Source organism: Triticum aestivum, chromosome 6D (assembly GCF_018294505.1).
Source record: "Triticum aestivum cultivar Chinese Spring chromosome 6D, IWGSC CS RefSeq v2.1, whole genome shotgun sequence".
Taxonomy (NCBI): Eukaryota; Viridiplantae; Streptophyta; class Magnoliopsida; order Poales; family Poaceae; genus Triticum; species Triticum aestivum.
Window position 1 is genome coordinate 457310761 of NC_057811.1, and position 72089 is coordinate 457382849.

The 72089-nt window shown below is 45.9% G+C and overlaps 2 protein-coding genes, 1 long non-coding RNA gene and 1 pseudogene across 3 annotated transcripts in view; 2 read left to right on the forward strand and 2 right to left on the reverse strand.

Moving 5' to 3' along the window:
* The window catches only part of LOC123145849 (pectinesterase/pectinesterase inhibitor PPE8B), a 3858-nt gene extending 2539 nt beyond the window's left edge, over positions 1-1319 (forward strand). The window contains exon 2 of the mRNA XM_044565354.1: positions 400-1319. Coding sequence (XP_044421289.1) covers positions 400-1124 — 725 coding nt within the window. The 3' untranslated portion in view covers positions 1125-1319. The remainder of the gene's footprint in view (positions 1-399) is intronic.
* Positions 1320-4092: 2773 nt separating this feature from the next.
* LOC123141980 (probable pectinesterase/pectinesterase inhibitor 32) lies at positions 4093-4988 on the forward strand (annotated as a pseudogene).
* Positions 4989-15707: 10719 nt separating this feature from the next.
* Positions 15708-16685, reverse strand: LOC123141981 (dehydrin DHN3). Its single transcript, XM_044561020.1, has 2 exons — positions 16356-16685; positions 15708-16246 (listed from the first exon to the last, which is right to left on the reverse strand). Exons 1-2 carry the CDS (start codon positions 16569-16571, stop codon positions 15959-15961), a joined length of 504 nt encoding a protein of 167 aa, XP_044416955.1. The 5' UTR covers positions 16572-16685; the 3' UTR covers positions 15708-15958.
* A 25583-nt stretch (positions 16686-42268) lies between these two features.
* Positions 42269-45374, reverse strand: LOC123141982 (uncharacterized). The gene is made up of 4 exons (XR_006470489.1): positions 45015-45374; positions 44016-44273; positions 42465-42717; positions 42269-42376 (listed from the first exon to the last, which is right to left on the reverse strand). It is a non-coding gene; the product is annotated as an uncharacterized lncRNA (long non-coding RNA).
* Positions 45375-72089: the final 26715 nt, after the last annotated feature.

The following is a 72089-nucleotide window of genomic DNA, read 5'->3' on the forward strand; positions in this document are numbered from 1 at the left end:
TCCGGCTGGTGCTGCGCGATCTTTTGCTTCTAGTCCAGGCGTCTGTCTGCGCTAGCAGCATGTCATCTTCAGGGGGGGGCCACTTTGATCGATGAAGCCGTAGAAAGCTCCAATTCCATGCATGGCTTTATCAGCAGCTGATCGATGTGTGCCAAACCCTGGTTGGTCTGACGAGCACGTTATACTATCAAGCTTGCCACTACTACTTGTCTCTTGACTGACTTCGTTAAACGTCATTGTCAGGGATGTTCGGATCCAAATCATGCGAGATAATATATGCTTCTGACCTCCCAAGAATTACTGTTACTGAGTACTCACCGCTCCGCAGTCATTTCATATTCATAGCTGTAACACCTGATGTTTTTTTTCTGGCTCACGTCGTGCATGCATGCATTGCAGCTGTGGTGGGCAAGGGTTTCATCGCGCGGGACATGACGTTCGAGAACACGGCGGGGCCCGTGAAGCACCAGGCGGTGGCGCTGCGGTGCGACTCGGACCTCTCCGTCTTCTACCGCTGCGCCTTCGAGGGCCACCAGGACACGCTGTACGCACACTCCCTTCGCCAGTTCTACCGCGACTGCCGCGTCGCCGGCACCGTCGACTTCGTCTTTGGCAATGCCGCCGCCGTCTTCCAAAACTGCCTCCTCCTCGCCCGTGCGCCGCTGCCCAGCCAAAAGAACTCCGTCACAGCTCAGGGCCGCTTCAACGCCTCCATGAACTCCGGCTTCGCCTTCCAGTTCTGCAACGTCTCCGCGCACGACGACCTCCTCCGCGCGCAGGCCAACCAGACCGACAAGGCCGCGACCACGCAGACCTTCCTGGGCCGGCCGTGGAAGGCGTACTCACGGGTGGTGTTCATGCAGTCGTACATCGGCGCGGTGGTGCGGCCCGAGGGATGGCTCGCGTGGGACAACAACCAGTCCACGCTCGCCACGCTCTACTACGGGGAGTACATGAACACGGGGCCTGGCGCCGGCGTCGGCGGAAGGGTGAGGTGGCCGGGCTACCACGTGACGATGAGCCCCGCCGAGGCCAGCAACTTCACTGTGGCACAGTTCATCGAGGGCAACATGTGGCTGCCGACCACAGGCGTCAGGTTCACGTCTGGGCTGCTTGCGTCTTGAACTCTTGATCATCATCTGAGTCTGCATGCTCTGACTCTTGAGGGTCCAGAAGTACGGGGTGCTGTCGTTCCTCGTCACGTACTAATAGTACTATGGATGGAACAAAATTTAGGGAATTAGTCGATGGGTTGTTATTCTTGAATGAGACATATTAAGGTTTGTGTATGAATGAAGGAAGTGGTGTTTTTCTTTTTCTTTGATCAGTACATACAATCTTTGCCTACACCGGTTCTTCTTGTAGAAGCAGACGTTTCTCTATGTCGACCTTGCGCCTCTGTTCACGTTCATCTCTCACCGCCTTGTCACTTTTCCTTTTTGCTTCCTTCTCTGCCAAGTCTAACTTGGCTTGCATGGCTTGCACCACCAAGCCCTTCGTTGTGATCACCTCACCAATTTGATGCGGCTTCTCCTTCTATTGTGAGCATATCCTTCGTCCTATTCCTTCCATCGAGCCGCCCCTTGCTCGACCCCTCCTAGGCTTCCTCTCACCCTTATCATCATCATCTTCAACCTCCCAAGAAGACGAGGTACTTGACCTCGCTTTCTTCGCTGGAGCAGCGTCACTCCTTCTCTTCCACTTCTCGTTGTACTCAAGCAAGTTTCAACAATGTCGAAACACACACTTCTTGCCCTTTGACTTTGTCAGTTGCTTGTACCTCTTCTGAACAATCCCGTCCTAAAACATACAATTGGAAGCTGAGCAACAGTGTTCAAATACATATAAGGTTTGATCAATATTTCCAATGTTCACAGACATGACAAACACTCACATATTCATCATTGTGGCACCACTAGGAGGCACATTCCCACTTCCTCCAAACAACCTGTTCATCGATTGCAAGCCTAAAAAAATGATGCTCCGATGACTTGTGAGGGACTTGAGTGAGCGTTAGGGTGTTCCCTTCACAAATTTGTTGTAGTCTTCCTCCTCGACATGTTTCAGATACTTTACACCGATTCGATCATTCCGGTGACCGCATCAAATATGATGCTCTCCAATGCTCGGAGCAAGGTATATCTTCATCACTCGTGTAGTTTGCTTGCCCTGACCTCTTCTTGAGGCTTGAGAAGTATCAAATTGGTCCATGTGCATCTCTCTCCTCCTCCTCCTCCTCCTCCTCCTCCTCTCTCTCTCATCATATCCCTTGAAATGTGAAAGAGGCAAGTCAAGCGATATAGCCCAGTCAAGATCCGCCAAGTCCTCAAACCCACCTAAATCTTCCATCATGCTCAAGTAAGTGGTCGCCGACCTATTCTCAAAATTGAAAGCTGCATCACGGTATGAGAAGCACACTTGGATTCACATTCTCAATTGAACTGAACAAATCAAAACAAACGCGGGGTGGGGGGGGGGGATTTCTTACCTTGTCGTCGTTCCATCGAACACCTAGTGGCAGCTCGGGTTGATCACCATAATGGAGGTTGTCGAGTAGACCAGAGAGGCATTGGGAGGACCCGCATCAGCCAGAGGGGAGAATGGAGCTGCCGCGACCAACGTCTCCTTCCTGTTCTTGTTTTTCATATTTTCCAACTGGCAACGAGTGGTGCCACCCTTGAGTATTGGCGCCTTAGAGCATCTCCAGCCGCGCCCCTAACAGACCCTTCCCAGACGTTTTTTCCACGCCGGCGCTGAAAAAACGGCCCAGTCGCGCCCCCAGAAACCTCTTTTTCGCCGCCTCGGGCCGAAACTAGTGCCGGCGGACCCATCCCGAACCCGGCGCCCTGGGAGGCGCCTGGGGGCGTCGGCACAAGCGAAAAGGGCGCGTGGGTCCGCCCTGTCGGCGAGTCGAGCGCCTCTTCCCGCCGTTTCTTCCCGCTTTTCCCCCACTTCCCTCCCATTCTCTCCATTCCTCCCGCCAAGCTCCCTCCCGCTCGCCTCCCAGCCGGCCGCCATGCCACCGAAGAAGTACGTCGTCCCCCGCACCGCGGCAACCGCAACCGCCTCCGTCGCCCAGCCGAAGCAGAGGAAGCCGAGGGCGCCGCCGTCCAAGCCATCGGGCATGTCAAACGCCGAGTGGAGGGCGGAAGTTCAGCGACGGGAGGCTGTCACCGCCGACCGGCGGAACAGGGCAATCGCCAAGAAGGCCCATGACAACGCGGCGCGTGCGGCTGCGGCTTCGGCGGACCAAGCCGAGGCCGAGGCGACTCGCACGGGGATGATGAATCCACCCGGCGGCCACGCCCAGTACGCGCCCTGGGGCCAGCAAGGTGTCGACTCTCCGTCGCTGCAGCCATAGGGATACGCGCCCTCGCCGGGCTACGCCGACAGGGACGCGCACGGTGGGTTCAACCCCAACGTCACCTTCCCCCATGGACACCCGGCCCAGCGCACGCCCTCGCCCACCTTCCCCCATGGGCTGAACGGCTGGAGATGCTCTTAGGGGGAGCCTGGATGACAAAGTAGGCTTCCGCGTCAGCGTTGGCGTTTGGTCAATGTGAGTTGCAGGGCCACCACTCAGCGTTACGCTCGCATCGATGCTACCGAAAAGACAACTAGGTGCTGCCCTAGGCGGTGTGACTACACGGTGGATATGGCTGCAGGTGCAGGACCTCGAATCAAGAATGGAATGGAAACGCCGGTCACGATAGGGTTCATGGCATCGTTGGGCGGACCGCTTTAGTGAATCCGTTAGAAGTGGATTTTTGACCCCTTAACCTTTATGTTGACGTTTCTTTTTTTGTAAAGGAATGACGTTTTAGAGAATATTCTAGAGTTTCTCTAAGACATTTTGACCCCAAAATACATATGGTAAACCAATATGCTAATTATTCAGTGGAAATATTTTTGTAAATACCTCATATACACTAGATTTTTCTCTTTGCTAACACCTAATTATAAACTAGAATTAATTACCAAGATATTTCTGACATGCAGTTTAAGGATATCATGCAAGCGTCAGAAATTAATCAAAAAAGACAAACAGTTTTTCTCCTCCAGTTTAAGAAAAAAAGGTTTAAACATATTTTAAAGGCACGGTGCATTGAAAATAAAAACTAATGTAATCTTTTAATGCATATATTATGTAAAAGAATGTGTACATATTATAATGATTTGGCGAATTGGCTTGTAATAGGTGTAAAAGTTTAGTATAAAATACAATATAGGCTCGGGCTTTGTGATGATGTCGTGCATGCATGCATTGCAGCGGTGGTGCGCAAGGGTTCATCACGCGCGACGTGACATTCGAGAACACAGCAGGGCCGACCAAGCACCAGGCGGTGGCGCTGCGGTGCGACTAGGGCATGTCCGTCTTGTACCGTTGCACCTTCGAGGGCCACCATGACACGCTATACGTGCACTCGCTTCGCCAGTTCTACCGCAGCTGCCGCGCCGCTGCCACCGTCGACTTCGTCTTTGGCATGGCCGCCGCCGTTTTCCAGAACTGCCTCCTCCTCGTAGAAGAACTCCGTCATGGCCCAGGGCCGCTTTAACACCTCGCTGGACTCCGGCTTCGCCGTTCTCGATGCACGACGACCTCCTTCAAGCCAACATGGCCAACCAGACCGACAAGGTCGTCGGCACGCAGACCTTCTTGGGGCGGCTGCGGAAGGCGTATTCGCTGGTGGTGTTCATGCTGTCCTACATCGGCACTATGGTGTGACCCGAGGGGCGGCTCGCGTGGGACAACAACCAGTCCATGGTCGACACACTCTACTACAGGGAGTACATGAACATGGGGCCCGACGCTGGCATCGGCGGCAAGGTGAGGTGGCCGTGCAACCACGTAACAATGAGCCTGGCCGAGGCCAACAACTTCACTGTGGCGCAGTGATAACCCACAAGTATAGGGGATCAATTGTAGCCTCTTTCGATAAGTAAGAGTGTCGAACCCAACGAGGAGCTAAAGGTAGAACAAATATTCCCTCAAGTTCTATCGACCACCGATACAACTCTACGCACGCTTGACGTTCGCTTTACCGAGAACAAGTATGAAACTAAAAGTACTTTGTAGGTGTTTTTTGGATAGGTTTGCTAGAAAGTAAAGAGCGAGTAAATAAAAGCTAGGGGCTGTTTAGATGAAGACACAACTAAATTAGTTTTAGTAAAGAGCTTTTTGTCATGAGAAAGTTATTTGTCCCTAGGCAATCGATAACTAGACCGGTAATCATTATTGCAATTTTATCTGAGGGAGAGGCATAAGCTAACATACTTTCTCTACTTGGATCATGTGCACTTATGATTGGAACTCTAGCAAGCATCCGCAACTACTAAAGATCATTAAGGTAAAACTCAACCATAGCATTAAAGCATCAAGTCCCCTTTATCCCATACGCAAACAACCTACTTACTCGGGTCTGTGCTTCTGTCACTCACGCCACCCACCATAAGCAAATCATGAACATATTGCAAACCCTACAACGGGAATCCCTCACGCTTGCGCGACACGGAGAGCACCATAGGACAGCACCAATAATAAAACATGCAACTCAAACCAATCTTGATCATCAAATAACCCATAGGACAAAACAGATCTACTCAAACATCATAGGATAGCCATACATCATTGGGAAATAATATATAGCGTTGAGCATCATGTTTAAGTAGAGATTACAACGGGTAAGAGAGAGGTTACACCGCTGCATAGAGGGGGGAAGAGTTGATGATGATGGCGGTGAAGTTGTTGGTGAAGATTGGGGTGATGATGATGGCTACGGCGGCGTTCCGGTGCCACCGGAAGAGAAGGGGAGAGGGGGCCCCTTCGTCTTCTTCTTCCTTAACCTCCTCCCTAGATGGGAGAAGGGTTTCCCCTCTGGTCCTTGGCCTCCATGGCGTGGGAGGGGCGAGAGCCCCTCTGAGATTAGATCTATCTCTCTGTTTCTCTCTGTTTCTGCGTTCTCTTCTGCTGCCCTTTCACCGTTTCATATATATATGGAGATCCGTAACTCCGATTGGACTGAAACCTTCGTCGTGATTTTTTTACCAAAAATTAGCTTTCTTGCGGCCGAAGAAGGGCATCAACCGCCTTACGGGTGGCCCACGAGGATCAGGGGCGCGCCCAGGGGGGCAGGGGCGCCCCCCTGCCTCGTGGCCACCTCGGGCACCGTCTCGCGTGGATTTTTCTTCCGGAATTTTCCAAATATTCCAAAAATAAGCTCCATCCGTTTTTATCCCATTTGGATTCCGTTTGATATGGATATTCTGCGAAACATAAAACATGCAACAAACAGGAACTGGCACTGGGCACTGGATTAATATGTTAGTCTCAAAAATAGTATAAAAAGTTGCCAAAAAGTATATGAAAGTTGAATAATTTTCGCATGGAACAATCAAAAATTATAGGTACGACGGAGACGTATCAGCATCCCCAAGCTTAATTCCTGCTCGTCCTGCTATCTAGCATAATCTTGATCATATGTCTAATCATGGCATGAATATTAAGACACGAGTGATTCAAAGCAATAGTCTATCCTTTGACATAAAAACAATAATACTTCAAGCATACCAACCAAGAAATTATGTCTTATTGAAATAACATAGTCAAAGAAAGCTCATCCCTACAAAATCATATAGTCTGGCTATGCTCCATCTTCACCACACAAAATATTCACATCATGCACAACCCCGATGACAAGCCAAGCAATTGTTTCATACTTTTGACGTTTCTCAAACCTTTTCAACTTTCACGCAATACATGAGCGTGAGCCATGGACATAACACTATAGGTGGAATATAATATGATGATGGGGGTTATGTGGAGAAGACAAAAAAGGAGAAAGTCTCACATCGACGCGGCTAATCAACGGGCTATGGAGATGCCCATCAATTGATGTCAATGTGAGGAGTAGGGATTGCCATGCAACGGATGCACTAGAGCTATAAGTGTATGAAAGCTCAAACTGAAACTAAGTGGGTGTGCATCCAACTTGCTTGCTCATGAAGACCTAGGGCATTTGAGGAAGCCCATTGTTGGAATATACAAGCCAAGTTCTATAATGAAAATTCCCACTAGTATATGAAAGTGATAACTCAAGAGACTCTCTATATGAAGAACATGGTGCTACTTTGAAGCACAAGTGTGGTAAAAGGATAGTAACATTGCCCCTTCTATCTTTTTCTCTCATTTTTTGTTTTCTTTTTTTTCCTTCTTTTTTTGGGCCTTCTCTTTTTTGCCCTTTCTCTCTCTTTTTTTTATTTTTTTCGTCCGGAGTCTCACCCGACTTGTGGGGGAATCATAGTCTCCATCATCCTTTCCTCACTAGGGCAATGCTCTAATAATGATGATCATCACACTTTTATTTACTTATAGCTCGATATCTAGAACAAAGATATGACTCTATATGAATGCCTCCGGCGGTGTACCGGGATGTGCAATGATCTAGCGTAGCAATGGCATCAAAAAAACGGACAAGCCATGAAAACATCATGCTAGCTATCTTACGATCATGCAAAGCAATATGACAATAAATGTTCAAGTCATGTATATGATGATGATGGAAGTTGCATGGCAATATATCTCGGAATGGCTATGGAAATGCCATAATAGGTAGGTATGGTGGCTGTTTTGAGGAAGATATAATGAGGTTTATGTGTGATAGAGTGTATCATATCACGGGGTTTGGATGCACCGGCGAAGTTTTCACCCACTCTCGAAGTGAGGAAGGGCAACGCATGGTACCGAAGAGGCTAGCAATGATGGAAGGGTGAAAGTGCGTATAATCCATGGACTCAACATTAGTCATAAAGAACTCACATACTTATTGCAAAAGTCTATTAGCTATCGAAACAAAGTACTACGCGCCTGCTCCTAGGGGGATAGATTGGTAGGAAAAGACCATCGCTCGTCCCCGACCGCCACTCATAAGGAAGACAATCAATAAACACCTCATGCTCCAACTTCGTTACATAACGGTTCACCATACGTGCATGCTACGGGACTTGCAAACCTCAACACAAGTATTTCTCAATTTCACAATTACTCAACTAGCACGACTCTAATATCACCACCTTTATATCGCAAAACTATTGCAAGGAATCAAACATATCATATTCAGTGATCTACAAGTTTTATGTAGGGTTTTATGACTAACCATGTGAATGACCAGTTCCTGTCATCTCTCTAAATAGATATAAGTGAAGCACGAGAGTTTAATTCTTTCTACAAAAGATATGCCCACGCTCTAACAAATATAAGTGAAGCAAAAGAGCATTCTACAAATGGCGGTTGTCTATGTAAAGAGAAACAGGCAATCCAAGCTTCAAATGATATAAGTGAAGCACATGAAGCATTCTATAAAGCCATACTCAAAAGATATAAGTGAAGTGCAATGAGCATTCTATAAATCAACCAAGGACTATCTCATACCAGCATGGTGCATAAAAGAAAAGTGAAAACTAAATGCAAAAGACGCTCCAAGATTTGCACATATCACATGAATGAAACGAATCCGAAAACATACCGATATTTGTTGAAGAAAGAGGGGATGCCTTCCGGGGCATCCCCAAGCTTAGACGCTTGAGTCTCCTTGAATATTTACTTGGGGTGCCTCGGGCATCCCCAAGCTTGAGCTCTTGCCTCTCTTCCTTCTTCTCACATCGAAACCTTCTCGATCATCGAACACTTCATCCACACAAAACTTCAACAGAAAACTCGGTAAGATCCGTTAGTATAATAAAGTAAATCACTACTCTAAGTACTGTTGCAAACCAATTCATATTTTGTTTTTGCATTGTGTCTACTGTAATATAACTTTTTCATGGCTTAATCCACTGATATAAATTGATAGTTTCATCAAAACAAGCAAACTATGCATCAAAAACAGAATCTGTCTAAAACAGAACAGTCTGTAATAATCTGAACATTCACCATACTTCTGATACTTGAAAATTCTGCCAAAATTAGGAAAAATAAACAATTTGTATAGAAAGACAGTGCAAAAAGAATCAGAACCATTTGACGTTCCAGTAAAAAATTAAAAATCGCGCACTACAGCCAAAGTTTCTGTCCTGCACCGTACAAACCAACAAGTATTGTAAACATCCTAAAGGCAAACCTTGGCACATTATTTTTATAATACAATGGAATTGTACAAGGGGATAATTATTTTTGTTGAAAAGTTTCTGTAATCAAGATTCACAAAGTTGCCGTGAGCATGAACAAAGTTCAAGGAGCTCTCCCACTTCAACAATGCTTGTCTTTCTCACTTTCACTTTCCTTTTTGAAAAGTTTTGGGTTCCCCTCTTTATTTTTGTTGTTTTTAAACTATATGAAAGCACTCAACAGAAATAAATGACTCTCTAAAACTTCCGGGTTGTCTCCCTGGCAGCGCTTTCTTTAAAGCCATTAAGCTAGGCATATAGTGCTCAAGTAGTGAATCCACCCGGATCCCAAGGTATATCAAAGCCAATTTTAATTAGCAATGATTTGTAATTTAGTAGTGAGCACAAAGTAACATATATCATGTAATGACGAAGTCTAACTCTCTTCCTATGCATCGGCATGTCATAAAAGAACAATTCATGCACACATAGTAAAGGCCAATGCATAGTATAAACAGTTTCTTGCAATTTTATCGTGTGGGAAACATAGAGAGGTGGAGATATAGTTCCTCTCTCATAATAATTGCAAGTAGGAGCAGCAAGCACATGCATATTATATCTATCAAAATCATCATGTGCAAGGTAAAAGGCAACCCATCAATGTAATCCTTAATAAGTGCAAACTTCTCCGATATAGTGTAGTTTGGAGAATTCAAAAAGATAATAGGACTATCATGTGTGGGTGCAATAGCAACAATTTCATGTTTAACATAAGGAACTATAGCAAGTTCATCTCCATAAGCATAATTCATATTGGCATCTTGGCCACAAGCATAGCAAGCATCATCAAAAAGGGATATTTCAAAAGAGTCAACGGGATCATAGCAATCATCCTTCGGTAAGCACGAAGGGAAATTAAACAATGTATGAGTTGAAGAGTTACTCTCATTAGAAGGTGGGCACGGGTAGCTAATCCGCTCTTCCTCCTTTTGTTCTTCGCTCTCCTCCTCATCTTTTTCATCCAATGAGCTCACAGTTTCATCAATTTCTTCTTCCATAGATTCCTGCAAAATATTAGTCTCTTCTTGGACAGCGGAGACTTTCTCAATGAGTGCATTAATATCGGAATTGTATTCATAATTCTCATAGCAATATTTGAGGATAGCTAAATTTTCAGGTCTATAAGCAGCATCATCAAAATCTTCAAACTCTTTAAACATAGATTCAATTTCATAAGCACCCATAAAAGCAACAAATTCTTCTATTTGCTCCACATCATAGTAATCATATATACCATTAGCATAAGAAGCTAAGGTTTTATTATCATTAAATTTGCATGAAAAGGGAAGGTGTGGAGCCTTCATCCTAGAGCAACAAGTATAATCATAACTCAAGCATAGTTGCCTAGCATACCACTTCAATATATGAATTTGATCCCATAATAGTTTCCCTTTTTGTGTCAAGCGGTAATCCCTAAAGTATTCACGTTGATCCAACGTTACTCCCATTACATAATTGAATGGGGTTTTCTCAGGATTATTAAAGTAGTACGTAATATCTTTCACATAACCAGCATCGAGGGTTTTAGGAGGTTCCCCATCTCCATGAGCAGAAAGTACACCTAATTTTTTTGGTATTTCGTGTTCCATATCCATAACTAAAGATAAAGAACAACTAAGAACAGCAAATAAAAATTACTTAGTGATAAAGCAAACAAGCACACACAAGAATATTCACCCCACGCTATTGCTCCCCGGCAACGGCGCCAGAAAAAGGTCTTGATAACCCACAAGTATAGGGGATCAATTGTAGCCTCTTTCGATAAGTAAGAGTGTCGAACCCAACGAGGAGCTAAAGGTAGAACAAATATTCCCTCAAGTTCTATCGACCACTGATACAACTCTACGCACGCTTGACGTTCGTTTTACCTAGAACAAGTATGAAACTAGAAGTACTTTGTAGGTGTTTTTTGGATAGGTTTGCTAGAAAGTAAAGAGCGAGTAAATAAAAGCTAGGGGCTGTTTAGATGAAGACACAACTAAATTAGTTTTAGTAAAGAGCTTTTTGTCACGAGAAAGTTATTTGTCCCTAGGCAATCGATAACTAGACCGGTAATCATTATTGCAATTTTATCTGAGGGAGGCATAAGCTAACATACTTTCTCTACTTGGATCATATGCACTTATGATTGGAACTCTAGCAAGCATCCGCAACTACTAAAGATCATTAAGGTAAAACCCAACCATAGCATTAAAGCATCAAGTCCCCTTTATCCCATACGCAAACAACCTACTTACTCGGGTCTGTGCTTCTGTCACTCACGCCACCCACCATAAGCAAATCATGAACATATTGCAAACCCTACAGCGGGAATCCCTCACGCTTGCGCGACACAGAGAGCACCATAGGACAGCACCAGTAATAAAACATGCAACTCAAACCAATCTTGATCATCTAATAACCCATAGGACAAAACGGATCTACTCAAACATCATAGGATAGCCATACATCATTGGGAAATAATATATAGCGTTGAGCACCATGTTTAAGTAGAGATTACAGCGGGTAAGAGAGAGGTTACACCGCTGCATAGAGGGGGGAAGAGTTGGTGATGATGGCGGTGAAGTTGTTGGTGAAGATTGCGGTGATGATGATGGCCACGGCGGCGTTCCGGCGCCACCGGAAGAGAAGGGGAGAGGGGGCCCCTTCGTCTTCTTCTTCCTTAACCTCCTCCCTAGATGGGAGAAGGGTTTCCCCTCTGGTCCTTGCCCTCCATGGCGTGGGAGGGGCGAGAGCCCCTCCTAGATTGGATCTGTCTCTCTGTTTCTCTCTGTTTCTGCGTTCTCTTCTGCTGCCCTTTCACCGTTTCGTATATATATGGAGATCCGTAACTCCGATTGGACTGAAACCTTCGCCTTGATTTTTATCAAAAATTAGCTTTCTTGCGGCCGAAGAAGGGCATCAACCGCCTTACGGGTGGCCCACGAGGGTCAGGGGCGCCCCCCTGCCTCGTGGCCACCTCGGGCACCGTCTCGCGTGGATTTTTCTTCCGGAATTTTCCAAATATTCCAAAAATAAGCTCCGTCCTTTTTATCCCATTTGGATTCCGTTTGATATGGATATTCTGCGAAACATAAAACATGCAACAAACATGAACTGGCACTGGGCACTGGATCAATATGTTAGTCCCAAAATTAGTATAAAAAGTTGCCAAAAAATATATGAAAGTTGAATAATATTGGCATGGAACAATCAAAAATTATAGATACGACGGAGACGTATCACGCAGTTCATCGAGGGCAACATTGTTGGGAAACATAGTAGAAACCAAAAAAAATTGCCTCAACTCACTGAACTACTCCATAGTTTCTTCCTTCCTGCCAAAGTAGATAAAAAACAGGGCAATAAGCTCAATGACTTTGATCAGTTATACAAAACATTAAGCAATTACCAGATAAACCAATAAACAAACATGACATCTATCATTGGCAAATTGAGCACCAAATGACATGATTGACCAAGATTTCAGCAAGCTATTGAATATTTACATTTTCGTTATTCGCTACTGACCATTGCACTTATATTGGAACTAAGTAAAAAGAATAAATCACCGAAAAGAACCACTACTAGACTTGAAATTTGTTTAACGCCAAATGCACATTACTGTTGTTTAATAAAATGTAAGCATACTAGCTTATTATACTAGAGATGATACCCGCGCGTTGCAGCAGGAATTGGATGGAGTAATTTCTATGAGAATTGACGGCATGAAACTTTAGTATTTTTATTAGCGATATGGGAATTGAAACTCAAGCACATATATAATGTAATATATTTGATTATTATATAGTTATAGCAAATTTATCTAATATAAGTATAACATGCATGCAAAATTGCATTGGAGCACACGGCGACTACACCCATCGGAATCTTCTCCATTTATTTGCCTCGGGATTCACACTGCTATATAGATAGTATGTATTAGGAGATTATGATTCATGTATCTCTCATATAATATAGCAAAATCCATCTCTGCACCCGAGCTCATCTGCACCCGCGCTGACGAAACAAATCATAACAAATACTAGAAATATTCAAAAAAATCAATTTTTTTTGTGTGGTAGACAATTTGACGCGTGAGACTCACTCCAAATTTCAAGTCATTTGGACATCTGAGCAGCTCTTAGCAAAAAAGACAAATTGGGGGTTTGTAAAACTGTTTACGGTTCATGTACTGTTTTGACCCGATTTGTCTTTTTTGCTGAGAGCTGCTCAAATGTCCAAATGACTTAAAATTTGGAGCGAGTCTCACGCATCAAAGTTTCTACCACACACAAAAAAATTGAAATTTTTTGAATTTATTTTGAATTTTTTACAAATTTTTTTCTAACCGAGTGCAGATAAGCCTGGGCACCGAAACGCCCTACTCTGTATTCGGTGTCCTTTTTGGCCTGACTTTGTTAGTGAGGTGCAGTCCACACCACAAGCGAGGACCTCAACCACCAGCTCCCAACAATCTAATTAATGCACTCACGTTCACACGAAGGCATCTTATCAGGGACGCCCTTCTCCACCATAACTGGCACCGCTCATGTTCTTCTTCCTCGCTCTACTTTTTTGTTTCTTCTTTGCGCTCATCATCTTCTCCTTTGGCAACATGGACATGGGGAAAAACCAGGAGGAACAAGGAAGGTAACATGGACATGAGGAAAAACCAGGAGGAACAAGGAAGGCTATGTGGCCGACGGGGAACAATGTTGTGGCCGATGGGGAAAACGTTGAGGATGAACAAGGTAGCCGTCCGAGCTTGCCGCGTCCCGTGCAAACACGGCCACAACGACATGGTGTCCGCCCTAGCTGCTGAAACCAAGTCCCGCTTTCCCGCGGTCAGTGAGAAATGTCTAGGAAGAAAGCCAGGCGGACGACTACGCCATTGACGACGAGCAAATTAATGCAACCATCATCCAAGCTCGTTGTGTCCTGCGGCGCCCCACGGCTGCGGCCATCGACACCGCGCCTGCCCTGGATTTATTGTCATACGCAGTATACTTCTTGTATTGGATCAAAGCAAACTTAAACATCATTAACTGCATTCCATCCCCAGACAATACTGGACATGTAGATTACAGGGAGTGGAGCCTCCATGTGCTCCTCGTCCGCTTCCGCTTTAAGGTGGGCCTTTTCTCATGCATAATGGCATAATGAGTTGGCATAGTTGCATGTTGAGAGAATTAAATTTAGTGGGCATGCATGATGACATGATGAGGTGGCATAGTCACATGTGAAGGTAATTGAGTCAGCGTGGATCAACTATTTACGTATATAAGATTCGGTATGAACTAAAAAATAACAACTAACATTCATCACAAAACAATGACCAGTGTACTATATCCAGTATGAACTCACTAAACAACTGACCAATCAACTAATTAACCACATGGAAACATTCAGCACAAAGCACTAATTAAGCACATGTTTGCAAATCTAATTTTCCAACTAAACATTGAGCATGGTACATATCCCAACTAATTAATCACTACATGACTGCAAATCTAATTACCACATGATTGCAAACATGCCACCTATGCACAGTGCATATCCCAACTCACTAAACAATGAACAAACCTAGCAAATTTCATAATTTGAGCTTGAATTAGTAGATGTCTGAAGCGTACCTTCTGAGCACATGCGAGGAACCTCCTGCCAGTGAAAATGCCTTTAAATGAAACACACCTCTCCGCTGGCTTGTCGTGGTCACACATACACTCAAATCCATGCCAATGCCGTTGAAATCCAGATCGTACATGGTAGCAGGGATCTGTACGAGCAAAGGACAACCAAAGATTTGGAAGAAACAATTCAGATCGAGCTCCTTGTATTAATCCCCAACTCACAAACCCTAGCCCTAGCAAACTCACCTTGATGATGTTGTCAGAGGAGGAGACGTACTTGATGGAATCCACATTGGTTTCGCCGTCATTCTAGGACACCATAGCGTGGCGGGGCAGTGACCGGCGGTCGGCATGACAACAACGACGAAGAACAGAGACAAGAGTGCGAGAGGGAGAGAGTGCGAGCGAGAAGAGAGAGTGAGGAGGGGTTTGACCATTACCGGCATGCAAAACGGTTTGGCCGTCTCCTCTAATGAGTCTTGTGTGAACAATTACGTCACGTTAGCATTTCCAGGACCCACATGCTATAATCGTTATCAAATGGGCAAAGCTATCAACCAATATTTCTTTCTTGAGCAGTTTTAAGTTAACATGCTCCTTTTTATTTTATTTTTCACATAAGAGGTAAAAGTATATAATAGATCTAACTGTTGATCCTATTAATTAGTGGTCTGATTAATTTCTTTTTACCTTACTTGTAAAAAGAGAAGGTAAGAAGAAACATGTTAAAATTTGCTTTCTTGTAAAAGATTAGGCCAAGAAATAGGTGTTTGTCCCAAACCTGTAAACCCACGTAGCGCACAAACCTAGCCCACAATGTGGTGAATTTTTGTAATTAACTCTCTTTAAACATTGTCAATAAACATTTTCAAATTATGCAATGTACAATTGCCACATGGACAAAACTTACAATCATGAAGTGGCACAGAAAGCTCAAGTAAAAGGGAAAATATATTGTGTATACCATGATTTATTACTTATATTTGTCCAACCAAAAGAAAATTTACACAGCAAAGTACAGATCACAAAACGTCCGGCGTACATACTAGAAGCCCATATTCAAGTCCACAAAACTCAGAACTCGGATATTGTGGGAAGTTTTATTGTATCTCCATCTTATTATTCTGCAAGAGGTGGCCAGACCGGCACCTCAAACTTTGACAAGTAGCGGCCGCGGGCCGGGCTCAGTGCTGTCCGGGCAGCTTCTCCTTGATCTTGTCCATGATGCCCTTCTTCTCGCCGGTGCCGTCAGTGCCATGCGTCCCAGTACCGGTCATTCCGGTTTGTCCCGGCTGCCCGTAGGTACCGCCTGTGGCCGTGGTGCCATGCGCCCCGGTGCCGGCCATGCCAGTACCCTGCTGTCCATAGGTGCCATCGGCGTGCTGCTGGTCACCGTGGCCACCAGGGAGCTTCTCCTTGATCTTATCCTTGATGCCCTTCTTCCTCCTCCCGCCCATGCCATCATCCTCAGACTATCACGACGAACGAGAAAATTCAGTGATTGGTTCGTTTCATTCAAATCTAAACGGGAAAAATGCAACTATGCAAGTGTTGAAGCAAGAAGTATATATATATACGCACCGAGCTGGAGCTTGAGCTGCCGGAGCGCTGCAGGATCCCGCCGGCCTTGTGCTCCTCTCTCGTGGGCTCGAAATGCCCACCAGCGGCCGCGCCGGTGCCGGTGCCAACGCCGCCGTGCGCGCCCATGCCGGTGCCGGCGCCATGTCCGGCAACCGGGTTACCGTACTCGTCGACGCGGTTGGTCGCCTGGCCGTGCTGCTGTCCCTGGTACTCCATCTTGCACAGGTGCTGATCTTAGTTCTCTCAGAAATCTTCCTGACTTGGCTGCAACTCGTGGCTGTGTTGTGTAAGCAGGTGCAGCACGAGGCACAGTTTATAGCCGACGGGATAAGATCGTCGGAGGCGCTACGTGTGCTCGCGTGAGTGGGTTGCCTGTGACTGATGACTAGCCCATAAAGAGAGGCCGGACGTGTGCAGCTACTGGGCGCGTTCGGGTTGCCACGTCTCTGCTTGTTCTGGAAGAGGTGATGAGATGACACACAACGGACACTTCCAAAAGTCGTCTTGTTTGCTTCGGAAACTGACAGCTCGAGGTGTCGGCATGGAACGAAAATTGAACTATATATACCAAAGGCATCCTATTACTAAAGGTAGGCGCGTTCGGGTTATATGGTCGAGCAATATCAAATTCATTTTTATGCCCGCATCGATTGAAAATCATAACCCGGCTCGCTAAAGTGAAAAATGGGTCGGCAGGTGATGGTATGCTAGCAACACAAGAAGTCGGTTAGGTGACGCATGTTGAGTGCAAGCGCTCGAGTCTCAGGGTGAAAACTTATGGTTCACACGACATTCTTTAGTCGAAGACATTGCATGGAGTTTACTCAAACTCCTCTTCAAGTGAAAATTCATGATCATGCTCAGTGGTTGGCTACAGCGATGACGACGCTCATGTGTCGTTCCCTTTCTGAAAGCATCGTTGTTGAAGCACCTATACTTTTCTAAGGCTACCAGGTGACTTTAAGTTACTCAGGACCCGCTCCCGCCCCCGAAACCCTCGCCGCCGCCACCTTCCCCTGCCCGTCTCCGGCGGGATCCGGCCGCCCTCGCCGCGCGCGGCCCGGATCCGCCCCCCTTCCCCCACCCTTCCTTCCCCGCCCCTCCTTCCGCCCTCGCGTCGCCTCCCCGGGAGGCGGCCGGGGCGCCCCCCGCGCCTCTGCTCTCGGCTTCGCCCCCTCATCCTCTCGCCTGCCCTCGCCAGCGGGCGCCCCCGGCTCCGGCCCGGGGGGTGCCGGCGGCAGCAGGATCTCCTCTCCCCGCGCGCGCGTCCTCCTGGCCCGGGGCAGGGGGCGGCGGCAGTGTCGCTCGGCTTGGCGGCGGTCCGGTGACCCGGTGGGTTGGCCGGCGGCGGACGTGGTGGCGGGGCTGCTCCTTGGCGGCGGGGCGGTGTGGCCGACATCGCACCCCCGGCCCAGATCTGGGCCCGGCAGGCCCCATCTGGGTCCTAGCAGGCCTGCCCCCCGGCGTGGCCTTGTTGTCTGCAGTGCGGTGAGGAGGAGCGGCTCGGATATGGGGTGTCGGTGCCGATGGCGTGCCGGAAGCAGCGCGAAGGCGGGAGCTTATGGGCCCACGAGGGCTCGGTCGGGCCTATGGGCCCACGGGCCTGGTGTGCTCCTGCTATTGCGTCCGAACGGCTACCGTCGCTGACGGTGGAGGTGGGGCCCTCCCGCGTGCCGACGGTGCTGATTCCCTAGTCCCGGCTCTGATTCTTCGCCGCGCTGTCCTCACTTCGCGGTGCCGTGGTGGGACGGCGTGGGGGCCTCATGACCGCGTTGGCGCAGGGTGGTGGTTGGTTTGGTGGCTGGATCCGGAGCGCCCGAGGTGCAGGTTGGGATCGGGGAAACCCCTATCGACGTGGCCGACACCGGCGCGGTGGCGCCTGGGGGTGCCACCTGACCTTCCGGGAGGGCGTCGGGGGCTACCCTTCCTCTCGCCTCGTGTACCGGGGGAAACCCTTGGCAGCAGCGTCGTCATTGTCACGATCCTTCTTGGAGGTGTTGATAGGTACCGGCGCTTCGGAGTCTTGGAGCCTAGTGGAAGATCTCGGTGGGCGCAGCGAGCGCGAGGCTTCTTCATTTTTGTTGATCCGCCGTTGTCGACATTTGTTTCTTTTGCTCTTTCTCGGTCGTTTCTTTTGGGCGTGGCTATGCTGCTTCTGCCCCAGCACCTATCTCTGTATGGTTCGGTTGGTTGCTTTGTATACAAAGCAGGGGTAACCCTTTTTTGGTATACCTTTCTAAGGGCATTTCTAAGCGACCCCCTAAAACTTAAGAGAGTAAAAGTCTTAGTGGAGTATAAATACTTCACTAAGTTTTGGCAGGACCTAGCCGATCCCCTAAACTTAGCGGAGTAATTTTTTTTCATTTGCATTTCAATTTCGGCCACAGAAACACATTTCTTTGCTTCTTTATTTTATTCAACGACATTGGGTTACATAATAATTCACCAATTCTTTGCTAGAAGAGCAAGACCAAAGAAAATAAGAACCACAATTAGGCATTTTAGAAGATATCCAACTTCCATAACTGCTTCCACTAGTTGGATTGATATCTTCTCGATGCCTTCATTGTTGATCTGCGGATTCTCGATCTTGCATACTTCATATTTCTTTTTTGATTCTAAAGAAGTCTACGTTGCTTCCCCTCTATTTTTTCCTCTAATCTCACATCTAGTCTCATGTTTAGCCTCAATTCTAGCAACGTGTGCACGAACATCTACTAATTTTCATGCTACAATAGATCGATGTATTCTTCTTCCCAATACCAAAACATGCATCCATCATCCTACACACATAGATGAGCATCAATGAGCTACCGAAATAGAGCCGAATCCGGTGGAAAACCGAATCAAAACAAGCACATACCCCATGGTTTGTGCATTTGAAGAACACCCATCCAGGATGTTTCGGCGTGGTAGAAACTCGACGCACCACTTGTCGTGTGCAGTCATCGCATTGTATGACCGGCAGCTGCAAGCCGGTGAGCTGATGCGCGAGCGCCGGGCCCGGGCGACGGTCGGCCGTGTAGTTGCCGGAGAACCGACGGCGGGAGCGATTAGAGTGGCTAGAGGAAGAGCCGATACCTGCATGTGGCGCGGAGGGTTTGCCGGAGCTGTGTGGGCCGCTTCTCGGCCAATCCATGGCATGGCGCAGCTCCCGGTGGCCGGAAATGTCAAATCCGCTGCAGATCCCCTCGATTTTTGGCCGGCGGCAGGACGAGGAGGTGGTAGAGGACAACGACGAAGGCCTACAAGGCTTCCCTGGCGGCCTGCCGGTACCGACGGGGAGGGGGGAGGGGTAGGAGGGGCGGTGGGGGTGAAGATGCGGCGCGGGAGGGGAGGGAGAGGCAGCAGAGGAGAGCCGCGTTGTTTTACTCCGTGGAGCAAAGATGGTGTAAATATAGGGAAATTTTAGGGAGATAAGTCAAATTTTACTCCTTTAGACAGGATTCAGGATTGGCCAGGTGCCGGTTAGTGGAGTAAAAAAGCTAAATATACTCCACTAACCTGTTATAGGGGATCGGTTAGAAATGCCCTAAAAGCATCATTGTTGAAGCGCCTATATTGTTACCCATGGTTGCTATCATTGATACTTGTTGTTGTTTGCTGCGGGTGTTGTTCACCTTTTTTTGGTCTTCCTTTCGTAATAGTGTTGTTCTCGTGCATTCTCGATATCTTGAGTAGCTCATGAGTCGTGCTGGTGCAAAGACAGGGTGTAACAAATATCTTTCCAATATTTGATATCCCATATTGGAAAAAATATCTGTAGGGTGATCATCTTCATTTGTAATCGAGAAGAACTATCATTAGCACTCTTTGGCCAATTTCTACTTGGCATTTGTGATCGATTTTTTTGATCTTCCCGGCAGAAAGTTAGCTTGAAGGCCAGCCACAAGCAAGACTCCTGTTCATTTAGTTTTGATTAGGAGAACAACTAATCGACGAGAGGAGGTCGGTTATCTGAGCTAGGAGCCTAGAACAGTACTGCCATTATGCTGAAGTTTCCGGACGAGATGTGAGCTGACATGTCACTTGTCGGGATGGCATTTGTCAAGAGTCAAGATGAATGAGAGAGACAACAGCCTGGTATGAACTTCCAAGAAATGCAAGTATGAAACGCCATGCACAATAAGTACATTCATCCCGAATTCCACACGTACGTGAGTACGTCCACTCACACTCCACGCGCGGTGTGGTGTGTTGCGCGTACGGCCGGTCGCCCTCTCATGCATTTCATTGCACGGCAGTGATCTGCATTAAGGATCGATTTGAGAAGAAACTGAGCTGCTGAAAGAGCAAGCTCATATCATACGGAGGCCGATTAATTTTTATTAATTCGGTCCTCACGAGTATGCCTATATTTCTCTTATCTTTTTTTTAGGTTCTAGTTGGAGTTAGGAAATGGCTGGACTTCTATCGATCCCGATTCTTCTGGCAGAGTGATGAACTAAAGCGAAAATACAGACTAGCCAAATGGGATATTATTTGTAGACCTAAAGACCAAGGGGTCTTGGCATTGAGAATCTTGAAGTGAAGAACAGATGCCTTCTCAGTAAGTGGCTGTATAAGTTATCTGTTAAAACGGAGGCCACATGGGCGCAGATTCTCCGTAGCAAGTACCTTCACTCCACTTTGTCCCAGGTAACAGTGAGGCCGATGGATTCGCCTTTCTGGAAAGGACTGATGAGAGTTAAATCGTTTTTTTAATAGGACAAAGTTTATAGTCGGAAATGGTACCACCACGAGATTTTAGGAGGATACTTGGCTAGGGGAAACACCCCTAGCGCTTCAATATCCATCCCTGTATCGCATTGTTCAACGACGGGACGATTCCGTTGCATCAGTGCTTCAGTCTATCCCTCTCAATATTCACTTCAGGAGGACGCTTGCCGGAAACCGTTGGGAAACCTGGATCCATCTTGTGAGTAGACTGATGGAGGTTCAGCTTTCTTAACAGCCCAACCAGTTGCACTGGAAGCTTACTAGGAATGGAGAATTTTCGGTTAAATCCACGTATATGGATTTTATCAATTCTAACTCTATTCCTAGTTCCAAACATGTTTGGAAAGTCAACGTTCCTTTGAAAATTAAAGTGTTTATGTGGTTTGTGTATAAACAAGTCATTTTAACTATGGACAATCTGGCAAAACGCAATTGGACAGGACCTACAAGATGTAATTTTGGAAAATGGATGAATCCATCAAACACCTCTTTCTTGACTGCCCGTTAGCAAAAAAATTATGGCGGTCGGTTCACATAGCGTTTAACATTACTCCTCCGAACTCTGTTGGCACGTTATTTGGGACGTGGCTTAACGGGATAGATCCCGTAACAGCGAGACACATTCGCGTAGGAGTATGCACTTTATTGTGGGCAGTTTGAAACTGCAGAAATGATTTGGTTTTTAACAGAACAACAAATATTCATGTTTTGCAGGTTATCTTCCGAGCCACTACGTTGATTCGTATGTGGTCACTACCCACTCCGACGGAGGCCGGGGAGCGTTTGGTTACTGGATCTATCCGGTGGGAGATGGTAGCTCGGGCTATTTTCAATCGTTGGATGACGGTCATGTAATAGGATAGGCAATTAGTCTTCCTATCTTTCTTTTGCAAGCCGGTTGTGGCCTCATGTCTGATAACTCTGTTCTGCTCTCTGTGAGTTTTTTTTTCCTTTCGTTCAGACTGTAGGACCTTTGTTAAACCTATTTACTTATTTATGTTAGTTGGCCATATGCATCTTTTTTATGCAGAGGCCGGGGAGTCCTCTTTTTGAAAAGAAAAAGAAATCCTAAGTGGTCAGTGTGATATTATGGCGGTACCAATGAAAAGAAAGCCTATAGTTGGACGTTGCTAACAAATTTTGGTTTCGCGTCTTATTTTGCTTGGCTCTTGATAGATCGATATGCACGTGCCTCGGATTACTTTAACATAAATAAACACGGTTGTCTGAGGTAGAAGCGTAGAATAGGACTGTTCTTATGCGGAAGTTTCCACGCATGGTGTGAGCTGACTTGTTACTGGGATGGTCCTTGTAAAGATGAATGAGAAAGAGCAACAGCTCACCGAAACGTGTATGAACTTCCATGAAACGGGGGTATGAAATGGCATGCATAGTACTCCCTCCGTCTTTTGAAAGATTTCAAATGAACTATCACATACGAATGTATATAGAAATATTTTAGAGTGTAGATTCACTCATTTTGCTTCATATATAGTCATTTGTTGAAATCTCTAAAAAACAATATTTAGGAACGGAGGGAGTACATTCTTCTCGAATTCCACACGTCCACTCACACTCCACACGGCGGTGCATGTGTTGAGTTGTGTGTACGGCCGGTCGCCCTCATGCATACCATTGCACGGCGGAGATCAAACGGGTTCACAGAACTAACACTACCATTGATTCATTTAGCCTAGGCCCCACCTGTCACTGCCAAAGGTATGTTGGTACTCCTATCTCGATCCCGCTGTCTCCACGGGGAAGAGCTGTGCTTCATCAAAGGTATGCATTCGGTTTGAAAAGCTTAGCGGAGTCAGCTTGAACCCCCTGCCCTTCTCCGCCTTGTATCTGGAGGCGGCGATATATAGCCACGGCAGAAGCAGAGCAGCAAAAGAACACAACCAAGGCGCGCGTACTTTGGGGAGGAGAAATTCAGGTATTTCCCCATCTCATTCAAACATTTGCCTTCTGCAAGCAAGCTTGTGTTTCAAACATGTCTTGGCATGCTTCAAAATTGCCCAGCTCTTCCATATCATGTTCTTCTTTCTACCATTTTAGGCTGAAATTAAACGATGCAATACACCATACAGAGTTGTCTGCAGGTTGTGCGCCCACTAATGTTCTTGCTTGTTTCTTACATATGCTCTTGCTTGCTTGTGATTTTTTTTATTATGGTGCAAAAACACTCTACTTGACGAGTTTACCAGACTTCAAACTGAATTATATATGAAACCATTGTACTCCCTCTGTTCCAAAATAACAGAAATTATATGATTTTCCTAAGTGAAACTTTCACTGACCTCTGTTCATCCTCGCGTCTGTGGCCCCAGCGTCGCAGCCCAACCCCTTGGCATCCCAGCAGCGCCGCTAGAACCTCAGTGTCACCCCCCTCCTCCATGTGCTTCCGTTTACCGACATGGTGGCCGCCCATCACCATTGCCGCCTCCCCGCGTTGTTCCTCCCCGTGCATAGCTAGTGCCTCCATTTGATCAAGTCTGTATAAAAATATATCAACATCTACAGAACCAGAATTATTTCATTAGATTCATTATGAAATGTATATTTGATATAGTAGATCTTTGCGGGTTATTCTATGTCGAACCTAAAAAAGTTTGACTTGTGAAAATCCTAGAACTTTAATTATTTGGGAACGGAAGGAGGACTAACTATTACTACTCCTACAAACCACGAGTCTTTTATTAGACATAGTATATTGCACAATTACAGTTACAGTACTGTCTTGTAATACTAGGTTGCAATTTTATGGCAAAATCTCATGACTCTGGCTGCTATGTTTGTTTCAAGTCAATCATATAAGCATGCATTCAAGGCTAAATTTGTTCAACGTTGTTGATTGCCAGGGAACTGCTCCAAAATGTTACCTGTTATAAAATTTGCTCTCTTGCCATCTGTGCTCATACTGGCATCAGCTTCAAGTTTCTGGGCACTGGCATCCAGCAATAAGACTGATCTGGATGCCTTGATAGCATTAAAGGCGGGTCTAAGCCGTCACTCGTATGCACTAGATTCATGGAACACAACTGCTGACTTCTGCCAATGGCATGGTGTCATCTGCAGCCTCAATCATAAGCAAAGGGTCTCAGCACTTAATCTCTCCTCGGCGGGCCTTCGTGGATATGTAGCTCCTTCCCTGGGGAACCTCACTTACCTGAGAAGTCTAGATCTCAGCTACAATCTATTTCATGGTGAAGTCCCATGGACAATTTCCCAGCTGTCACAAATGTCATATCTTGACCTCTCAAACAATTTGCTCCAGGGAGAAATTCCTTGGACAATTGGCCAGCTCAGACAGTTATCACACCTCTATCTCTCAAATAATTCAATTGAAGGTGGGATCATGTATGGCCTGAGGAACTGCACCCGTCTTGTCAGCATCAAACTTGGCCTGAACAAGCTCCACCAAGAAATCCCTGATTGGCTTGGAGGCTTGTCAAGGATTGAGGTCATGTCACTAGGGAAGAACAAGTTCACAGGGATCATCCCACCATCACTTGGCAACTTATCATCGCTGCGGATATTGAACATCAATGACAACCAGCTGAGTGGTCCGATTCCTGAGAGTCTTGGCAGGATCAGTAAGCTTGAGAAGCTAGGACTGCAAGTAAACCACCTCTCAGGCACCATCCCAAGAACGGTCTTTAACATGTCCTCACTCGCCCACATCGGTCTGCAGATGAACGAGCTAAGCGGCACACTTCCCTCCGGATTGGGCAATGGGCTACCAAAAATCGACCACCTTATCCTTGCTCTGAACCATTTCACTGGAAGAGTTCCATCTTCACTTGCAAATGCAACCACGATTCAGTCACTTGACCTCTCTGTTAACAAACTCACTGGATCCGTGCCTCCAGAGATTGGAGCACTCTGCCCGAACTTCCTGATTCTTAAAGGAAACCAGCTGAAGTCAAGCACTGCCCAGGACTGGGGGTTCATCACTTCATTAACAAATTGTACTAGTGTTAAAGGTGTCATATTGCGACACAACAGGTTTAGTGGTGTGCTTCCAAATTCTATCGCAAACCTGTCCAGGCAACTCGAATTTTTTGATATTAGTTTCAATGAGATTTATGGCAAGATACCAGTTGGCATTGGCAACTTCCCTTACCTAATCAAGCTCGGACTCTCTAGAAATCGATTTACAGGTGCCATACCAGACAGCATAGGGAACTTGAAAATGCTCCAGTGGTTGACACTAGATAATAACCGTATTTCTGGCACGATGCCGTCCTCGCTCGGGAACTTAACACAGTTGGAGCACCTTTCAGTAGCTAACAGTGTCTTGCAAGGATATCTTCCAGCAAACCTTGGAAATCTCCAACGGATCGTTGATGCAAACTTTTCAAACAATGCGCTTTCAGGTCCCTTACCTACAGAGATTTTTAGCCTGTCATCCTTGTCATACATTCTGGATTTGTCTAGGAATCATTTCAGTAGTTATCTTCCATCCCAAGTAGGTGGCCTCACAAAGCTGACATACTTGTACATCCATGAGAACAACCTATCTGGGATGCTGCCAGATACACCCAGCAACTGTGAGAGCTTGATGGAGCTCCGTTTGGATGGTAATTACTTCAATGGTATCATTCCTCTGTCCATAAGCAGAATGAGAGGCTTGGTACTACTGAATTTGACCAAAAATGCACTCACAGGTGCAATCCCTCGAGAGATAGGGCTCATGAATGGTCTGAAAGAACTGTACCTTGCACACAATAATTTGTCTGCACAGATTCCCGAGACCTTGGAAAGCATGACATCACTTTACCAGCTTGACATATCCTTCAACCTTCTTGATGGGCAAGTCCCAGCACGTGGTGTGTTCGCCAATTTAACCGGATTCTTATTTGATGGGAATGATAAGCTTTGTGGTGGTATTTCCGAGTTGCATCTGCCTTCATGCCCAACCAAACCAGTTGTGCATCGTCAAAGAATAACTCACGTCGTTCAAAATGCAGTGATTTCTAGTGCAAGTATCATCTTACTTCTGTGCTTGATCCTGGCACTAGTTGTCTTCTCATTAAAAGGGAAATTAAGAATACCATCAGTTAGAACAGCACCACTAGCTCCGTCATTCATGAATGACATGTATCCTCGAGTTTCTTACTCAGACTTGGCCCAAGCAACAGATGGCTTCACAGCCAACAATACAGTTGGCACAGGACGGTATGGATGTGTTTATAAGGGTAGGATGTTACTGAAAGAGTCTGTAATTACTGTCGCTGTGAAGGTTTTTGACCCTGAGCAATCTGGCTCTTCAAGAAGTTTTGTGGCTGAGTGTAAGGTACTTAGCAAAATTCGCCACCGCAATTTGATTGGCATCAGAACTTGCTGCTCTGACTTGAACCAAAATGACTTCAAAGCCATTGTATTTGATTTCATGCCTCACGGTGATCTTGACAAGTGGTTACATCACGACACTTATGCACCCAATTCAGTCAAAGTTCTAACACTAATGCAGAGACTGAGCATTGCTGTTGATATTGCGGCGGCACTAGACTATTTGCACAACAACTGCCAGCCAGCAATGGTTCACTGTGACTTGAAGCCCAGTAACATTCTTCTTGGGGAGGGCATGGTTGCTCATGTTGGGGACTTTGGCCTAACGAAGATTGTCACCGATCCAGAAGGCGAGCAATTGATCAATTCGAAGAGTTCGGTGGTGGGAACAATTGGATATGTTGCTCCAGGTAACTGATTTTCTTATCCTGTTTTTAGGTCCAGCAAGTGTTGTGGTGGTTTGGCATATTACTCATGTCGTTAGTGCAGTGCAGAATACGGTGAAGGTGGTCAGATATCTCCATCTGGGGATGTCTATAGCTTTGGTATCGTGCTCCTTGAGATGTTTACAGCAAAGACGCCTACAGAGGCAATGTTCACCGGTGGATTTACCTTACTAGAGTATGCAAAGATGGCATATCCAGCACAACTGATGGAGATTATTGACCCTCTTCTGCTATCAGTTGAGAATACACAGGGAGATATCAATAGCATCATGTACTTTGTCACAAGACTTGCCCTAGAATGCAGTAGGAAAAGACCAACTGAAAGGTTGTCCATCAGAGATGTTGTAGCTGAGATGAACAAGATAATGGCTTGCCATGCTGCAGGAGTAACTAGGCAAAGCGGTTCCGGGTGATTGAACAGCAGTGCTTTAATTTCACAAGATATCCTAGCTGCGAGAAGAAAAATCAGTTGAGGGTTAGTATAAGAGCATGTCAGACAGTAGTACTCCTTATATATTAATTGTGTGCACATTTACTCATTAGTTCTCTACTTCATTAAACAATCATTATTTCGCATATTTCTACGGGAAAAACTGTCAGATAGAAGCACTTATGAGCTGCAAACAGAGAAAGCAAGATATCATAACCGTATTGTTTTGGTATTATATTTTACCTGGTTCACATGTCAAATATCGCTTCTGGCTTTCTTCGCCACAATGGACTTTGGTTCTCTGTCTGGTAAACTTATCCGCAACCCATTAGCATTTATTCAGAGTTTTGAGTTGCAGCGGCAGTCATGTACATCTCAAGGGAAAATAAAATGTCAAGAAAATCAGTTTCTTACTTGGGAATAGCAAAATATAAAGTACTCCCTCCGTTCCGAATTACTTGTCGCAAGTATGGATGTATCTAGATGTATTTTAGTTCTAGATACATCCATTTGTGCGACGAGTAATTTGGAACGGAGGGAGTACTTAGTTAGGAACGATAAAATACAGTGATCTATGGAGAAAGCGTAACTCTACTTCCTTTGGAATAAAGGGGAGGGGGGGGGGGGGGGGGGGGGGACAACCCGAGTAACAAACACGGAAAGTGAGATGCATATTGTATAGCAACTGGTAAATATCATAACCAAGCAGTTTGTACCTAAAAATAGCCTGTACCTTGATGTTCCAGATTAGAAGGCTTATCTTCAGTTTCTTGCTAGAGCTGCATACAGGGAGTCAAACAGGACAGTTCAATCAGTTTCACTATAACATATTGCCTTTTTTTGCACAGAACATATTGCTTTTTTCTTGACTACGTATGGGCACATGACTACATTTATTTACACCTAAGACCACCAATATATGCATGTGTAATTTCACAGAGCACTAGCCATTTCATGCAACTCCACGAAAGAATACTCAAGGGATCAGCAGGTCATATCCGCCGAGTACTAACTGGAAGCAGACACATTCAGTTTAATGCCTGACAATTTGAAATTATAGAAGGAATTTTTCCTATTTCTTTATTAAATGGTACAGTATATGATTTCTCAAAAAGAATTAGAAAAGTCTGTAGGTTTGACACAACCAAGTAAAAGCCGGCATGAAATTTTACTGAAACTATGTTTCTTTACCATGATAAACTGCAGTCCATGTCATTAAACATTCTGAAGCTTAAAATGTTAGTCACACCGCAGAGAACTAGGCATCCCTGAATCCCTAATATGTAAAATTTCTCAAACTTCGTCAGATAAGTCTATATGTTTGGCACAACCAAGTAAAAGCAGGCATGATTTTTTACTGAAACTATGTTTATTTACCATGATGAACTACAATCCATGTCAACAAAGATTCTGAAGTTTAAAATGTTAGCCACACCCCATAGAAATTGACATCCCTGAATCCCGGCAAAATATGTGTGTCGAGGTAGATCACTAGAGAAGTTAAAGCTGGAGAACCCAGAATCATTCATCGAGCCCGTTCCCTTCTTCAATGCAGTTCCAATATAAACATTCACTTAGATCTAGGAGTAGTACTAAATCCAAAATTGCAAACCTTTACGGATCAATGCCGCCAACAAGGAATCCATACCTGAATTTTCCGTACAAATCTCCAGTCAGCTGCCGCATACTGCCTGAACAGGAGGAGGAGGCGAGCAGGAGGCAGTACTTTGGTGTCGAGCAGCATCTTCAGGTACCGGGCGAGGCGACGGCTCCCAAGACAGAGTCCAGCGCGATGCAGAGGGCGCTGCCCGATTCTTGGACGGTGGTGCAGACAAGAAGCTCTAGCGGGAGGTGGCGGGCGCGGGCGGCGAGGAAAGACGGATCGTCGGCGAGGCGGCGGTAGCGCCGGCAAACTACACGGCAGCGGAGGACAGCGTGGGCGGGGAGGCGGAAGAGGATTTCCGCGACGACGTCGTCGAAGAGTTCGCCGGGCTGCTCCATCGTCCCCGACTCGTCTTCGAAATGGCGAATCTCGCCGCCGTCGCCGACACGTTGAGAGGCATCCGGAAAAATATTCTGCGCGGCAGGCCTCATAGGCTGTGTTTGTTTGGGCTTCAGTTTCAACAGATTCAGCTGTGGACTTGCTGTGCTGGCAAAACTGCTGTGCCGCGGAAACAGCTGTAATAAAGGTTAGCTGTTTGTCAACGTAGCCGTGGAAACGACTCTGAGATGATGAAAAGCCTAAAATGCCCTTAAAGTACTGTGATCGGTATAACTTGTTGATTTAGTGTTAATAGATTGTTTAAATGGTATCTTGACTGACAGGGAATGATTTGTTTTATGGTAATGCATAAAATCTTTCATAAAAATATTTTTCTCACTTTCTTGCTCATATATACATAGAATAATAGTGAGCAAAAGAATTATGTTGTCACATCGCTACTTCATGCAAGTCACAATTGCCCGTACAATACAAAAGATAGTCCATATGACTAATAATCCATACAAAAGAGAGCTAAAGGATTAGACTGTCCATATAATTCATAATCCGTACATATAATTAGATGTCGTACAAATACTAATCTATGTAGCTTGTCGCGCAATAAACAAAGAGTTCGCAATCCTATCACGCGTGTCGTTCATGTTGCCTTCATCAGAGGAAGTGGGAACGGCGTCGCCAAGCAAAGGTGTTGACCGTGAGACTGCAGGCATGTAATTTTCATTCTCATCACATTTATCAAACTCTTTATCGTGTAGCTTGCTGTCCCTAATGAAATTGTGAAGCGTCATGCAAGCACTGATAATCATCGTCTGACTTCCCACCTTGAAGTGTGGCACATCCCTTAGGATGCGCCATTTCTGCTTGAGCACACCAAATGAGCGTTCAATCACATTCCGAAGAGAAGAATGATCATGATTGAACACCTCAAATTTACCACTCGGTGGGCGGCGTCCAGCACGAAATTCCGCAAGGTGATAGGTTGTCCCTTTGTAAGGAGCTAGATATCCCACCCGGTTTGGATAACCGGAATCAACAAGGTAGTACATATCTACATCCATAGAGAATAAATTAGAGAACATGTACAAAATAATAGAAACATTCTATACAAAATTCTAACACTTGATTTGTGTACCTTTAGGAGGCGCGGGATAAGTAGTAGCATACTTCTCGATACTGTGATGGAAAATCCGTGTGTCATGTACCGACCCCGCCCAACCGGCAACGACAAAGGTAAATCTCATGTCAAAGTCACAAACTGCCAACACATTTTGACTTGTGTAACTATGTCGTCCCATATAGTTACAGGTCTCTTTTGCTGGAACTATAACGGGAATGTGAGTTCCATCAATTGCTCCAATACAACCTTTGAAGTGAGGCCAGAAACGCTTGTCCCTAATTTTTGGATGCACATCTGTGAACGTAGGATCTATAGGTTTGATGATGTTCCTAAGGAATTTACACAGTGCAACACATGATTGAACTTCCTATGGATTGTTTCAGTTGACCGAACAAACCGATCTTCGGCTTGGCGAAATGATTGAGGGCCTCCAAGCATCCACAAGAACATGCCCAGACATTCCAATGAGTTCATCTCGCTAGTTGACTCCAAATGGTAGTCATTCACTAAAACACCATGCAAACTCAAGAAAACATCTGGATACATTCTAAACATTTTGTAGCAAGATTTAGGACGTGCCAACTTTTCCATCACCCATTCATAACCAGTTTGTACTGCAATCCTCCTAGGTTGCCTATGTTGCTTATTCAAACGAGATTTGCTGTAGTGCATAGCCATTTGACCTAAGGTTGCGAGATCAGTACTTAACTTGAGCAAGTTTTGAAGTTGTACTGTCTTTATGTTAGCATCATCATCGTCACCACCTCTGTCGTCAATTCCATCAGTCTACAAATGCAACATGACAACAACATTAGTTGTCATATCCATTATTCATACATATGGGAAAATAGCATTCAAATAACCAAATAGTTCACATTCAGTAAAGAAAATAGTTCACACACGAATGTCAATAATAGTACAGACCAACAACATAGCATAATCCAAGCAAAGAACTAAGCAATTATTCTAAACGAAAAGTTACATAGCATAATCATGCGCTCTCTCGAGCCAATCAAACCTTCCTTCCTTGGTCTGAACCGACGCAAACATTTCTCTATACTCAGGCTTCATAAAAAGCATGCTGGAAGAGAAAAAGAGAGGAGTTCCTTCCTCAACTCCACAGTCACGAACCATCTCCATTGCCTCATTCATACTAGGGCCAACCGGAGGAGGAGGGGCAGGAGCAACCGGAGGAGAAGGGGGAGGATGAGCCTTGCTGGAGCTAGATGCTTCTTTTATACTTTCAGCCGTTACACATATCGCATCACTAGCCTTCTTGTACATCCGAACAAATGGGTTCTTCTCATCTAGAGCAGAAAAATCATCTTTACAGGACTTGGTCTTGCGCTGCTTCTTTGGTTTTGCTTTGATGACTTCATCATCATCCTCTGCACTATCAGAGTCATCGTCAATAGTGACTTCCTCCTTGTCCAATGGTATCTCACCGGGGATAGCGGACTCGGCACCGGTGACATGACGGTCATCAAACATGAGGTCCATTTCAGCCAAGTTGGGTGGTCCTGCATTCCTATACTTTGCATGCTCTGGGTGTTTCTGAAAAATAGCAAAAGAACAAAAGGTCAGATAAATGGATAATTAAGATAATATAAAACCCAATGTAAATACTATGAGTAACATGAACTTACCATTAGGTGAGTGTTCCACCAATCAGTATCAGCATCAATGGTTCCTAGCTTAGCATTCCATCCAAGTCCAGATGCGTCAATTTGCAATTGTTTCCATTGACAATACATAGTTTTGAGATTTTCCCATCTATTCTTGAATTGCATCCTCACATAACTTTTCTTAGTTATCTGCAACCAGCTCTCCCCCAAATTCTTATATCCTCTAGGACTCAAGAACGCCCCCGGCCTATTGCCTGCTTCAACTTCCCTCGCACACAACTCGCAAAATATCCTAGTATGGTATGCATCCCAAAGTGCCTTGTCTGTCTTGTCTCCCTTGTCTGCCTTCCTAGCTGCCTTCTTCGCTGTCTTCTCCATCTAGTTCATTTTCACCATAATTTATACCAGCATACAAAATATCCAGCATGTATAGCAACCAAGCAACAAGGCTATGCTGATTAATCCTCCAGCACACGGAAGAACTAGTATAGCAAACAAGCATGTGCAGCGAGCAAACAAGCATGTCTGGCAAGCAAACTGAGCATCCACATGTACATCAAGCAGAGCATCCATAGCAACAGCAAGCTTGAAATCTTTATTTACCCATCAATGTACAATAAGCATGCATCATGTATCAAGCCTCAAGCAAGAAGAGCATCCACATCAAGCATTATGCAGCATGTACAGCAAGCAGAGCATCCACATCAAGCATTATGTAGCATATACAGCAAGTAGAGCATCCACAAAGAATAAAATTTTCTGCCAAGAAATGCTCACCACAGCCGACGACATGGGTGCACGAGGGAGTGGGCGTCGGGGGCCGGCGGTGGATGAAGGCGAGTGGAGGCGGTGGAGGGGACCGGCGAGTAGGGATGACAGCGAGTGGAGGCGGCGGCGGCTCCCGCGGCGGATGACGGCGAGTGGAGGCAGTGGATGACGGCGACGGCGGGGGCTCTTGCGGCGGCGGAGAGCGGAGGCGCTGGCGGCTCTTGCGGTGGCGGCGGTGGAACCCTAGGTTCCTCTCCCTCTCGCTGCCCTCTGCGTGCGTGTGTTAGCGATGAAGGAGACGAGACGGGGATCGACTGAAACAGGGCATCGGGGGCATTCCTTTCGTAATTGGGCTGAATTAACAAGGGCACCGGTGGGAATTTCACTGCGGCAAAACAGTTTCCGGGTCGAAGCATGGCTCGGATCGCTTCAACCAGTACCACGTAAAAACGACTGAAACAGTTTTGGACTGTGAGCCCAAAACAGCTCCATTTTAGCTGTTTGTTACGGCTTCAGCTTATTTCTACCGGAAACTGGTCTCTAAAACCCAAACAAACACAGCGATAGTCTCCGCCCTCTCCAGATTTTGACACCTCGCTTGGGCACACATCTCCACCCAAAGAGATGTCGAGCCTCCACCGGACCCCCTTCGCTCCTGCCGCCAGTCGCCAGCCGGCCAGCTGGCCACCGGCGCCTCAATGTTCACCGGGATGTTTTTTTAAAAAAGGAACACAGTGCATTCCATTATGGGAGTACCTAGAACTCATTTAAATGAGATATAATTTGGTCTCATTCACCTGAAAAACAAAAAAAGATACAACCCACGTCACCACACACGCATCTTATAGCATCACATCGAATGGCTATAAAAAATGAATGAGACCAAATTATATCTCATCTAGATGAGTTCTAGCAAAACTGTTCCATTATATGGTGCCATTGGGCAAATCGCCAGCAGCAACACTTAGTACAAAGTCCGGTAGCTATCCCAGCCAAGTCTCACAGGTTCCAGCTCCCAAATTAGCACCATATTTAGCTAAACAGTGAGCTACAGAATTACAGACCCGAGGGCAATAAACAACAGATACATCCGTGAAATCTACACACAACTGAAATTTTATATCTCTGAATATAGCTCCTAGAACCGCCAAATCATAATCTTCAGTTGTCACAGCAGTCTTCAGTTGTGCAGAGTCAGTTTCCAACAATACCTTGTGGCATCCCATTTGAGAAAAAATGTTTCCCCCCGTTTTGTATTTCAAAGCAACCAACCGATACATGCAAGGATAGGTGCTGGGGCGGAAGCAGCACAATCACACCCAAAAGAAATGAAAGAGAAACAACAAGAGAAAAGAATGCCGACAACGGCGGATCGACGGAAACGAAGAAGCTTCACGACCACTGCGCCCACCGAAGATCTCCCACCAAGCTCCAAGGCTCCGAAGCACCGGTACCAATCAGCACCTCCAAGAAGGACCGCGACGAAGACGACGCTGCTGCCAAGGGTTCCCCCTGGTACACGACGAGGCGAGAGGAAGGGTCGCCCCCGACGCCCTCCAGGAAGGTCCGGCGGCACCCACCGGCATCGCCGCGTCGGTGTCGGACAGGCCGACAGGGGTTTCCCCCGATCCCAACCTTCACCTCGAGTGCTCCAGAGCCTGCCACCAAACCAACCACCATCTTGCGCCACCATGGTCAAGAAGCCTCCACGCCGTCTCACCAGGGCACCATGAGGTGAGGTCTGCACAACAAGGGATAGGAGCCGGGACTAGGGGCCGCAGCACCATCGGCACGCGGGAGGGCACAACCTCCACCATCAACGACGGTAGCCGACCGGACACACTAGCAGGAGCCTACCAGGCCCGTGTGCCCACAGGCCCGGTTGGGAACTCCATTCCCGGAAAGCTCCCGCCATCGCGCTACAGCAGGCACGCCATCGACATCACCGCCCCCAGCCGAGCCGCTCCTCCTCCTCACCACACAAACGACGACGAAGCCACGCCAGGGACCGGCCCGCTAGGACCCAGATGGGGCCGGGAGGGCCCAGATCTGGGCCAGGGACGCGCCGCCGGCCACCGCACGCCACCATGCCGCCCTGCTGCCAAGGGCAGCACCGCCACTGCGCCTACCGCCGGCGTCCGCTGCCGGGTCGCCGCCCAGCCGAGCATCACCGCCGCCGTCACCAGCCCTGGGAGGGAGACGAACGCACGGGTACAGAAGGGCCCGCCACCGCCGGCAGCACCCGGGCCAGCGCCGGGGCACCCGCCGGCGGCGGGGGGGGGGAGAGCTCATGAGGGTGGCGTTCGAGGGAAGAGGAGGGGCGCGCCGCCCCGGCCACCTCCCGGGGAGGCGGCGCAGGGGCGGGAACGGGATGGGGAGGGGGAAGAGGGGGGCGGGGAGGGCCGGGGCGCGCGAGCCGGCGACCGGCGGCGGCGGGAGGGGGCTAGGGTGGCGGCGGCGGAACCCTAGCGGGAGGGAGCGGACGGGAGCGGGAGGGGGCGCAGGCTTCGCATTCGTGGCATCCCATTTGACTTGCTGTGTTGATGGCATGCAACATTGCCAAAGCTTCAGCTTGTAGTGCATCCATGACCCTCTCCAGCTTGCCCGCACCATCAGCCTTGACCTCTCCATGCTCATCTTTGATTACAAAGCCCCACCCCCCATCACTGGAATCCTTTTTAAACGAACCGTCGGTGTTGACTTTCAAGATTCCGGGTGGAGGTGGACCATTTCTATGCAGTTTGTGGCTTCAATTTTCCCTCTGCTTTCTTCTCCTTCAAAACATGCATAACATGATAATTAATTAAGGAGCATATCTCATCAGAAGTTTTAATAGTATCACCCACATTTTCCCTGTTTCTCTGATGCCACCAATGCCAAAGAAGAACACATGTTTTAATTTTATCCTCCTTGTTTAAGCTAAAAAATTGTATCCATGAAGTTCATGGCATCATCGCAATTGATTAGTTGCAGTCTAACATGTTCCAACAACGCTTTCCTCCACACCTCCTTTACATTCTTGCATTTAATAAAACAGTGCCCACCATCCTCATCCAGCCTAAAACAGAGAGGGCATCGAGTATCTACTTTCATACCTCTATTATGAAGTTTCGTTCGTAGCGGTAGGCTATGAGTAGACAAGCGCCACAAGAAATGGAGCACTTTGTTCGGGAGGGGCAGTGTCCACAACTTTCGCCAATTGAAGCCACCCATATCTACATATGCACTTGAGGAGGAAGTTAGCCCTGCAAGAGATTCACGGGCTATGCTATCCGCTGCTACTCTATAGGCCGATTTTACCGAGAAAATACCTTTCTTATCGAAATGCCATGCTATGAAATCTTGCATGTTTTCATGAATGGGGATTTTCAATATAACCTCAGCATCTTCTGGTAAGAAGGTTTGCTTCACTAGACCTTCATCCCAGGAGTTTGTTGCAGGATCAATCAGGTCATTGACCTTGTTCACCGGGATATTGATGGAGGTCAATGGGGAGCAGAGTGGTAAGGATGTAGACCACCGATTCAGCTTGAATTCGCTCTGTTTAACCATGTATCGAACGATAAAAAAACTGACGTGGCTACCCAGGGTGCCTTTAGATGCATCCAATGTGGTTTTTTTTGTTGAGGATGCGTCCAATGTGGTTTGACGGGCAAAACAATGTTCAATCCCAAATGCTAAAAGTTGATGTCAGATTTTTAGCATTGGTCCTTTAATGGCCTCTCCCTATAGTATAAAGCATAGTCTTTATGGATAGTAATTGTTTGAAAAGAATGTTCTATATGTAGAATTACAGGTTGTAATCAATATCCAAGTAAAACATGGTTATCTGCCTCTCCTTATATAAAGTATGATATTTATGGATAGTAATTGTTTGAAAATAATGGCATATAATTAATGTTGTAGTTGATTCCTGGCCAATACTAACGAGGGATACCTACCATATTAATGCAAAGATTGGTCTATATCCGTCTCTCCTTATATGAGCATCCACAAAAAGTAATGTTTTCATCGACGAATTGTGGGAGGACAGAAGAAAGAGAGAACCACTTAGTTGGTTGGTTGTAGTATGGCGCGAATCAAGAGTCACGCAAGGGTTCCATGGTTGGTGGCGCTTACGGCTATGGCCATCATCTTGTTCTCCCATTGCGCACAAGGTTAACACATGGGCTCCTTTTTCTCTCTCAGTTGCATGGGTTCTCTTTTTGTTACACCATTGATTGATAGACATCATCTCATTTATACACACATAAAAAAACATTTTAACTACTATATTTTCACACAGGCGTTGCAAATGTATCAAGAGTGCTGTGTGCATCTCTGTCTGCCCTACTTTGTGTCTTGAACTGGTCGGTGATGACACAAGGTACTACTGCAAGAGCGATGATAATGAATGTTGTTGCCCACCCAACACGTTGACAGAATGGTGCATTAGCAGGCCATTCTATAATCCCTCGGTCTGTGAGGAATTGTGCAAAGGAAATCACTTCTATGTTGGTGGAGCCTACTGCAAGAATATTACCCACCCACTGAAATATGTTAGGTGTTGCTGCCCCTACAAACACAACACCGCCATGCATGGCTAATAGAGCATGAGTTGTTGTACTAGATGACCCGTTGCGCCAATGGCACAAAGGCCGAATGTAAGCCAGGTATTGTAAGAGTGTGCATTAACATATTGTTGTTTGAAAAGCATAGCTCATGATACTATATGCAGCAAGCAAGCGATAGTCATACGCATAGGATTGTCATGGTTTGTTTTATGTAAGATCGAAAATGATGCACCAAGTCATGTAGGAAAGGATTCTTGTGATCTGTGTAGATTGGATAGACAATCATGCAGAGGCCTTTGGACGTGTAGTTGAAGACGAAAGCATATATTTATTTTATCATGGTTGTTTCAAAAGCATACCAAACAACAGTCTAAGCAGCAAATAATCGATAGCTAAATGCTCAGGATGGTCATAGTGGATTACATAAGATCCAAAAGGATGATAAACACAGAAGTCTTGATAGGCTTTATACTAATATTAAGTTATATATGAAGGGTAATGCAGCAGAAAACAAAAAAATTCCGACCTACGCACCAGCCCAGGACCACTATGAAGACTGCATACAAGGTTTGATCTTTTTCGTTACCGACTCGTAGCGCAGCGGGAAGTAGAGTCGATGACGATCGGCGGTGCAGATCCCCGCAGCTAGGATTTACACCTCCCAACCGCGAGGATGTAAACCCTCATCTGCTCCTCAGACAGCTCTCCGGAAGGCGGTCAAACAGCCCCCCGGACGGTGTCGCGGACAGCCCTTCGGGAGGACCTTCGAAACTCGAACGGTCACTCGGACAGCCCTTCGGGAGGACCTTCGAAACTCGGACGGTCACACGGACAGCCCTTCGGGAGGCACTCACGAACTAAGACCGAAACTATGATCTCTCTATAGAGTTGCACACATACGGTGTCATCTATCCGGCAGGGCTTCGCCGTCCAGAACTAGTTCCTGCCAGAACCCAGACAGCCTTACGGCTCTACGAAACTCTTTTCGTAGGAGGGAGAGAAGAAGCCAGATAATTCATGGCATGTGTATGAGAGCAAGGGATGAGTGTGGAGGGCTGCCCCTCCACCTCTATTTATAGGAAATCCCAAGGGGTAGGGTAGTTTCACACAAAAACCCAAAATGCACATGAATGAAGTCCTTCCACAAGGACCTAGGAGTGAAACCAATGAACAAGAGGGTCCCCAAGATGAGATACCCCATGTGGCCGGCCACACCCCCATGAGGGGCCCAAAAAATGGCTCCTATCCATCCATGTCATCCCCAAGATCTTTTGGAGCAAAGCCCCAAAAGGTGGCTTTCCATAAAGTAACCATAAAGCTGATTTTCACTATTCACGACGACATTTTTCAGCGTCTGGTCGAACTAAAAATATTTATGTGGGCTAAGAACATTTCCAGTACCCACTAAAATGATTTTCAATGCGTTCCGAAACAATTCCGGTTTTAGTGATTTTCATCTGCGAAACGCATCTGAAGTGGCTCCGGCAGCTCCGGAACATTTCCGGTTTTTATCTCAGAAAATTCCAAAAAGCTTCCAGAATGATTCTGGCATCCTCCAAGAATTATCAGGCATGTGCCGAAACCAATTTGACTTAATGGTGTATCCCGAAACAACTTTTCGGTATCATCGAAACTTATCCGATGACCTCTCTCTGCGGTACGATTCCGCTGTCCGAAACTTTTCGGTGTCCGAAACTTTTTCGGTGATTTTCTCTCAGACTCCCTGTCTAGTATTCAGCAGATAGATGACCCTTAAGTGTGTGACCCTATAGGTTCGGTGAAGTATAGACATGACCCGGAACCCCTTCCGATCAATGATCAACATCGGAGCCGTGGACACCCATATTGACCCCTATACCCACACGAATAAATATTCGAGTGAACCTCCAGTTGCCGTGTGCTATTCCTGTTGCTTCGCGATATGTTACAAATACCCGAGGTTAGACATGTTGGCATTCCCGTGGATCAACAACTTGTCCACTATGCTAGTTACCTCGTTACCGGTTTTGTTCTCTTTTCTCGTTTCGTGTTCCGGCATCCCCGTGATCAAATCACAAAGTGTCTGGCCAGACGATGATGGACACCGTAACACCGAGAGGGCCCGAGTATATCTCTCCATCGTCGGAGGAGCAAATCCCAATCTCGAGCTATCAAGTCACTTAACATACTTTCCCATGAACCCGTAAGCCGCCGTAATAGCCTTCCAGTTACGGATGACGTTTAACAAACCCCAAAGTTCATGAAGCAAGCATGAAGAAACTCGATACTCTCATGGTCTAAGGAATTATGCAAACATTAACTATCTCTGTGTTATAAACCATTAACTTGTGACGAATGTATCTCATAGCATAACATCAATTCGGGTCGATTCAACACAAATGTCCTTCCTGACATTGTGCCCTCAAAATTGCTTGGCATAGACATGCCCATGATTGGGAAAACATAATCATCATGCAACACTTGAGCTAGTCTTAGAGGCACGACTAGGAATACATTTTACCGTTTATTATTCCACACGTGCATATGGGTTCTCCCCAGAGCCTTTATGGATATACGGGCTCGGGAACCACATCAGTTATAGCATGGAACATAAACATAATTATGAACAGGGAGATAATCAATAACATTTATTATTGCCTCTAGGGCATATCTCCTACAATATAACAAGGGGCTTTTGCAGTTGGCTTATATTGAGTAGATGATCAGACGCAGTCCCTTGGAAGTGCATTTGAAGGCGAAAGCATATGCTTGCCCTTTGTTCATGTCTGCGTGACGGAAGAAGTTGCTCCAGCCTTTAGTGATGGTGGCCCTTTTTGTCAACACCCTTGATAAAGCGGGTTGTGCCAGCGGTAGTTCCATCTCCAGTAGGGATTGGCAGTTCACCACGGTCAGCATCCATGTGTGGGAAAAGGGAACCCGTAGAAAAGGGAACGCTAAAGTACTGAAAATAACAGTAAAGGTTAGTTACTATATCATTTTATACCATGCTATTGTATGAAATTGGACAGAGCAATTGCAAAGGATTACCATTCTTTTGCCGTCTGTTGCAAATGTTTCTGTCATGTGGCACACATAGTAGCGATCAGGCGTGGTGGTGCTGCGGATGATCTTTCACACTCTACGAACATTATGGTTGTAGCACAATGTGGCGACTAAACTCATCTAAGTAGTGGATGCAAGGCTCACCTATGTTAAATTGTATAAAGCTATATCTTTTAGCAGTTGTCGTGAGAGTTGTTGGAATGAGAGGAGTAATGTAGCCCTTAACACGGAGAATGTACTTTCCTGCCTTTAGATGGATTTTTTGCCTTTCAATCCTGCCCAATCAGGCGCACTCGATCCCACATATATTCAAACCTGCATGAACTCTAGATGAACCGCTAGCTGCATTCCACTCCACTCCGTTCCACCCCACCCTCTCTACTTCCCCTCCGCCCCCAAACTCCTTTCGGGCGATCTCTGGCATGGTGGTCAGCGGATCCGAGTCCTACGCATCTTGATCCGTTGACTGGAAACTCGTCCCACATAGCCTCTAGGAGAAGAGATGGTTATCCGCATTGTGCTCCGTCGATCTCGAGAGGAGTCTGCCCAACATCGCTCGTACTCCATCTAGCGGGAACCCATTGCGTCCACCCAAATGACGCACGGATCCGGTGCGACGCGCGTCGCCACTGCCTCGCTGGAGGCGGTGTGATCCGTCTGGTGTCCGAACGCTGTGGCGGATGCTCAACCGCTTCATTAGTGCACCGAGGCGGAGGTGCACATCCGCTTCATGTCAGACGCAAATATGGCGTTGTGTTCCCACCATGCGGGGCAGTGGGTGTGGGAGCCGACGATAGCTCTCGCGATAGGCGTGACGGAGTCGCACTCTTCGACGTTGCAGCGGGTGATCGGTGACCCCTGACGCCACAACCGCGTCGTGATGGACGTGTCGGCCTTCGACCACGGCGGATCCATCGTCAAGCTCATTTCCACCGGCGACATGCAGGCTCCAGGCTCTGACAAGAGTAGGTCATGGGATACATCAGCACCTCGAGTCCCATGAGATGATGCGTGTCCCATGTCCTACTCTACCTCGTCGGTGACCGCACTTCCACTCCAAGGGGCACAACCAGCCGTTGGACATGGACACTGCCGGTACAATAATGACGGTCACCGGTGAAATTTTAGAATAGTTTCATGTTACATGTAATTGTATAAATTTGATGATTTGCAAATGGGATATCCGATTGTGGAAACAATTTTTATGTGTTGATCAATCACTGTCTGCAGACACATCCGGACACGTCCGCAGACCTTTAGATAAGGATTTTGATACTTGTGGTTGCAGATGCTCTTATATCAAGATAAGTGGGAATAAATTTGATGAAACAATACAGATTATACCAGTTACATAAAGTACAAATTAGCACCAAAGATAAAAATACAACCGTGACATTGTGAGAAAGAACCACACACTCTGGAGTCTGGACACCTATACACACGGGTTGACACCTATACACACGGGTTGCACATATAACGCCAGAGATAACCACGTGGTGGACTGTTAGCCTTGATTCCATCGATCAGTTCATCCTCTTCCTCTCCCCACTGTACTGGAGAAAACACCTGGTGAAGGCGATTCACGCTGGGCTCCATCTTCGCGGTGGATCACGCTGCAGCTTCACGGGGGAGCGGATCATGCTGCAGCTCGAAGGCACTGCGGCTCCCACTGCATCTGGGCAGCCTGGCAGCTCCCGCTACAGCTCGGAGCTGCGGAATCTGCAGATGGCGCCGATGTCACTCGTATCAGCGAGCCAAATCCTCACGGTTGCTGTTGTCACTCCCTGCCGAAGATGGCGTCTCTTCTGGCAGCCTGGCACTCCCTGAAGCTGGTGACTTTCCATGGCTAGGGAGGCTCCAGCAAGCCCACGGCAGTCGCCGTTGCCGCTCAGGTAAAAACTAACCTCCTTCGGTGTTTTATGAATATGTAGAATTTTTGTGATTCAATTTGACTGTAGCACGAGGGGCATCATGATCTACTATTTTGCTGAGATTAGTGGCACGGCAAAGTACATATTCATTTTCTGAAAAATAGAACAAGATGCAGGGACTGATCACTCGTAGAAGTAAACTCCAAAAGGAGAAGCTTATAACTTCACTAAATAACTATACCAGGAGCAACATTACTGTCTGCATCCTCATGGTCTCGTCATTTACAACAGGCCCAGTTGGAAAATGGCCTGTCAGGCCATTGACGTTCCTGACGTGGTGCATCGGCCCACATCGCTGAACCATCGCCGGAGTTGAACTTGTTGATGGACAGTGACGGAATGCATCCACTGAACAAAGTAAGCACTTTCCTGTTTTTTTATCTAATCTCTCATTCTTACCTTAGACATACAAATGAAAAAAGAGGTACCTGAGACTAAACAAAGAGAAACCAAGATACCGAATGAATACAGAGTGATATGAAAATAGAAAACGAAATGTGAATAGAGACCAAAGACTCGGAAAACAGAGAGTAAGAACGAACACCGAGGACCTAGCACTACTATGTTAATAGGCAAGTCGTGTTGATACTTAGATGAGTGATTCAATGTTGAGTACTAATTAGTGGCTGGGACTGCTCCAATCATTGAGCTGGTTATATTGTATATAATACATAGTTGAGTGATGGCCTTTAGATGTTTCAGATGCTAAAGAGTATTTTCTAATTAACATATACATTATGCTATGCATCCTGACATATGCCCTGTTCATCATTTAGTGTATCTAAGAAAATTCATTGTTGGTGTATCTAAAAAACACTACATACCAAGAGATGAAAGGGCCAAACTGCGCCAATTAAGATTGCAATATTTGTTATCTTCTTTTATGAAACAAATGAGTTACGTGCTGACCAAATTAAACCAAAGTTTGTCATCCTTGTTCTATGCAAACGCAAGGGAGGTGTGGCTATTCTCTAAAATGCAACAAACTCACATACATTCTCATATATACAGTCTTTGTTCACTGGCAGGTTTTTCATAATATTTAGAAGCACGAGATAATACTCCCTCCGTCCCAAAATTCTTGTCTTAGATTTGTCTAAATACGGATGTATCAAGTCACATTTTAGTATTAGATACATCCGTATCTAGACAAATCTAAGACAAGAATTTTGGGACGGAGGGAGTAGTAGTAAAGGACTAAAAGAGAAAATAATACCAGAGGTAATGAGCATTGAGCAACACCAAAAAACCTTGTGAAAAAAGGCTTATTGTATTTTTGGCATCTTCCAGATGCTACAGATAGATACCACAGCCCGACAAAATCAATAAATCTACCGCAATAGTTAATCTATTGTACTGTATCAATTTCTTGTGCTAACCAAAATTCATTGTTGGTGTATCTAAGAAATACTATATACCAAGTGATGAAAGGGCCAAACTGTGCCAATTAAGATTGCAATATTTCTTATCTTTTTTTAAGAAAGAAATGAGTTCTTTGAATGCAAAGAACAGATAAGTGCTAACCAAGAATTAAGTATGTTCTGATGTAGATTTCTTACCAGCATCTCTAGCATAAAGGAAATCAATGTCAATAACAGCCTCTAAAATCTCAGTACATAAAAATTAAGATGCTTCTTAAGTGTTTTTTCTGTTTCCATAGTAACTCATCGAGCTTATTATAGCAGCATGAACAGTCAATACACTTCGTTAGTACGCAGACTGAAATACATACCACATATTCTTGCCATCTCTTACACTTGATGATCACATATTGTACTTCTGATTGCACAATCCTCTCTTTCTCGAAGAAAATACATCACTATGAATCAGTGGGTTCCACATAGTCCGTGCAACGTCATGGAATTCAAAGCTGGTGCATAAATTTGTCCTGTAAATCCACCATCCATATGGCAAAGTAGACATGCTTGTGTACTGGCCTTTACATGAACATTCTCCAGGCTGAACATTGACACATCTTCAGAAAAACTCGCTGAAAGAAAATATAAAATATATAGAAAGCTCTAAATATGCCAATGTGCAGTGGAAATATATGTTGACCCAACCATGATCTCTACCGGCAAATGCTACTTTATCTAAAATATACATACTTCAGTACTTAGAAAGTGCAAACAATATGTACATTGAGGAATCTACCTTGGCCTTCAGTTTTTTTTTTGAGAAAACGCAAATGGCTTTTGCGTTTCATTGCATTGGAAAGAGAGGGAATTTACATCCTCCTAGGAGGCAGGTTTACATAGCCAGCTTTGACAAACTTTTACACATTGCTAATGTAACTTGTCAAGGGAAAAAAACAGGCCACCATTTTTCATTGCTGGGAAACATCTAATGCTAAATATAACCAAACTTAGCTAATTATTTATGTACACTAAATCCAAATAAAACTAATGAACATTCTCTCTCTTGGCTCATTATAAGTGAAAGTGTAATGCGGTTTTGTGAGGCTAGGACTGAATATCAACAAAAGGAAGAGCAAGAAAGAACAAATAACATCTACCTCTAGGCTGAACTTGTTCTAGCTAATTAGTAGGCTTAACGAACTCAGTATGTCTCCAAGCAAAATGACCAATGAGCATATGATGTAGTTCTACTATTTAGTTTCAGGCATAAGCAGTTTCTGCTACCTATGAACTTCATATAAGCATTTTATCTTAGAATTTTGCACGGTCTCAAAGAATATGCAGCAGTAATTAATATTCACAGCCGTTCTTACCTCAAAAATGGTATCTACTAGATCCAAACAAGCTTAAATGATCCTCATAGCGTAGCTTCAGTTGCTTTCAGTAGCATGAAAACTCCGAAAGCATAATCTATTCTCAATCCTGTATAAGACTCACGTTTAAAGCCTCTTGGTGCATCCGATTTTGATTCCTTGCAGTCAAAATAGAAATGTCACTCTGCACCAAAGTTATTGTTCCACTAAGCGACCTGAGCGAATAAACACTCCTGACCAAGACCAAGGCCTCGACCACAGAGACACGGTCATCTTTTGAATGTGTCTTCAACTTAAGTGCCTTTGTGGGAGAAAATATGTAGAATCTCTTGTCATCGGACTTACTATCCCGAAATGAGGACACCTAGAGACATAAGAACAAATTAGGACCACTATGTTAATGACGGGGAAACCTTTCGATGAAATTTCATCTAAACTACCAAATTTTATCTAAATAACATAGGATTTTAAACAAACTGTTAGTGCACAACAAGATGATGGCGGCATGGAAGGAAATTCATAATTAGAGGTCTACCTTTGAGTGGTACCATAGATGTACTGAAAAGAGTTGTGGCATAGATTTTGTTGTTCGCATATACCCTGCAACGATACTCGGCCTATGGAATTCCTAGACTTGTCAGCATCAGATGCAGTTTTATTTATCCTACAAGGAATTCTGCCTTTTGTTGGGATATTCTGCAACTTTCAGTAATATAAGACAACAGTTTCAGCTGAGGGTTCAAATAACTAATGATTGTAGATACAGTAAGCAGGGTAAAGGGACTATACTCACGAAAATATGGATGTCTCTTATACATACGAACACACCTGGTTTATACACAATTGGCTACTATGCCTATATAGGATCACAGGTACACAATCTATCTACTTTGGATGAGACAAACTTACTCTTTATTTACCAACTAAACAAAATAGCTAGAGTACCAAGGTATATCGTGTAAACTATCTACTCCAGTAATTTTCATATGGAATGTGCTATTTGTTAACCAAGCTGATTATACTATCTTTACCTGGGAAAGGAGAGCAATTGTAAAATGGGTTAGTTACAGAAGGAGACCTAACCTGAGTAATCGTTTGGAGTTGGCTGTTAGTTGATGATGCAGGACCTGGCGAGCCTTGTTCATATAGTCCTCCGGTAGCCATGGTCTTCTTCTGTAACAGCAACATAGAATGGTGGTCAAAGTCACCTCTAATTACCAGTGTTAATCTTCTATTGAACTCCATATGGGCACCAAACGTTGAAGATGACAAACTTATAACAACATATACTCTGAAATCACAGAAGCAGAGCTGGCTAGAGAAGTAAATCATTCTCAGATGCTACAACAACTATGATTATAAGACAAACTATCAACCATTGCACTATATCTCAAGAATTTATAGTGTAATCACCAAACAAAGTGGTAATCAAGGCAATATCAATCTGACAAATTCAACAACTGCCGACCGATGATGTTTTAGTCCTTTTGGTTTACTAACTCAGAGGAACTGTAACAAAATCACTTTTTGGTCAATAGCATCAAGTGATTCTTTGAACTCAGAATTAAGAAAGAATGCCAGAACGCAAAAATCAGAACACCATGCAACATCACAAAAGAACTCTTAACATTGTCGCCGTTTCTTTTGAACTAGAAGTTAATAGAATTCATCACACTGTAAGCAACTAATTTTGAAAAATACATGTTGTACAAACATAAGCAATTCAATAGGAAGGTGAGGTCCTTGACAGTAATGCTAGCCTAAAGACCATGCTCTCCTGAGTCGAGATTCATTTAAAAAAACAAAAGAGATGGAAGCCGAGCACATTGCACAAGATTCCAGAGTTGCACAAAGAGAGAGGGAGGGGAAGAAGGATTGGTTGAAGCCCACCTTGACATGTTGAAATCAGCCAAACTCGCCGGCCAGTTGCAGTTGCCTCGGGTGCCCCGCTGGGACACACGATAGGCACCTGCGCCGCAAGCAGCCCTACCCCTCGAGCACCTCATCGTGCACCCGGCAGCGGAGGCCGTGCCCGCCACCACGGATGTAGAGCTGGTCCAGTGCAGCAAAGATGTTGCAGCAAAAATGTTGGCCTGCTTTCCTCTGAACTCTTCTTACACCCAGAAATAAGTTTAATTAGCATACAAGTGCGAGCTGAAAGAAGGCTTCAAGAAATAGTTTAAACCAGAAAATGAATAATATTAAGCTAAGCTTTGAGGGTAGGACGTGAATTCCGAATTAGATGACCGTGAGGTTGCCAAACTCGCTACTGCTTGAACATCAACTATAATTATTAAGATCAAAATCAGCATCTTTTGCAACTAATGCAGAGTGTGAATTTCTCTGCACACAAAAAGGCTTTGTAGATTCAGTATAGTCGACACAATCATAATGTATTAACTGCTTTCCTCAAGATCCCATGACTAAAAGCTATGGAAACCAAATTGTAAAAATATGAGCGTTAGTACTTCTTAGGTAGCAGAAGAAATCGGTGGCACTTCAACAAGAGCCAAACAGAGGGGAGGACACGGGCACAAAAATTTAGAGGATGGAGGCGAGGACGCAGGAACAAACCTCTAGGGTGGTCAGACGGCGTCGTGAGGGCTGGACAGATCCGGACGTCTCTGCGGCCCACGCTCCTCCTGCCGTGACGGCGATGGCGCCATGGACCCGCTGCGGCTCGAGCTTCTCCCTTTGAAAGATCGTGGATGTCGCCTAGAGGGGGGGTGAATAGGCGCTTTAAAATAATTACGGTTTAGGCTTGAACAAATGCGGAATAAACCTAGCGGTTAATTTGACAAGCACAAAACCTACAACAACTAGGCTCACCTTTGTGCACCAACAACTTATGCTAAGCAAGATAAACAACTAAGTGATAGCAAGATATATGACAAGAAACAATATGGCTATCACAAAGTAAAGTGCATAAGTAAAGGGTTCGGGTAAGAGATAACCGAGGCACGCGGAGACGACGATGTATCCCGAAGTTCACACCCTTGCGGATGCTAATCTCCGTTTGGAGCGGTGTGGAGGCACAATGCTCCCCAAGAAGCCACTAGGGCCACCATAATCTCCTCACGCCCTCGCACAATGCAAGATGCCGTGATTCCACTAAGGGACCCTTGAGGGCGGTCACCGAACCCGTACAAATGGCAACCCTTGGGGGCGGTCACCGAACCCGTACACTTTGGCAACCTTGGGGCGGTCACCGAACCCGTACACTTTGGCAACCCTTGGGGGCGGTCACCGGTACCCGTCAAATTGCTCGGGGCGATCTCCACAACCTAATTGGAGACCCCGACGCTTGCCCGGAGCTTTACACCACAATGATTGAGCTCCAAACACCACCAACCGTCTAGGGCGCCCAAGCACCCAAGAGGAACAAGCTCAAGGGCACCAAGCACCCAAGAGTAATAAGCTTCTCAACTTGTAACTTCCACGTATCACCGTGGAGAACTCAAACCGATGCACCAAATGCAATGGCAAGGGCACACGGAGTGCCCAAGTCCTTCTCTCTCAAATCCCACCGAAGCAACTAATGCTATGGAGGAAAATGAGAGGAAGAACAAGAAGGAGAACACCAAGAACTCCAAGATCTAGATCCAAGGGGTTCCCCTCACATAGAGGAGAAAGTGATTGGTGGGAATGTGGATCTAGATCTCCTCTCTCTTTTCCCTCAAAAACTAGCAAGAATCCATGGAGGGATTGAGAGTTAGCAAGCTCGAAGAAGGTCAACAATGGGGGAAGAACTCGAGCTCAAAGGATAAGATCCATTGGGGAAGAAGACCTCCTTATATAGTGGGGGGAACAATCCAACCGTTACCCCCACTTCAGCCCCGCAGAGAGCGGTACTACCGCTCGGCCAGCGGTACTACCGCTTGGCCCTATAAGCGGTACTACCGCTCCCCCTCGCGGTACTGCCGCTGGGCCCAGAGCGGTACTACCGCGGTGGCAGGGCGGTACTACCGCAAACGAGCGGTACTACGGCTCCCACTGCCACGGCTAGTACCGTAAAACCCGACACGAAAAAGACCCCTCAAATCGAGGCGGTACTAGCACGAGACCGCAGCGGTACTACGGCTGGGGGCTACCAACGGTACTACCGCTCTAGAGCGGTACTACCGCTTGTAGCACCCAAGCAGTACTACCGCTCCGGCCCGCGGTACTACCGCTAGGAAACCAAAACTGCCATAACTTCTGCATATGAGCTCCGAATTGAGCAAACTCAAGCTTGTTATAGTAAGAAGAGGCAGGGGAGGTATGCCAACAAATAGAGGAGTGAAACCTCCAACCGAGAAGAACCGGCATAACCTCCAACATTGAAAACATAATAGAAGATGCGAGTGAACTCCGTTTTCGATGAACTCGAGCTTGTCATCAAGATGACCATAAGCTCCAAAACTCACAAAGAGAAGAACCAAACAAGAACCAAGAAAGATGATGCAAGGATGCAATGGTTTGAGCTCTCTACGAATGATATGATCAAGCTACTCATTGAGAGCCCCCCTTGATAGTACGGCAATCGATCCTATAACCCGGTCTCCCAACTACCATCATGAGACCGATAAAATAGAAAACCTATCAAGGGCAAACCTTTGCCTTGCACATGGTCCACTTGAGCTAGATGATGACAATCTTGACTCCCTCAAGTTGGCCACCTTTCTTGGTTGCGTTGGCTCGATGAAGACTAGTTGATTGCTCCCCCATACTCCACTATGGGTGAGCCACTCTTCCGCACATCTTCACAAGTCCATTGTCACCACAATGGACGGCAAGCTTCAAGCATTTGATCTCTTCATGATGCTTCGCTTGAACTTGCACACCGCAACCTAACCCCACAAAGAACTCTCACGAAGATCATGGGTTAGTACACAAAGCGTAATTGACAATGCTTACCACACCATGGGATCGCTTGATCCCTCTCGGTACATCTTCTACGCTTTGTGAGTTGATCAAGTTGATTCACTCTTGACTTAGTCTTGATCAACCTTGAATCTTTTCAACTCTCTTCATTTGGATGATGTCTTGAAGATATACATGAATGATCACACAATCTTCTTCTCCAAGACATGCTTGCAATAAGCTCAACTCTCACATGACCAATCTTTGGATAATTCCTTAATAACACCTTGGTCACCACATAAACTCCTTGAAACCAACACATGGACTTCAAGAAATGCCTATGGACAAATCCTTCAAATATAACTCAAGGCAACCATTAGTCCATAGAGATTGACATCAATTACCAAAACCAAACATGGGGGCACCGCATGTTCTTTCACCCTTCAATCAGCATAAAGTTAGCACATATTAGAAAGGTAATGCCCCAAACAGATATCACATAATAAAGTGCCAAGAAAATATGCAATTGATTACAACTTTCATCAGACAGAAATATTAGAAAGATCCATCTCACACAAGGATCATCACACAAAAATATTAGAAATATTAGTTATTGTTAGAGAGAAAGGGGCAGAGGTCATGTGCCGCGGCAAGGTGACACAAGGAGGGGCAGGAGACATAATTAGCACAGTCAGGTATGCACTCATCAAGGAACCGAAGAATCAACCAGTAAAAACTGGGAGAAAAAGATGGCGAGGACGCAAATGTGCAGCCGAGATCGGAGAGGAGTGAGAAACGAAGGGGAGGAGGGGAGAAGCGAAGGGAAGGCGGGGAGATTACCTGTCGATGTGTGCGGCTCCAGAGGGTCGCTCGCCTCCGCCCCTCGCGTGCACTGCCATGGCCCTCTCCAGATCAAGCGAAGAAACTCGGGCGACCGCCATCCCAATCCATGAGGCCCCCAAGCCTCTCCTGCATGTATGCATCTGCCGGTCCCTTCCCCTCCCATCGGGGTCGCTGCTGGTCTGGTCGACGCGCCGTTGCTGCCCTTCCAGCTGCTGCCACACCCGCCACGCCCGCCAGACCCCCATCGGCCGCCAACACCCAGCCCCTGCTTCCGCCGGCTCTCAGGCTCTACGCGCGCCCCCACTGATATTCTCTCACGACTGTCCCGCTCGCCGTGGATGGGAGCGAGGAGAGCGGCGAATGGGAACTGGATGGGGAGGCAGGGCTCGAGGACGAAAGGGATTGGTGGTGACGAGGGTAAAGGGAGAGAGACAGGCAGGTAAACGAAGGACCTCACCAGGCACATGTACCCAAGAGACCGACGAATGGGCCCAAGGCTCTTTGACGAGGAAGAGTCGCAGCTAGGTGGAAGCGAGCATGGTGCGAGTAGACGGCTTGAATCCACCCACCCGCCTGCGCGAATCCACCCACACACTTGACAACCCATGATCGATTTGCCCCTGCTTTCACCCGGACAGAAGCACACACACATGTCGGTTCGAGGCTGGCCTACGCGCAAGACTGGCCCATGCGTCAGTTGCTCTAGCCCGAACATGTAAACTAAAACATCCAACAAATGGTTGAATCATGAATACGCAAAGCATATTGCTTACAAGACCCACCATGCAAACGGTCATCATAATTACTTTTGAAGCTTGTTTTCTGACCATACCAACATAACTGAATATCAAGATGATCAGGGCAAACAAATTATTAACAGAACCATGTATGCTTGTGCAGCTAATCAGGCATCTCACTAAAACAGATCAGCGAAGATAATTTGCTCCTAGAATCATATGTTCTGATGCAACGAATGAAACATCTATATCAAACAGCCACTGAAAAAACATTTATAAAGTGCAGTGGATAAGGATTTTTGTTGATGCTCTCAAATTCTCTCTGCCTGATCACAACAACTGCTTTAACCTAGACCAATGATAGTCCTGTATGTCATATAAGGTAAGAAGAGTGAAGTGGATAATGATTTTTTTTTGTTAAACAGAACATAGTTTACAGATATTTCGTCAATTGCTTTATCCAGAACATCAACAAGACACTCAAGATGCTATGCATACTGGCAGCCATCTAATCCAACAAAAAAAAATCAACAGCAAGCCCCCTTAAGAAGCCAACTGTTATATGTTTATTTTATAAATAGTAAAACATAAGCATTAACATTCCTTTAAGCATGAAAATGAAAAAAAGAGGATTAAACAGTTAAAGGAAGAAATAACCACCTTTTTTTGTCAAGCCATTCCTTTTCAGTGAACCTTTGTTAGGCAAGCCTTGTGGCATCTGTAACCCTGAAATTTAGTAAACCCGTGATATATGTGACCCCTATAATTTAGTAAACTAGTGATATCTGTGGCCCTAGAAGATACTGTAACATATTGTAATGGAATATAAGATAACATTGCCAAGAAAGCGTTTAAATACTAAAATCAACATACTTACTTTGAAATGCATAGATATTGTTCACAGCCATATTCTTATACCCACAAAGTAGCATGAACTTCAGTATCATTAGCACTGCCAAATCTGCAAACAGGAGAACTAATCTCGTAAGAAACTTTTCTTTACACTGCCTGTGATATCTTGTTGTATGCCATTCCAACTATGAACCTGTCCTGTTACTGATGCAAAGTAGCTGCCATTTATGTGATTTACATTCCCATATGCAGTTAACTCATGCCTGCCGATATTACATTTTGTCCGGACCAATTGCTTAACCCTTCTACAAAATGAGGATTTTTGATAATAGTCTCAATTCCGCTTGGTGATTCTCCTTCAAATGAAAGATTAACAGGCCAAAAGCATCGCAAGAAAAGAACATGATTGCATACTGCACATCTAAGAAAATGAATATATGCATAACTGAGAACAAGTTCGAATGCATATTCATGCTGAAATTTGCAAAAAGTAACAGACGAAGACTTAGTAAAATCGATGGTCTGCACCAAAAACATTATAATGTAAAGACTTTCAGAAATCCTCAATGGCTCACACATAAAATGCAGTAAGTTTTCTCTTAATTTTGTTCCTAAAATTACATGATGGCGAACACTACAGGCCAGCAAGAGAATTGATGAACTGCTTTGTATACAACATCTAGTCAAGTGTCTAGAATATTTTATCGACGAATAGACCAAACAAAAGGTTTACCTGATTGTAGAATTTCATTGACAAATTCCAAAACTGTAATTTGAGACAAGATCACTGACCAAGTCAAAGCGCTTAACCAGAATTTCATTAACAAATTCCAAAAACACAAAAAGTCAGCATAGTGTCGTTGCAACAAAATCCTGCCAGATAGAAATAAAGGTGGAACCACCATAAGAACAAATTAGCTCATGAACACATCATAAAAACATGACAGGGCAATTCCCAAACAAAGTACAGAGAAAAGAGAAGAAGCAAAGAGAGAGGAGCACCTCGACCAAATTCTGGAGGAAGACGTCTTCCACTCCTAGAGCTTCTGGAGCCGACGCCCTCATCCATGAGATGAGACAAAGAGGAGAGACGAGCTGCTCCTGCTGCTGCCGCCATATCTCTCTACCCAACACCCCTGCCTAGAGCGCCGCCTTCCTCTCCTCCCCCAAGCACTCTCCTGCCGACGACGGGTCGAGGCCGGCGGGCACCAACGGAGCACGGGGCGAGGCTGCTGCTCCCCTCCTGCCGAGGCCGGATCGAGGCCGACGGGCGTCGGCAGAGCACGGGCCGGCCGAGGCCGAGGCGACGGCGGCGGCAGGAGAGGAGGCGGACGAGGCCGAGGCGGCGGCGGCAGGAGAGCAGGCGGCTGCGGGGGCGCGGGCTAGGTCTGGCTGCCTCTTCTCTTTTCTCTCGCTGCCGCTTCCCCTTTTCTTTTCTATCGTGCCCGCTCGCCCAGGCCGCCCGCTCGCTCGCTAGCCGCGCACTCACGAGACCGACAGATGGGTCCGCCGCGGCTGAAGCGGAGGCGTCGCCGCTGGGTGCAAACGAGGACGGTAAAAAAACGCCCTGCCAACCCACGACACTGGCAACCCACGATCGATTGCCAATGCTTTCACCCCGACAAAGGCACGCACACGCCCTGTCGCTGCTAGGCTGGCCCATGCGCAAGGATGGCCCATGCGTCAGTCGCTCTAGCCCGATTACGCAACTTACACAAAAACGAGTGCCCAGATGTTTACCACGGCGATGAAAAGTACGATGCCAATGGACAGCAGTGCAAATCGAGCGTACAGGATGAATTTCAGACGGAGATGACGCTAGAATGGCGGGTACTCTAGCAGCGTTTATATGTTCAATTAGCCTCTATTTATGTCACAATTTTCATAGTATGTTATCATTAGTCATTGTCCTAGAGGCTAATAGAGCAGCTTATGTTCGAGCTAGTCAATTGGTGGATGCCCAAAACTATACCTGGATTGTGGATCCACCAGATTTACTTGTTCTTGCTAATTAATTAATTAAAGGAATAAATGCTAATCTGGAGAGATGAAATTTCTCATTATGTTAGGTACTCCTGGTGACCGTAGCGGTTAAATCAAGAGGGGTCATTTCTACACTAAGTACACCCTCCCTCTAGATCACCATCATAATGGTATCCATCCATGCTACTACATAGTATTCATACAGGCATCCGTGCAAACAAGAAGATGTACAACAGACTCACATTCTATTTCCATCTATGTCCCAGGAACGAAACATCTTCAACTCCCTTTCAAAGCCCTGGCCTTGCAACAAAGAAAATGCATATTCTTTCTATCTATCTATATCCCCAACAAAGAAATCATTTTATATTGATTAGATAGTGAGTAAATATATGATTTAAACCTATTTATTTACATAATAAACTTTATAAATATGAGCTTAAACCTATAATTAAAATTAGTGATAAAAATAAAATAAAATGATGTGTCAACATGCACGGCTTGTGGTTCAGCAAAAAAAAAAAACAAGCACGGCTTGTTTAGATGTGTCAATGTACATGGGTTTGACAATATACTGAGGAAAGAGAAAAAAATAACATGAGTTGGACAGAGGTAGCAGATTGTGCCTCAATTGTGTTCATGTGAAGTTCACAGTTGCCAGAAGTTTTTTGAAGGAAACGCAGGAGAGCTGCGTGATTCATTCAGGAGCGGCTGATAGCCAAACTGTACATAGATCTACAGAAGAATCTGCAGACCAAAGAAAAGAGAAAGAAAAAACGCGAGCGGCATGGCGACTACTCACGGGATACAAGGTGGCTAGCTCCAGCCACAACCCAACATCCAACCTCGTCCGCGATCAGACCCAGGACCGCCGTGGTGGTGGATTCCATGGATCGAAAGATCCTAGCATTCCTCTCCCGCCAGAAGTCAGAAGTCATAATCAATTGGAAGCATAAGGCATGCCTCACACCAAGCAATTGGAATAGGCAATCACCACCAATGTCTCCAAGTGATGCATCGTCTGATGGAAATAAAATTTTGTTATGGCTAAAAAAATTATGTTCCAATAAATAAATCATGCGAAGTATACTTCATCTATTACAAAATATAGGATTTTTTTTGCATGGTACAAAATATAGGACTTTAACCGGCCAAATTATGTTCGTAGCTGGTTGCGTCGGAACAGTGAAGTCGTCAAGGACATGTCCTGCCCGGCGATGAGGAGAAGCGACAGTCGTCGGAACATCGGCATTTGTACTGTCACAATTGAATGTGTTGATTTTAAAAGCTTGGGACTGTCAGTTTTGTCTCGACCGCTCGTCGACGGCGCTAGCGCGCTGCTGCTTCCTGGTGACACATGCACCACTTCTCGACGTCGCACTTAGGCTCCACTGCCGCCGCGCCACCGCCCTCCTGCTTCTCCGGCGAGCTCGCCCTGTTTGACGAGACACTACTCATGCCGAGCAAGTCATCGAGGCGCCCTTCACCTACCCAGCAAGCACGCCCACGGCACGGCCGTCGCCGTCAATAGGCAAAGCCCAACGGCGGCCATGGCAGCCAGGTACGGATGGATCACACACCGGAAGCTGCAACGCGATCAAATCACTGAAGAATTCACCTGTGATCTGACCCGACTCTATTGTTGTTCATGGACAAAGGAACTAGCACTTGGGTAAAGTTTAGGTGCAGCCGTGGGTAACTGATCTCAAACCATAAGCTAAAACCACGGTTCCCGTCAATAGTTTAGTTCCGTTTGGGTGGAGATCGAAAGTTTTTTAGCTTGGGTTGGATGCCAATCCACAATTAGGTGGGTCAGTTTGGTTTTGGTTGCTTAAATTAGCCACGTGGGTTCATTTTAGATACAATTCGGTTCTTCAACCATTGCCAGGTTTTGATGGATGTGAGCCATGTCATCAATCCATGGCACAATTGGTTCCCCCAATGAGAATTAAGTTTTTGCAATTAAGTTTTTTTAATTTCTATGTGTTTCACCCTGTTATTTTGGGTGAACACTTAACAACTTTGGAGAAGGGCATCGGTTTATTATATGCCGTTGACTGGGAGTTGTCATTTAGTGGACCTTGGGTGGGGCGCTGCAGTGGCTCTGGCCAGCGGCAGTGCTGGGGAGGCGAGGGAGGTCGGTGGCGAGCTGAGAAGCGGCGAGGTGGTTGCTGTCAGCGTCAATGTGGGAGGACAAGAGATGAGGGCAGATGAGGAACGGCGGGAGTGGGCTCTCTCTCCCTCTCGTTTTCTTATTCCTTTTTTATTGGATTTCGTCGGGTTGAAATTGAGCATGGGTTGAGGCCCGAAAACGAGAGGAGGAATGAGGGGAGTGAGCTCCGGCTTTCCCCATCGCCCTTGAAGATGACACGTGTGCGGCGTCCTTCACCATCGACCGGCAGCACACACGGGTGGGATTGGACCGCTCCCCGCCGCCATTACTACTTGAGTAGGCACTCGATGACGATCCTGGGTAGAAGCACGATGTTGTCGAGCGTTGCATGCCCGTGACGTATGTTGTTCCATCGACGGTGGCATGCACGTCGTCCCTCGCGATCGAGTATCCAACAGAAGGGTTCAGGGTGGATGCCGCAAATATGACGACTGCCCGAGCGTGTCCGCTCAGCGGTCCTGCGTCTGTCACATAGGATTTGGCCCACCATTAAGGGGGCCACACTACAGGAGATGTGTGCTCAGTGATTAAACCTCCCAACACAGTCTCATACATGTAGTAGGACACAATGCAAGCTTTGTTGGCATTGATACCCCCCGAAGGCCCCCAACCGGCCTAACCCTAGCCTCGTTGACCAGGAAAGCTACCCCCTTTAACTTTCACCGGACGGCCTTTGACCAAGGGACTTTTCCACCTGGTTGTGCTAGGACCGCCCATAGTGACGGAGAAAATTCCCATCACATTCCTTAGTAGGATTCATGACGAGACCGGAAGTACCGGGACAGAGTCTGCACACACAGTTTACCCAGATTTGGGTCTCCGAAGAGTAATACCCTACATCCTGCTTCTTGCTATTCATGGTGAGGGGATACCTCGTGCAGAGGGTTACAATGGTGTTGAGATGTTTACCGAGAGTTGAATGTTAGATTGGATCCCATATGAGGACCTAGGCCCCCCTTTATATACACAGGAAAGACCTAGGGTTTACATAAGGGGGTAGGTCAGATTCGTTCAGTCGCCACCCTTTATCTTGGGGAACACGCTCATTGCTTCCATCTTCTCAGGCTTCCCTGGTATTCTTTGGGCCTGGTGGGCCCTGGTCAAACTCCAAGCCGGGCTACGCACCCCAGGTTTAGGACCCCTCACATAGGAACATTTCAGAACATAGTTTGGGCCCAACCCACCACAAGATTCCCTCCAGGTTGACTTGAAGTGGCCGTTTCCCCCTCTAAGTGCTAGCGGCACTGTCGTCCGTGAAGGGGGTCACACATTTTAGACATGCGTGTTGGGTTTTTACACCTACCACCACACTTTCAGACATATAATTGTTGGGGAACGTAGTATTTCAAAAAAATTCCTATGATCACGCAAGATCTATCTAGGAGAAGCATAGCAACGAGCGGGGAGAATGTGTCCACGTAACCTCATAGACCGAAAGCAGAAGCGTTTAGTAATGCGGTTGATGTAGTCGAACGTCTTCGTGATCCAATCGATCAATTACCGAACGCACAACACCTCCGCGATCTGCACACGTTCAGCTCGGTGACGTCCCTCGAACTCAAGATCCAGCTGAGGCCGAGGGAGAGTTCCTTCAGCACGACGGCGTGGTGACGGTGATGATGAAGTTACCGGTGCAGGCCTTGCCGAAGCACTACGACGATATGACCGAGGTGGAAAACTGTGGAGGGGGGCACCGTACACAGCTAAAGATCAACTTGTTTGTCTATGGGGTGCCCCACTCCCCCATATATAAAGGAGGGGAGGAGGAGGCCGGCCAACAAGGGGCACACCAGGGAGAGGGGAGTCCTACTAGGACTCCAGTCCTAGGAGGATACAGCCCCACCCTTTTTTCCTTCTATCGGAGGGGGAAAAGGGGAAGGAGAGGGAGTAGGAGAAGGAAAGGGGGGTGGCGCCCCCTTCCCAAGTCCAATTCGGCCTCCTCCCTTGTGGGGGGTGCACCAGCCCCTTGTGGGCTGGTTAGACTCCCTCCTATGGCCCATAAGGCCCATATCATTCCCCTGGGGGTTCCGGTAACCTCCCGGTACTCCGGAAAAATGCCCGAATCACTCGGAACCATTACGATGTCCGAATGCAACCTTCCAATATATGAATCTTTACCTCTCAACCATTTCGAGACTCCTCATCATGTCCGTGATCTCATCCCGGACTCCGAACAAACTTTGGTTCATCAAATCACATAACTCATAATACAAATCGTCATCGAACGTTAAGCGTGCGGACCCTACGGGTTCGAGAACTATGTAGACATGACCGAGACACCTCTCCGATCAATAAACAATAGCGGAACCTGGATGCTCATATTGACTCCTACATATTCTATGAAGATCTTTATCGGTCAAACCGCATAACAACATACGTTGTTCCCTTTGTCGTCGGTATGTTACTTGCCCGAGATTCGATCGTCGGTATCACCATACCTAGTTCAATCTCGTTACCGACAAGTCTCTTTACTCGTTCTGTAATGCATCATCCCACAACTAACTCATTAGTCACATTGCTTGCAAGGCTTATACTGATGTGCATTACCGAGAGGGCCTAGAGATACTTCTCTGACAATCGGAGTGACAAATCCTAATCTCGATCTATGCCAACTCAACAAACACCATCGGAGACACGTATAGAGCATCTTTATAATCACCCAGTTACGTTGTGACGTTTGATAGCACACTAAGTGTTCCTCCGGTATTCGGGAGTTGCATAATCTCATAGTCAGAGGAACATGTATAAGTCATGAAGAAAGCAATAGCAACAAACTAAACGATCATAGTGCTAAGCTAACGGATGGGTCTTGTCCATCACATCATTCTCTAATGATGTGATCTCGTTCATCAAATGACAATATATGTCTATGGTCAGGAAACTTAACCATCTTTGATAAACGAGCTAGTCTAGTAGAGGCATACTAGGGACACTTTGTTTTGTCTATGTATTCACACATGTATCAAGTTTCCGGCTAATACAATTCTAGCATGAATAATAAACATTTATTATGATATAAGGAAATATAAATAACAACTTTATTATTGCCTCTAGGGCATATTTCCTTCAGTCTCCCACTTACACTAGAGTCAGTAATCTAGTTCACATCGCCATGTGATTTAACATCAATAGTTCACATCTTTATGTGATTAACACCCATAGTTCACATCGCCATGTGACCAACACTCAAAAGGTTTACTAGAGTCAATAATCTAGTTCACATCGCAATATGATTAGCACCCAAGAGTAGTAAGGTATGATCATGTTTTGCCGGTGAGAGAAATTTTAGTCTACGGGTCTGCAACATTCAGATCCGTATGTATTTTGCAAATTTCTATGTCTACAATACTCTGCACGGAGCTACTCTAGCTAATTGCTCCCACTTTCAATATGTATCTTGATCGAGACTTAGAGTCATCCAGATCGGTGTCAAAGCTTGCATCGACGTAACTCTTTACGACGAACTCTTTGTCACCTCCATAACCGAGAAACATTTCCTTATTCCACTAAGGATAATTTTGACCGCTGTCTAGTGATCCACTCCTAGATCACTATTGTACCCTCTTGCCAAACTCATGGTGAGGTACACAATAGGTCTGGTACACAGCATAACATACTTTATAGAACCTATGACTGAGGCATAGGGAATGACTTTTCATTCTCTTTCTATTTTCTGCCTTGGTCGGGTTTTGAGTCTTTACTCAACTTCACACCTTGGAATACAGGCAAGAACTCCTTCTTTGACTGTTCTATGTTGAACTACTTCAAAAACTTTTCAAGGTATGTACTCATTGAAAAAATTTATGAAGCGTCTTGATCTATCTCTATAGATCTTGATGCTCAATAAGTAAGCAGCTTCACCGAGGTCTTTCTCTGAAAACTCCTTTCAAACACTCCTTTATGCTTTCTTGAAAATTCTACATTATTTCTGATCAACAATATGTCATTCACATATACTTATCAGAAATGCTGTAGTGCTCCCACTCACTTTCTTGTAAATACAGGCTTCACCGCAAGTCTGTATAAAACTATATGCTTTGTGTTGGGGAACGTAGTAATTTCAAAATTTTCCTACGAACACGCAAGATCATGGTGATGCATAGCAACGAGAGGGGAGAGTGTTGTCCACATACCCTCGTAGACCGAAAGCGGAAGCGTTAACACAACGCGGTTGATGTAGTCGTATGTCTTCACGATCCGACCGATCAAGTACCGAACGCACGGCACCTCCGAGTTCAGCACACGTTCAGCTCGATGACGTCCCTCGAACTCCGATCCAGCCGAGTGTTGAGGGAGAGTTTCGTCAGCACGACGGCGTGGTGACGATGATGATGTTCTACCGACGCAGGGCTTCGCCTAAGCTCCGCAACGATATTATCGAGGTGTAATATGGTGGAGGGGGGCACCACACACGGCTAAAATATCGTATATCAATTGTGTGTAAAGAGTGCCCCCCTGCCCCCGTATATAAAGGAGCAAGGGGAGGCCGGCCGGCCCTTGTTGGCGCGCCAGGAGGAGGAGTCCACCTCCTAGTAGGAGTAGGACTCCCCTCTTTCCTACTCCTACTAGGAGGGGAAAGGAAGGGGGAGAGGGAGAGGGAAAGGGGGGCGCCGCACCCCCTATCCTAGTCCAATTCGGACCAGAGGGGGAGGGGGCGCGCGGCCAACCCTGGCAGCCCCTCTCTCTTTCCACTAAGGCCCATAAGGCCCACCATTTCTCCCGGGGGGTTCCGGTAACCCTCCGGCATTCTGGTTTTCTCCGAAATCACCCGGAACACTTCCGGTGTCCGAATATAGCCGTCCAATATATCAATCTTTATGTCTCGACCATTTCGAGACTCCTCGTCATGTCCGTGATCACATCCGGGACTCCGAACAACCTTCGCTACATCAAAACATATAAACTCATAATAAAACTGTCATCGTAACGTTAAGCGTGCGGACCCTACGGGTTCGAGAACTATGTAGACATGACCGAGACACCTCTCCGGTCAATAACCAATAGCGGAACCTGGATGCTCATATTGGTTCCCACATATTGTACGAAGATCTTTATCGGTCAGACCGCATAACAACATACGTTGTTCCCTTTGTCATCGGTATGTTACTTGCCCGAGATTCGATCGTCGGTATCTCGATACCTAGTTCAATCTCGTTACCGGCAAGTCTCTTTACTCGTTACCTAATTCATCATCCCGCAACTAACTCATTAGTTACAATGCTTGCAAGGCTTATAGTGATGTGCATTACCGAGTGGGCCCAGAGATACCTCTCCGACAATCGGAGTGACAAATCCTAATCTCGAAATATGCCAACCCAACAAGTGTTGGAAATATGCCCTAGAGGCAATAATAAATAGGTTATTATTATATTTCCTTGTTCATGATAATCGTTTATTATCCATGCTAGAATTGTATTGATAGGAAACTCAGATACATGTGTGGATATATAGACAAGACCATGTCCCTAGCAAGCCTCTAGTTGACTAGCTCGTTGATCAATAGATGGTTACGGTTTCCTGACCATGGACATTGGATGTCGTTGATAACGGGATCACATCATCAGGAGAATGATGTGATGGACGAGACCCAATCCTAAGCCTAGCACAAGATCGTGTAGTTCGTTTGCTCAGAGCTTTTCTAATGTCAAGTATCATTTCCTTAGACCATGAGATTATGCAACTCCCGGATACCGTAGGAATGCTTTGGGTGTACCAAACGTCACAATGTAACTGGGTGACCATAAAGGTGCACTACAGGTATCTCCGAAAGTGTCTGTTGGGTTGGCACGAATCGAGACTGGTATTTGTCACTCCGTGTAAACGGAGAGGTATCTCTGGGCCCACTCGGTAGGACATCATCATAATGTGCACAATGTGACCAAGGAGTTGATCACGGGATGATGTGAGTTACGGAACGAGTAAAGAGACTTGCCGGTAACGAGATTGAACAAGGTATCGGGATACTGACGATTGAATCTCGGGCAAGTAACATATCGATAGACAAAGGGAATTGAATACGGGATTGATTGAATCCCCGACATCGTGGTTCATCCGATGAGATCATCGTGGAACATGTGGGAGCCAACATGGGTATCCAGATCCCGCTGTTGGTTATTGACCGGAGAACGTCTCGGTCATGTCTGCATGGTTCCCGAACCCGTAGGGTCTACACACTTAAGGTTCGATGACGCTAGGGTTATAGGGAAAGTATGTACGTGGTTACCAAATGTTGTTCAGAGTCCCGGATGAGATCCCGGACGTCACGAGGAGTTCCGGAATGGTCGAGAGGTAAAGATTTATATATGGGAAGTCCTGTTTTGGTCACCGGAAAAGTTTTGGGTGATATCGGTAATGTACCGGGACCACCGGGAGGGTCCCGGGGGTCCACCAAGTGGGGCCACCAGCCCCAGAAGGCTGCGTGGGCCAAGTGTGGGAGGGGACCAGCCCCAGGTGGGCTGGTGCGCCCCCCACCAAGGCCCAAGCGCATGGGAGAGTGGGAGGGGGCAAACCCTAGGTCCAGATGGGCCTTAAGGCCCACCCTAGTGGCGCCCCCCCTCTCCTCCCCTTGGCCGCCCCCTTGGATGGGATCTAGGGCTGGCCGCCACCCCTTGGGGTGGAACCCTAGAGGGGGCGCAGCCCCCCCTCTCCCCCTATATATAGTGGAGGCAAAGGGGCAGCCCAACACACGAAGTTCATCTTCCTCTTGGCGCAGCCCTATCCCTCTTCCTCCTCCTCTCCCGCGGTGCTTGGTGAAGCCCTGCGGGATTGCCACGCTCCTCCATCACCACCACGCCGTCGTGCTGCTGCTGGATGGAGTCTTCCCCAACCTCTCCCTCTCTCCTTGCTGGATCAAGGCGTGGGAGACGTCACCGGGCTGCACGTGTGTTGAACGCGGAGGCACCGTTCTTCGGTGCTTAGATCGGAATCAACCGTGATCTGAATCGCTACGAGTACGACTCGCTCATCCGCGTTCTTGCAACGCTTCCGCATCGCGATCTACAAGGGTATGTAGATGCACTCCCCTTCCCCTCGTTGCTAGATTACTCCATAGATTGATCTTGGTGATGCGTAGAAAATTTTGAATTTCTGCTACGTTCCCCAACAGTGGCATCATGAGCTAGGTCTATGCGTAGTTTCTATGCACGAGTAGAACACAAAGTAGTTGCGGGAGTAGATGTTGCCAATTCTTCTTGCCGTTACTAGTCTTATCTTGTTTCGGCGGCATTGTGGGATGAAGCGGCCCGGACCGACCTTACACGTACGCTTACGTGAGACAGGTTCCACCGACTGACATGCACTAGTTGCATAAGGTGGCTAGCGGGTGTCTGTCTCTCCCACTTTAGTCGGAACGGATTCGATGAAAAGGGTCCTTATGAAGGGTAAATAGAAATTGGCATATCACGTTGTGTTTTTACGTAGGTAAGAAACGTTCTTGCTAGAAACCTATACAAGCCACGTAAAAACTTGCAACAACAATTAGAGGACGTCTAACTTGTTTTTGCAGCATGTGCTATGTGATGTGATATGGCCAGAAGATGTGATGAATGATATATGTGATGTATGAGATTGATCATATTCTTGTAATAGGAATCACGACTTGCATGTCGATGAGTTTGACAACCGGCAGGAGCCATAGGAGTTGTCTTTATTTTTTGTATGACCTGCGTGTCATTGAATAACGCCATGTAAATTACTTTACTTTATTGCTAAGCGCGTTAGCCATAGAAGTAGAAGTAATCGTTGGCGTGACGACTTCATGAAGACACAATGATGGAGATCATGGTGTCATGCCGGTGACAAAGATGATCATGGTGCCCCGAAGATGGAGATCAAAGGAGCAAAATGATATTGGCCATATCATGTCACTATTTGATTGCATGTGATGTTTATCATGTTTTGCATCTTATTTGCTTAGAACGACGGTAGTAAGTAAGATGATCCCTTATAAAATTTCAAGAGAAGTGTTCCCCCTAACTGTGCACCGTTGCGAAGGTTCGTTGTTTCGAAGCACCACGTGATGATCAGGTGTGATAGATTCTAACGTTCGAATACAACGGGTGTTGATGAGCCTAGCATGTACAGACATGGCCTCGGAACACATGCAAAACACTTAGGTTGACTTGACGAGCCTAGCATGTACAGACATGGCCTCGGAACACAAGAGACCGAAAGGTCGAGCATGAGTCGTATAGAAGATACGATCAACATGGAGATGTTCACCGATGATGACTAGTCCGTCTCACGTGATGATCGGACACGGCCTAGTTTGACTCGGATCATGTATCACTTAGATGACTAGAGGGATGTCTATTTGAGTGGGAGTTCATTAATCAGATGAACTCAATTATCATGAACATAGTCAAAAGGTCTTTGCAAATTATGTCATAGCTTGCGCTTTAGTCCTACTGTTTAAGATATGTTCCTAGAGAAAATTTAGTTGAAAGTTGGTAGTAGCAATTATGCGGACTGGGTCCGTAAACTGAGGATTGTCCTCATTGCTGCACAGAAGGCTTATGTCCTTAATGCACCGCTCGGTGTGCTGAACCTCAGCGTCATCTGTAGATGTTACGAAACATCTGACATACACGTTTTTGATGACTACGTGATAGTTCAGTGAGTAATGCTAACGGTTTAGAATTGTGGCACGAGAGACGTTTTTTGAAACGTCGCAGAACATATGAGATGTTCCGAAGACTGAAATTGGGATTTCAGACTAGTGCCCACGTCAAGAGGTATGAGACCTCTGACAAGTTTCTTAAGCCTGCAAACTGAGGGAGAAAAGCTCAATCGTTGAGCATGTGCTCAGATTGTCTGAGTACCACAATCGCTTGGATCGAGTGGGAGTTAATCTTCCAGATGAGATAGTGATGGTTCTCCATAGTCACTGCCACCAAGCTATTAGAGCTTCGTGATGAACTATAACATATCAGGGATAGATATGATGATCCTTGAGCAACTCGCGATGTTTGACACCACGAAAGTAGAAATCAAGAAGGAGCATCAATTGTTGATGGTTAGTAAAACCACTAGTTTAAGAAGGGCAAGGGCAAAAGGGATACTTCATGAAACAGCAAGTCATTTGCTGCTCTAGTGGAGAATCCCAAGGTTGAACCCAAACCCGAGACTAAGTGCTTCTGTAATGAGAGGAACGGTCACTGAAGCAGTACTACCCTAGATATTTGGTAGATGAGAAGGCAGGCAAGGTCGACAGAAGTATATTGGATATACATTATATGAATGTGTACTTCACTAGTGCTCCTAGCAGCACCAGGGTATTAGATACCGGTTCGGTTGCTAAGTGTTAGTAACTCGAAATAAAAGCTGCGGAATAAATGGAGACTAGCTAAAGGTGAGATGACGATATGTGTTGGAAGTGTTTCCAAGGTTGATGTGATCAAGCATCACATGCTCCCTCTACCATCGAGATTTGGTGTTTGCGTTGAGCATGATTGGATTATGTTTATCGCAACACGGTTGTTCATCTAAGGAGAATAATGGTTACTTTGTCTATTTGAATAATACCTTCAATGGTCTTGCACCTAAAATGAATCTCGATCGTAGTGATACACATGTTCGTGCCAAAAGATATAAAATAGTCATGATAGTACCACATACTTGTGGCACTGCAATTTGACTCGTATTGGTATAGAACGCATGAAGAAGCTCCATGTAGATGGATCTTTGGACTCAGTCGTTTTTGAAAAGATTGAGACATGCGAACCATGTCTATTGGTATATATGCATGAAGAAACTCCATGCAGATGGATCGTTTGGACTCACTTGATTTTGAATCACTTGAGACATGCAAATCATACCACATGGGCAAGATGACTGAAAGGCCTCGTTTTCAGTAAGATGGAACAAGAGAGCAACTTGTTGGAAGTAATACATTTTGATGTATGCAGTTCAATGAGTGCTGAGGCATGCAGTGGATATCGTTATGTTCTTACTTCACAGATGATTTGAGTAGATGCTGAGTGTATTTACTCGATGAAACACAAGTCTGAATTATTGAAAGGTTCAAGTAATTTCAGAGTGAAGTTGAAGATCGTCGTGACAAGAGGATAAAATGTCTGTGATATAATCATAGAGATGAGTATCTGATTTACGAGTTTGGCACACAATTAAGACATTGTGGAAAGTGTTTCACAAGTAATACCGCCTGGAACACCATAGTGTGATGGTGTGTCCGAACATCATAACTGCACCCTATTGGATATGGTGCATGCCATGATGTCTCTTATCGAATTACCACTATCGTTTATGGGTTAGGCATTAGAGACAACATCATTCACTTTAAAAGGGGCACCACGCAATTCCGTTGAGACGACACCGTTTAGAGAAACCTAAGTTGCCGTTTCTTAAAAGTTTGGGGCTGCGACGCTTATGTGAAAAGTTTCAGGCTGATAAGCTCGAACCCAAAGCGGATAAATGCATCTTCATAGAATACCCAAAACAGTTGGGTATACCTCCTATTTCAGATCTGGAAGCAAAAGTGATTGTTTCTAGAAACGAGTCTTTCTCGAGGAAAAGTTTCTCTCAAAAGAATTGAGTGGGAGGATGGTGGAGACTTGATAAGGTTACTGAACCGTCACTTCAACTAGCGTGTAGCAAGGCACAGGAAGTTGTTCCTGTGGCACCTACACCTATTGAAGTGGAAGCTTATGATAGTGATCATGAAACTTCAGATCAAGTCACTACCAAACCTCGTAGGACGACGAGGATGCGTGCTACTTCAGAGTAGTACGTGATCCTGTCTTGAAAGTCATGTTGTTAGACAACAATGAACCTACGAGCTATGGAGAAGCGATGGTGGGCCCATATTCCGACAAATGGTTAGAAGCCATGAAATCCGAGATAAATGGATCTTTAAGAAGAAGACGGACATGGACGGTAATGTTACCGTCTATGAAGCTCGACTTGTGGAAAAGAGTATTTTCACAAGTTCAAGGAGTTGACTACGATGAGATTTTCTCATCCGTAGCGATGCTTAAGTCCGTCGGAATCATGTTAGCATTAGCTGCATTTATGAAATCTGGCAGATGGATGTCAAAACAAGTTTCCTTACCAGTTTTCGTAAGGAAAGGTTGTATGTGATGCAATCAGAAAGGTTGTCGATCCTAAGGATGCTAAAAGGTATGCTAGCTCCAGCGATCCTTCTAAGGACTGGAGTAAGCATCTCGGAGTTGGAATGTATGCTTTGATGAGATGATCAAAGATTTTGGGTTTATACAAAGTTTATGAGAAACTTGTATTTCCAAATAAAGTGAGTGGGAGCGCTACAACATTTCTGATAAGTATATGTGAATTGTTGATCCGAAATGATGTAAAATTTCTGGAAAGCATAAAGGGTTGTTTGAAAGGAGTTTTTCACAGGAAGACCTGGATAAAGCTGCTTATGTATTGGGCATCAAGATCTATAGAGATAGATCAAGACGCCCGATGATACTTTCAAAGAACGCACACCTTGACATGATTTTGAAAGAGTTCAAAATAGATCAGCAAAGAAGGAGTTCTTGGCTGTGTTACAAGGTGTGAGTATTGAGTGAGACTCAAGACCTGACCACAGCAGAAGAGAGAGAAAGGACGAAGGTCGTCCCCTATGCTTTAGACGTAGGCTCTACAGTATGCTATGTTGTGTACCGCACATGAAGTGTGCCCTGCCATGAGTTGGTCAAGGGGTACAATAGTGACCCGGGAATGGATCACATGACAGCGGTCGAACTTATCCTTAGTATCTAGTGGACTAAGGAATTTTCTCGATTATGGAGGTGAAAAGGAGTTCGTCGTAAAGGGTTACGTCGATGCGAACTTTGACACTAATCCGGATGACTCTGAGTAGTAAACCGGATTCGTATAATAGAGCAATTATTTGAAATGGCTCCAAATAGCGCGTGGTAGCATCCACAAGATGACATAGATATTCGAAAAGCACGCACGGATCTGAAAGGTTCAGACCCGTTGACTAGTAACCTCTCTCACAAGCATAACATGATCAAACCAGAACTCATTGAGTGTTAATCACATAGTGATGTGAACTAGATTGTTGACTCTAGTAAACTCTTTGGATGTTGGTCACATGGTGATGTGACCTATGAGTGTTAATCACATGGTGATGTGAACTAGATTATTGACTCTAGTGCAAGTGGGAGACTGTTGGAAATATGCCCTAGAGGCAATAATAAATAGGTTATCATTATATTTCCTTGTTCGTGATAATCGTTTATTATCCATGCTAGAATTGTATTGATAGGAAACTCAGATACATGTGTGGATATATAGACAACACCATGTCCCTAGCAAGCCTCTAGTTGACTAGCTCGTTGATCAATAGATGGTTATGGTTTCCTGACCATGGACATTGGATGTTGTTGATAACAGGATCACATCATTAGGAGAATGATGTGATGGACGAGACCCAATCCTAAGCCTAGCACAAGATTGTGTAGTTCGTTTGCTCAGAGCTTTTCTAATGTCAAGTATCATTTCCTTAGACCATGAGATTGTGCAACTCCCGGATACCGTAGGAATGCTTTGGGTGTACCAAACGTCACAACGTAACTGGGTGAATATAAATGTGCACTACAGGTATCTCCGAAAGTGTCTGTTGCGTTGGCACGAATCGAGACTGGTATTTGTCACTCCGTGTAAACGGAGAGGTATCTCTGGGCCCACTCGGTAGGACATCATCATAATGTGCACAATGTGACCAAGGAGTTGATCACGGGATGATGTGAGTTACGGAACGAGTAAAGAGACTTGCCGGTAACGAGATTGAACAAGGTATCGGGATACCGACGATCGAATCTCGGGCAAGTAACATATCGATAGACAAAGGGAATTGAATACGGGATTGATTGAATCCCCGACATCGTGGTTCATTCGATGAGATCATCGTGGAACATGTGGGAGCCAACATGGGTATCCAGATCCCGCTGTTGGTTATTGACCGGAGAACGTCTCGGTCATGTCTGCATGGTTCCCGAACCCGTAGGGTCTACACACTTAAGGTTCGATGACGCTAGGGTTATAGAGAAAGTATGTACGTGGTTACCGAATGTTGTTCGGAGTCCCGGATGAGATCCTGGATGTCACGAGGAGTTCCGGAATGGTCCGGAGGTAAAGATTTATATATGGGAAGTCCTGTTTTGGTCACCGGAAAAGTTTCGGGTGATATCGGTAATGTACCGGGACCACCGGGAGGGTCCCGGGGGTCCACCAAGTGGGGCAACCAGCCCCAGAAGGCTGCGTGGGCCAACTGTGGGAGGGGACCAGCCCCAGGTGGGCTGGTGCGCCCCCCCACCAAGGCCCAAGCGCATGGGAGAGTGGGAGGGGGCAAACCCTAGGTCCAGATGGGCCTTAAGGCCCACCCTAGTGGCGCCCCCCTCTCCTCCCCTTGGCCGCCCCCTGGATGGGATCTAGGGCTGGCCGCCACCCCTTGGGGTGGAACCCTAGAGGGGGCGCAGCCGCCCTCTGCCCCTATATATAGTGGAGGCAAAGGGGCAGCCCAACACACGAAGTTCATCTTCCTCTTGGCGCAGCCCTATCCCTCTTCCTCCTCCTCTCCCGCGGTGCTTGGCGAAGCCCTGCGGGATTGCCACGCTCCTCCATCACCACCACGCCGTCGTGCTGCTGCTGGATGGAGTCTTCCCCAACCTCTCCCTCTCTCCTTGCTGGATCAAGGCGTGGGAGACGTCACCGAGCTGCACGTGTGTTGAACGCGGAGGCACCGTTCTTCGGTGCTTAGATCAGAATCAACCGCGATCTGAATCGCTACGAGTACGACTCCCTCATCCGCGTTCTTGCAACGCTTCCGCATCGCGATCTACAAGGGTATGTAGATGCACTCCCCTTCCCCTCGTTGCTAGATTACTCCATAGATTGATCTTGGTGATGCGTAGAAAATTTTGAATTTCTGCTACGTTCCCCAACAACAAGTACCTTTGGAGACACCTGTAGAGCACCTTTATAATCACCCAGTTACGTTGTGACATTTGGTAGCACACAAAGTGTTCCTCCGGTAAACGGGAGTTGCATAATCTCATAGTCATAAGAACATGTATAAGTCATGAAGAAAGCAATAGCAGCATACTAAATGATCGAGTGCTAAGCTAACGAAATGGGTCAAGTCAATCACGTCATTCTCCTAATGAGGTGATCCCGTTAATCAAATGACAACTCATGCCTACGGCTAGGAAACATAACCATCTTTGATTAACAAGCTAGTCAAGTAGAGGCATACTAGTGACACTCTGTTTGTCTATGTATTCACACATGTATTATGTTTCCGGTTAATACAATTCTAGCATGAATAATAAACATTTGTCATGATATAAGGAAATAAATAATACTTTATTATTGCCTCTAGGGCATATTTACTTCAGTCTCCCACTTGCATTAGAGTCAATAATCTAGATTACACAGTAATGATTCTTACACCCATGGAGTCTTGGTGCTGATCATGTTTTGCTCGTGGAAGAGGCTTAGTCAATGGGTCTGCAACATTCAGATCTGTATGTATCTTGAAAATTTCTATGTCTTCCACCTGGACTGAATCCCGGATGGAATTGAAGCGTCTTTTGATGTGCTTGGTTCTCTTGTGAAATCTAGATTCCTTTGCTAAGGCAATTGCACCAGTATTGTCACAAAAGATTTTCATTGGTCCCGATGCACTAGGTATGACACCTAGATCGGATCTGAACTCCTTCATCCAGACTCCTTCATTTGCTGCTTCCGAAGCAGCTATGCACTCCGCTTCATACGTAGATCCCGCCACGACACTTTGCTTAGAACTGCACCAACTGACAGCTCCACCGTTCAATGTAAATACGTATCCGGTTTGCGATTTAGAATCGTCCGGATGAGTGTCAAAGCTTGCATGAACGTAACCACTTACGGTGAGCTCTTTGTCACCTCCATAAACGAGAAACATATCCTTAGTCCTTTTCAGGTATTTCAGGATGTTCTTGACCGCTGTCCAGTGATCCACTCCTGGATTACTTTGGTACCTCCCTGCTAAACTTATAGCAAGGCACACATCAGGTCTGGTACACAGCATTGCATACATGATAGAGCCTATGGCTGAAGCATAGGGAACATCTTTCATCTTCTCTCTATCTTCTGCAGTGGTCGGGCATTGAGTCTTACTCAATCTCACACCTTGTAGTACAGGCAAGAACCCTTTCTTTGCTTGATCCATTTTGAACTTCTTCAAAACTTTATCAAGGTATGTGCTTTGTGAAAGTCCAATTAAGCGTCTTGATCTATCTCTATAGATCTTAATGCCTAATATATATGCAGCTTCACCGAGGTCTTTCATTGAAAAACTCTTATTCAAGTATCCCTTTATGCTATCCAGAAATTCTATATCATTTCCAATCAGCAATATGTCATCCACATTAATATCAGAAATGCTACTGAGCTCCCACTCACTTTCTTGTAAATACAGGCTTCTCCAAAAGTCTGTATAAAACCAAATGCTTTGATCACACTATCAAAGCGTTTATTCCAACTCCGAGAGGCTTGCACCAGTCCATAAATGGATCGCTGGAGCTTGCACACTTTGTTAGCTCCCTTTGGATCGACAAAACCTTCTGGTTGCATCATATACAACTCTTCTTCCAGAAATCCATTCAGGAATGCAGT

Excerpts from the sequence above, each read along its gene's own strand:
- LOC123141981 (XM_044561020.1), bottom strand. The coding sequence starts at position 16,571 with ATGGAGTACCAGGGACAGCAGCACGGCCAGGCGACCAACCGCGTCGAC. Across the intron at positions 16,247-16,355 it reads GCAGCTCAAGCTCCAGCTCG|TCTGAGGATGATGGCATGGG; the intron begins GTGCGTATATAT and ends TCGTCGTGATAG.